The sequence below is a fragment of the Neoarius graeffei genome, chromosome 4 (genome assembly GCF_027579695.1).
Source record: "Neoarius graeffei isolate fNeoGra1 chromosome 4, fNeoGra1.pri, whole genome shotgun sequence".
In the NCBI taxonomy this organism is placed as follows: domain Eukaryota; kingdom Metazoa; phylum Chordata; class Actinopteri; order Siluriformes; family Ariidae; genus Neoarius; species Neoarius graeffei.
This window is the reverse complement of record NC_083572.1, coordinates 63,531,912-63,589,844: the sequence shown is the minus strand read 5'-3', so window position 1 is coordinate 63,589,844 and position 57,933 is coordinate 63,531,912. Positions and strand designations below refer to the sequence as shown.

At 41.2% G+C, this 57,933-nt stretch overlaps 1 protein-coding gene across 1 annotated transcript; it reads left to right on the top strand.

Annotated features, from left to right (window-relative positions):
• The first annotated feature begins 15,632 nt into the window (after positions 1 to 15,632).
• Positions 15,633 to 56,122, top strand: ngfb (nerve growth factor b (beta polypeptide)). The gene is made up of 2 exons (XM_060918274.1): positions 15,633 to 15,838; positions 55,162 to 56,122. The coding sequence occupies exon 2, from the start codon at positions 55,176 to 55,178 to the stop codon at positions 55,767 to 55,769; it is 594 nt and encodes a 197-aa protein (XP_060774257.1). The 5' UTR covers positions 15,633 to 15,838; positions 55,162 to 55,175; the 3' UTR covers positions 55,770 to 56,122.
• The last annotated feature ends 1,811 nt before the right edge of the window (positions 56,123 to 57,933 follow it).

The following is a 57,933-nucleotide window of genomic DNA, read 5'->3' as shown; positions in this document are numbered from 1 at the left end:
TGCCCGTTACCCAAGTGGAAGCCCAGATACCGTACTTCCACCTGCCCAATCGCACACTTCTTCGGGTTGGCAGTGAGCCCCGCCCACCTCAGCGACCTAAGGACGGCCCTCAGGTGTTGCAGGTGCCGCTGCCAGTCATTACTATAAATGATGATGTCGTCTAGGTAAGCGGCCGCATAGGTGGCGTGGGGCCGGAGGACCTGGTCCATCAGCCGCTGAAACGTAGCGGGCGCCCCAAACAGCCCAAACGGAAACGTGATGAACTGGTGTAAGCCGAACGGTGTGGAAAAGGCCATTTTTTCCCGGGATAATGGAGTCAAGGGGACCTGCCAATATCCCTTTGTCAAATCCAGTGTCGAGTAAAAGCGAGCCGTGCCTAGTCGATCGAGCGGCTCATCAATACGAGGCATTGGGTACGCGTCGAATTTAGACACCGCGTTGACTTTTCTATAGTCCACACAGAACCGGACTGAGCCGTCGGCCTTGGGAACCAAGACCACCGGGCTGCTCCAGTCACTGTGGGACTCCTCGACGATGCCCATTTCGAGCATGGCCTGAAGTTCTTCCCGAACCACTTTTTTTTGTGTTCGGGTAATCAATAAGGACGGCTACGCACTACCACCCCCGGGGGCGTCTCTATGTGGTGTTCTATGAGGTTAGTGCGACCGGGCAGGGGCGAGAACACATCCGAAAACTCGGCCTGCAACTGGGCGACCTCCATGAGTTGGGTCGGGGAGAGGTGGTCTCCACAGGGGACCGGAGAGGTACAAGATGCCAATGTCCCTTTTTGGACCTCCGGCCCCAGCTCCGCCTTCTCCGGAACTACCGACACCAACACCACGGGGACCTCCTCGTTCCAGAGTTTCAGCAGATTGAGGTGATAGATCTATAGTGCCCCCTCCCTGTCCGTTCGCCTAACCTCATAGTCGATGTCCCCGACTCGCCGTGTGACCTCAAAGGGTCCTTGCCACTTAGCGATTAATTTGGAGCTCGACGTGGGCAACAAGACGAGTACCTTATCTCCCGGAGTGAACTCTCTAAGGCGCGTGCCCTTGTTGTACAGGCGGGTTTGCCGTTCCTGGGCCTGCCGCAAATTCTCCTGAGTTAGGTGGGTGAGCGTGTGGAGTTTTGCGCGCAGATCCATAACGTACTGAATTTCGTTTTTGCTCTGTGAAGGTCCCTCCTCCCAATTTTCCCGCAGTACATCTAAGATGCCACGCAGCTTACGCCCATATAATAATTCAAACAGGGAGAACCCGTGGAGGCTTGGGGGACCTCTTGCACTGCAAACAACAAGGGTTCGAGCCACTTATCCCAGTTACGTGCTTCCTCACTTACGAATTTTTTGATAATATTCTTGAGGGTGCGATTGAACCGTTCAACTAAACCGTCTGTCTGTGGGTGATAAACGCTGGTGCGGATCGGCTTAATACCCAGTAGCCCATACAGTTCGCTCAGTGTTCGTGACATAAACGAGGTGCCTTGGTCAGTCAGAATCTCTTTCGGGATTCCAACCCGGAAGATGACGTGGAAGAGGGCCTCTGCAATACTGCGTGCTGAGATATTGCGAAGAGGCACCACTTCCGGGTATCGCGTTGCATAGTCCACCAGAACCAATATAAAGCGGTACCCTCGTGTTGACCGATCTAATGGCCCGACGAGATCCATCCCAATTCTTTCGAACGGGGTCTCGATTAATGGTAGGGGGCGCAAGGGCGCTTTTGGAATGGCCGCTGGATTTACTAACTGGCATTCGCGGCACGCCGCACACCACTTACGGACGTCGCCGCGAATCCCCGGCCAATAGAATCGGGCCATTATCCGGGCGAGTGTCTTATCCTGCCTGAGGTGTCCAGCCATGGGATTAAAGTGAGCCGCCTGGAATACCAATTCCCGGCGGCTCTTTGGAATTAACAACTGGGTGACTCGCTCTTTCGTCTGAGTGTCCTGCGTCACTCGGTATAACCTATCCTTCAAAATGGAAAAATAGGGGAAGGACGGGGTGGCGCTCGGCTGGAGCGTTTGACCATCGATTACTCTCACTTGGTCAAACGCGTGTCGCAGAGTCTCGTCTCACAATTGTTCCAGTGGGAAATCCGCGAGGGATTCCCCAATAGAAAGAGGAGGGGCCGGTGGCTCCTCACTCTGTCACGGAGATGACGTAGACAGCTCTGCGACCGCAGCTCCAGCCAAAGCGACACCGGGACCTTCCCCTGTCAACCGGCAGGACCCACTCTTTACTAGGCGTGCCATCAAACCCCGAAATCCCGGCCAATCAGTCCCCAAGATCAAAGAGTGGGTGAGGCGAGGATTAACCGCCGCCTTCACTATCGATTTTTCCCCTCTGAAATGTATGTGGACCGACACCAACGGGTAGCTGTGAATATCCCCGTGCACACACAACACCTTCACCCCTTGTGCTCCCCCCAATGCCTCGTCTTCCACCAGGCTTTGGTGGATCGAGGTCTGATTGCAACTTGAATCCACCAACACCTGATATGTAGCCCCTTGTACACTTACCGGTATGCGATACGCTCCGGCCCGATCGAGGGCAGCTTCTGGCACGTCGGGGATCCGCACCACCTCCCCCACCTCCATCGCTGCACACTGTTGCTGCAGGTGGCCCGGTTCCCCGCAGCGCCAGCAAACCGGCCCGGGCCTTCCCTCTGCAGCTGTGTTCTGGGGCTCACTCACCTGAGGGGGGGGAGAGACAGACACAGAAGGGAGAAACGGGAGGGCACCACGGGTGCGGCGGGCCGGCTGGGGTGGAGCCGGCCCCCGCCTCCGTGGTGGGGGAATGGGGTGAGGACTGGACACGGGAGGAGGGGGGGGAGAAAGAGAGAGAGAAGAGGAGAAAGAAGATGATGTCATCAGTTGTCCTGCCGCCGGAACAGCCGCCAGATGATCCTCCGCCAGTCCTACGGCCTGATCCAGTGACGCCGGGCGGTGGCACTGGACCCACTCCGCGGTTCCGGCTGGTAAGCGGGCGATGAACTGTTCCAGCGCCACCTGGCCGATGATTCCCTCGGCGTCGCGATCTTCGGCCCTCAGCCACCGCCAGCAGGCGTCCCGGAGCTGCTGGCCGAACGCAAACGGGCTGCCGACTTCCTCCATCCGCAGCGCGCGGAAGCGCTGGCGCTGCTGCTCCGGCGTGCGCCCCATGCGCTGGAGGACAGCCCGGCAAAGGTCGGCGTAGGCCAGCCGGCGATCGGCGGGGAGCTGTAGTGCGGCCAGCTGCGCCTCTCCCGTCAGGAGGGGGAGGAGGCGCGCCGCGCGCTGCTCCATTGGCCACCCCGAGGCTTCGGCGACCTGCTTGAACAAGGTGATGAAAGCCTCAGGGTCATCCTGCGGGCCCATCTTGGTCAAGATGAGGGGAGACGGGCCCGCGGCCGGGAGCTGGTGGACCCCACCGACGCGAGGAGACGCCGGAACGCCTCTCGATCTTCCTGCTGAGCCAGCACCAGGGCTTCGAAGCGGCGCTCCTGCTCCTTCCGGAGCGTGACGAGTGCCTGGTGCTGGCTCTGCTGAGCCGTGGCGAGGGCGTGGACCAAGTCCGCGGACCAAGTCTGCGAACGGGGAGGATTCCATGGAGCTGCAGGTCTGGTGCTCCACCTTTCCCGGGTTTCGGCACCACTGTAGTGAGAATAACGTGTGGGTGGAGCACAGAGGACGGCAGGACAGAGATCAGGGGGAACAGAAGGCTTTATTGCCGTACTTTTCAGTCGGACAATTTAAATCAAGCATCAGAGACAGACACACACACGCTGTAGTCTCCTCTGGAAAAAGCTCCCTTCCGCTCTCACTCTCCCTCCTTAAATAGGGAGCGGTTTACTGGGGAAAACACACACAAAACAGGTTAATTACCCTCAGGTGTAGCGATTCTGCCACTTACCTTCCTTGACTCCGCCCTCCTGTCACAGACCGGCGCTTGACCACGCCCCCGCTGCCACATATATATATATATATATATATATATATATATATATATATATATATATATATATATATATATGTGTGTGTGTGTGTGTGTGTGTGTGTGTGTACACACACACGTGAGCCTTTGGCAAAACACTCAAACATTGATTCACAGAACTAAACCTCTCTGATGAAATATGCATTTCCTCAAAAATATCATTATCCAAAAAAAAAATCTTCTTAAAATGTTATGAAACAAAAAACTTGCCTAAAAAAATCTAATTGGTTATGAAAAAAAAAACATGCTGGCAAATAACTTAGCAGACAATTTGACGACCATAAATATTTACAGTCTACATTATTTTATGAATGATAAACCTAAAAATGAAATAACTAGAAACAGCTTCTGAATAAAAATTCAACAGCCATTTATGACAAAACCAGAAATTAAATTTCAAACAAGGTCAGAATTTTAAATCAGTGTAAGTGCATGAAGCACACAAACTTTAAAAACATGTTTACAGTGAGGATAAATGAAGCTGAGATGTCCTTCCCTTTATGTGAATTTTGTATTCAATAGCATTAGAAAATAAAACTTACACTGAATGCACTGAACAAAGGAATTTCAGCAGACTTCCTAGATTCCATGTGGGGACAGTATGTCATTAACCCATCCATTATTCTGCAATAAATGCCGTCCAAAGGCTGAATGTATTTAAGAAACCTCTAACTATGCCTCCAATTCATGTGACATGACTGAAAAGGCTCACATTAAGAAATTTCTGTCTCATTCACTCCATAATGTAATACAAGCATTCTTTTCATACAGAATATTTGCAGAGGTAGCTATTGGCATGAAAACCGCGTCCATTATTGGATTCCTCAGTATACATATGAATCACAAGTGGCAGAAATTCCATAGTCTAGGTGTTTATAAGTAAGACTTAAGTATCTGAAGCTGTAAAATACCTAAATATTGACATAGATTATATGTCTTAAAAGAGGAAGCTGTCTGCCACCAAAAGAACATAGAACATCCGGAACGGAATTCTTTTTTTCACTATCCTTTCTAATCCAGTGTGAAAAATGGCCTTTACATTTAACACAACACAGATATTGTCTCAGGGAAGAACAAGGGTGAAAGAGTGATTCAGACTTTATAACATGGAGAAGGTCACAGAGGAAATTCACTCAGTTTTCATGACTTCTCTGAACAAATCTACACCCACTCACATGGTAATCTAAGAATTTTCTGTGTAAAACACTTGGCAACATGCTGTAGGACTAAGTGGGGTTTGTAAGCTTAGAGTTTAAACAACTTTAGTAAACCCATACACAGTGTTTAGGCAGAGTTCCAACCTAAATGAAATAGCTTTTACTATGCAGAACAATTACTTTTATCATTATTAAGAATGCCAACAATAAAAGCAATTTTTTTTAGTCACAGAAAACAGCTAAAACCATTTAAAGTGCATGGTCTGCTTGTTTATGAGGAAAGGTTACCTGGAAATGATTACATAATTATTTTCATCTGTGGCTTATAAGTACAAACAGACTGTGTTCTTTCTAGGATCTGGTTGTATTTACAGCAGTGTGTATGCAATCAGACAAGGTTTGCAGAATGTAGACCAGTTTTTTTGATCACATTAACCAAGAGCAAACACAAGAGAGCTAGGGTATATCAGGCCTGTCCTGGCTATATCACAGCTAATGCATTATTACACTAATAATGAATATAAGCTTTGTGTTAGTGTACATATTACCTTGTCACATATCTGGCCTGGAATGTGATATTTAATTATTTTTCCCATTGCAATATTAGTTTGATAGAAATAAGCATTTTACTGGACACTGAAATAAGCATTACATTAGATGAGAGCTCACAGTGGCCGCCATGGACCTCATCTGAGCCATGCCTGTCCAGTCAACCTCACTGTCTGTGATGAAAAGTGTTTTGTCTTTGCTTGAGTTATGTTCCTTCTCTAGTTACCTGTTACCCTGTAGCGTATCCATAGGTACATGCCAGTCATGATAGATGGGAGGCCATGGGGCATTGAAGCAGTTCTTCAGTCCTTGAAATGTGCTTTACAGGCAATCAGAGGGAAGGAATCTAATCCCAGAATTTGTGCTGCCATAGAGGATGTAGTCAAGGCTGTGTAACTGAGATTTTCTGATTTTCATTTATCCTCTTGATGAATAATTTTAAGGCAGACTGCTGCAACTCATTATGTATACATAAAAACCCTTTTTAAATAAATACCCTACTTGCAATGGGCTTAAAGTTAAGACAACCAGGCCTGTGTTTGAAAGTTTTGGGGTTAATAGCAGGAGAAAAGAAGGCCTGAATAAATTGAACAAAGGAGTCTTAAGTAAGATTTGGCAAACAATATATAGTTAACACAACTTTTATTCTTCTATTTATGATCCTTAAATCTAAAAAGGCAGTGGGATGTTTACATGTTTACATCATTCAAGTATTAAAACCAGAGATCAAATACTTAAAGAAGCAGTGCAGGTACACTATAGAGCCAAACAAATGTAAAACAACCTTTCACTTTTTTTAAAGGGTTTATTTAAAAAAGGGTAGTATACTATATTAACAAAGAATAACGCCTTTAGCTAATTAATTGAATCAAAATTAAAATCTTTATTTTCTTGTAATTGAACAGCAACATCCAACAACAGACAACCACATGTCAAAATCGTCAAGAAACAAAACAACAGGACTTAGAATTTGATGGTCTGCAACACTTTAATTCAATAATGCAAGACAAGGCAAAATCTCTGGTCTCTCTGAACTTTTACATAAATAACTTTGAGGAAAAATATTAGGAAATTATAAGGAAAAGGGTTAGCTAATTTATTTTAATTTCATCCAGTAACATCTTTATAAAAATGTGAAGCATTAAACTAAACAACCTAACTTCTATAGCGACTCATAGTCTTCAAATTAGCATCTGTAAGCAGAGAGGTACACAAACATCTCAATAAATACAGTTTCTGCTTGACAACACCAATGTGATAAAAGATCTATTGAGACCCTTAGCATGAGAGAACATGTAAGACAGACGCAGAGAAAACTTTGAAAATGGACTCAGGGAAGTAATGATAACACCCCTGGGAAGGTAAGAGGTTATTTGAAATGCATCTCAGCGGCAAGAGCTGCTGTTGTTGATGTTCTTTTTGTTCATAATTCATTCATACATTCATCTTCAGTAATCACTTTATCCTGGTCAAGGTTTTGGAGTCTATCTCAGGAATACAGAGTGAGAGGTGGAAATATACTCTGGATGGGATGCCAGATCATCACACACACACACACACACACACACACACACACACACACACACACACACACACACACAGCTAGGGGCAATTTATCTTAGCCAATCCACCTACCTAGCATGCTTTGGGAGCTGAGAAGAAACTGGAGAACCTGGAGGAATGGGACACAGAAAGGAACATATGCAAGAATTGCACATAGACAATGAAGCCATACTCACTATTGAACCGGGCCCCTGGAGCTGTAAGGTGGCAACACTACCTTCTAGGTGACCATGCTGCCGTATTTATGTTCTAGTTACCTGGAAACAGATTCTTCATTTTATTGTAAGTTGATATCAATACTTAAGTCTTTAAACATAATTTCAATTACTTCTTTATCTCTAAGCTTTTATGGTATGCACTCTCTGAGAAGCAAGCTCATGACTTTTAGTTTTATTTCAACACATAATATAAACAGTCGTATTTGCTGCTGTCTAATGCAGTCCAATCTGTATATTCTCCACAAGTGGATATTGGCATAAACAGCAGAACACATTCAGTTTGAAATGTGCACTAGTGAACTGGTGTTTATCATCTACAGTGGTGACATGCCATGTTTCATCACAATAAGGTCTGTTATTTGAGATAAAGAAAAAATGTATCTTGGCACATTGATATTTACCACTGCCAAGTGCTTCTTTTAAATTATGTTTCAGTTCAGGAAATATCTTTTGGTTACAGCCCAGTGTAAATATGTTTTCATACCTCAGGAATGCAAATTGGCCAATGTTAATTATCTGTCATGAGTGAGAAAGTTCAGAACAGAATTTTATATTAAGTGAGACCACTACTTTTTACACTGCTGCTGTTCTACACCAGCATGCGTTGCAGGACTACCAGACTCAGCAACAGCTTTTTCCCACAGGCCATCAGACTGCTCAACTCACTCATGAAAACTCCAAGAACATAACCCCCCCCCCCCCCCCCCCCCCCCACACACACACACACACAAAAGACCAGCAAACTGTCAAAACAGTAAACTCAATGTCTATACAATGCTCTTTATATGCACATATGCCAATATTCTTTTTTGCACAAGAACATACAAATTTACAATACTTATTTATCTCCATGCTGCTATTCTGCACTTTGCACTTTACCATACTGCGCCTTGTATTATTGTACCCTTGTACTATTGCACCCCAGTAACATACCTCAAACTTGACTACATTTCTGGACTACATTACCTCAAACTTGACTACATTTCTGGATCTCATCTCATCTCTCATTATCTGTAGCCGCTTTATCCTGTTCTACAGGGTCGCAGGCAAGCTGGAGCCTATTCCAGCTGACTACGGGCGAAAGGCGGGGTACACCCTGGACAAGTTGCCAGGTCATCACAGGGCTGACACATAGACACAGACAACCATTCACACTCACATTCACACCTACGGTCAATTTAGAGTCACCAGTTAACCTAACCTGCATGTCTTTGGACTGTGGGGGAAACCAGAGCATCCGGAAGAAACCCACGCGGACATGAGGAGAACATGCAAACTCCACACAGAAAGGCCCTCGCTGGCCACGGGGCTCGAACCCGGACCTTCTTGCTGTAAGGCGACAGCGCTAACCACCACACCACCGTGCCGCCCCCATTTCTGGATCACTGTGAATATTTTGGGAACTGTATGCCCACTGTCTGTCTATATGTTGTGTTAATTTGCTTATCTGTTGATGTCTGTGTGCACTTTTATGTTTAGTTGTGTGTCAAATTTTTTTTATTTTTTTATTTTTTTAATTTTTAATTTTTTTATTTTTTTAATACTGCACATTTGGAGTTTGGGGAAACGCAATTTCAATCCTCTGTGTAATTCTGTTACATGGTCTGATTGACAATAAAGCTCATTTTGACTTTGACAAATTGGCCAGTGTTAATTATCTGTCATGAGTGAGAAAGTTCAGAACAGAATTTTATATAAAGTGAGACCACTACTTTTTTAAGGCATAATACAGTATAGCTCTTTTGATTATCAGACATGGTACAATATCAAATTAGATCAAGAAAACAATTGTATTTATTGCATGTTAAATAGAACACAAGAACGAGAAACCTAACTACTAGACTGACTCTATGTAACATTCTATGTTCAGATCAGTACTTTATTTCAACCAAAGTGGTGCCCTGATATTATATTCCCATTGGACACCTGCCATGTATAATCTATGAAAGCTCTGAAACAACTCACATCTCCGAACCAGAGTTCACCTCTGCAGTGTAATAGCAACATATTAGAAGAATCAAATTTATACAGTCTCTATACAGATCCTGTCTCAGTTTCTCTTCAAAATTTCACATTCTTTGGTAATCTGTGTGGTAATGGCACATGTGCTTTCAATAGTGCATGGCTTCAGAGGCATTTGGCACTGAGTTCACATACTACCTGTACTCATGGGATCTTTGTGAGAGATTTGGAACATAGAATGAATGACAAAATGGTAAACAAGTGCTCATTAATGTATATGTCAACATGTCCTTCTACACCAGCAGTAATTCAACTATATTTATCTTATTCTTTCATTTAATTAAATTAAATTTTCTATACCGCTTATCCATTGCGGGTCACAGGGAAGCTGGAGTCAATCCCAGATGACATCGGGCGAGAGGTGGGGTTGCCAATCCATCGGAGGGCCAACACAGAGAGATAGACAGCCATTCACACTCACATCTATGGGCAATTTAGAGTAGCTAATTGAACTAATCTGCATGGCTTTGGACTGTGGGAGGAAACCGGAGCACCCACATAGGCACAAGGAGAACATGCAAATTCCACACAGAAAGGCCCCTGTCAGCCATGAGGTGACAGTGCTAACCACTGTACCAGAGTGTGGCCTCTAAACTCATTCCAAAAATATTAAATAGATTGCTGACTCTTACTGCTTCTTCTTCTTCTTCTTCTTTTGGCTGCTCCCGATTAGGGGTCGCCACAGTGGATCTTTCGTCTCCATTGCTCCCTGTCCTCCGCATCCTTCTCTACCACACCTACCACTTTCATGTCCTCTCTCACCACATCCATGTATCTCCTCTTTGGCCTTCCTCGTTTTCGTGTGCCTGGCAGCTCCATCCTCAACATTCTCCTTCCAACATGCTCTGCATCTCTTCTCAGGATGTGCCCATACCATACCGTTTCATTTCTCTTAGCTTACAACCCCGATTCCAAAAAAGTTGGGACAAAGTACAAATTGTCAATAAAAACGGAATGCAATGATGTGGAAGTTTCAAAATTCCATATTTTATTCAGAATAGAACATAGATGACATATCAAATGTTTAAACTGAGAAAATGTATCATTTAAAGAGAAAAAATAGGTGATTTTAAATTTCATGACAACAACACATCTCAAAAAAGTTGGGACAAGGCCATGTTTACCACTGTGAGACATCCCCTTTTCTCTTTACAACAGTCTGTAAACGTCTGGGGACTGAGGAGACAAGTTGCTCAAGTTTAGGGATAGGAATGTTAACCTATTCTTGTCTAATGTAGGATTCTAGTTGCTCAACTGCCTTAGGTCTTTTTTGTCGTATCTTCCGTTTTATGATGCGCCAAATGTTTTCTATGGGTGAAAGATCTGGACTGCAGGCTGGCCAGTTCAGTACCCGGACCCTTCTTCTACGCAGCCATGATGCTGTAATTGATGCAGTATGTGGTTTGGTATTGTCATGTTGGAAAATGCAAGGTCTTCCCTGAAAGAGACGTTGTCTGGATGGGAGCATATGTTGCTCTAGAACCTGGATATACCTTTCAGCATTGATGGTGTCTTTCCAGATGTGTAAGCTGCCCGTGCCACATGCACTAATGCAACCCCATACCATCAGAGATGTAGGCTTCTGAACTGAGCGCTGATAACAACTTGGGTCGTCCTTCTCCTCTTTAGTCCGAATGACACGGCGTCCCTGATTTCCATAAAGAACTTCAAATTTTGATTCATCTGACCACAGAACAGTTTTCCACTTTGCCACAGTCCATTTTAAATGAGCCTTGGCCCAGAGAAGACGTCTGCGCTTCTGGATCATGTTTAGATACGGCTTCTTCTTTGAACTATAGAGTTTTAGCTGGCAATGGCGGATGGCACGGTGAATTGTGTTCACAGATAATGTTCTCTGGAAATATTCCTGAGCCCATTTTGTGATTTCCAATACAGAAGCATGCCTGTATGTGATGCAGTGCTGTCTAAGGGCCCGAAGATCACGGGCACCCAGTATGGTTTTCCAGCCTTGACCCTTACGCACAGAGATTCTTCCAGATTCTCTGAATCTTTTGATGATATTATGCACTGTAGATGACGATATGTTCAAACTCTTTGCAATTTTACACTGTCAAACTCCTTTCTGATATTGCTCCACTATTTGTCGGCGCAGAATTAGGGGGATTGGTGATCCTCTTCCCATCTTTACTTCTGAGAGCCGCTGCCACTCCAAGATGCTCTTTTTATACCCAGTCATGTTAATGAGCCAATATTTGGCATGAAATTTCAAAATGTCTTACTTTCGACATTTGATATGTTGTCTATGTTCTATTGTGAATACAATATCAGTTTTTGAGATTTGTAAATTATTGCATTCCGTTTTTATTTACAATTTGAACTTTGTCCCAACTTTTTTGGAATCGGGGTTGTAATTCCCAAGCTCTCCACATGTGCTGTCCCTCTCATGTGCCCGTTCCTTATCCTGTCCAACCTTGTCACTCCCATCGCAAACCTTAACATCCTCAACTCCGCCACCTCCAACTTTGCCTCCTGTCTCTTCGTTAAGGATACGGTCTCCAATCCATACATCACAGCTGGTCTCACTACTGTCTTATACATATTACCTTTCACTTCTGCTGGGACTTTCCTATCATAAATGACTCCCGAAATCCTTCTCCAACTGCTCCGCCCTGCCTGCACTCTCTTTCTCACCTCATTATCGCAGCCCCCATTTTCCTGCACAGTTGACCCCAGGTACTTGAATTCACCAACTTTCTTTACGTCTACTTGCATCTTCACTACACTCTCATCCCCATTCTCATTGATGCACATGTATTCTGTTTTGCTACAGCTCACCTTCATTCCTCTTCGTTCCAATGCATACCTCCATCTCTCCAAACCCAACTCAACCTCATTTCTACTTTCACCACATATCACAATATCATCCGCAAACATCATGTTCCATGGTGACTCTTGCCTCACTTCGTCCTTCAAGCTATCCATCACTGTGGCAAACAAGAAAGGACTCAAAGCAGATCCTTGATGAAGTCCCACCTTCACCTTGAACCATTCAGTCGTTCCAACCGCACACCTCACTGCTGTTTCACTGTTCTCATACATGTCTTGCACCACTCTAAATATACTTCTCATTCACTCTACACTTTCCTCTGTAATTACTGCAGCTCTGTACATCTCCCTTATTCTTGTATATTGGGACGAGCATACTCTTTCTCCATTCATTTGGCATTTTCTCATTCTCTATGATCTTATTAAACAATCTTGTCAGGAACTCCACAGCTGTCTCACCCAAACATCTCCAAGCCTCAATCAGGATACCATCTGGTCTGACTGCTTTCCCAGTCTTCATTCTTTTCATGGCTGCCCTCACCTCATCCTTACTAACCAACTCTACTTCCTGATTTGCTGTCTCCCACGAATCTGACCTTTTCTCTCTTGGATTCTCCTCATTTAATAAATCCTCAAAGTAATCTTTCCACCTTCTTAATACACTCTCTTTGTTTGTCAGCACATTTACATTTACATCTTTCATCACTCTTACCTGCTGTACATCCCTCACTTCCCTGTTTCTCTGCCTCACTCATCTGTACAGGTCTTTCTCTCCTTCTTTGGTCTCCAATCTTTCATACAGCTCCTGGTATGCATCTGCTTTCGCTACCGCTCTTTTTGCCTTCTGTCTCATCTCTCTGTATAACCGCTTGCTTTCCTCATCTCTCTGATCGTCCCAATTCTTCTTTGCTAGCCTCTTCTCTTTTATAATTTTCTACACTTCTTTGTTCCACCACCATGTCTCCTTGTCTTCCTTCTTCCTTCCTGATGACCACCCTAGCACCTTCCTTGCTGCTTCTCTTACTAGTACAGCAGTAGTATTCCAATCTTCTGGCAGACTTCCATTATCACTCAATGCTCGTCTTATTTCTTCCATAGACTCCTTCTGATGTTCAACCTCTTTTAGTTTCCACCACTTAATCTTTGGCTCCACTATTTCACACTTCCTCTTTTTCACTTTCAAGCTCATCCTGCACACAACCACTTGATGTTGTCTAGCTACACTCTCCCCTGCCATCACTTCACAGTCTCCAATCTCCTTCAGGTTACCCCTTCTGCAGAGTATGTAGTCCACCTGTGTAGATCTTCCTCCACTCTTAAACGTCACCCTGTACTGCTCTTTCTTCTTGAAGTATGTATTGACTATTGCCAAATACATCATCTTTGAAAATTCAACCATCATTTGCCCTTCCACGTTTCTCTCTCTTACACCATATCTGCCCATCATGTCCTCATCTCCTCTGTTTCCCTCGCCAACATGTCCATTGAAATCCGCTTCTATCAGCACACGCTCCTCTCTCGGTATACTTTCTACCACTTCATCCATCTTTTCCCAGAAAAACTCTTTCTCTTCATTCTCACATCCAACCTGTGGGGCGTATGCACACACAACATTGATTACCACTCCTTGAATCTCCAATTTCATGCCTATCACTCTAGCTGACACCCTCTTCACATCAATCACACTGCTGACCAACTCACCCCTCAAAACAATACCAACACCACTTCTGTTTCCATCGACTCCATAATAAAACAACTTGCATCCATCTCCAATGTTCTTGGCCTTGCTTCCTTTCCACCTCATCTCCTGCACACACAAAATGTCCAACTTCCTTCTTTCCATCATACCTGCTAACTCTTTCGCTCTGCCAGTCAGTGTTCCCACATTCAGTGTTCCTACCCTCAATTCTAAGCTCCTTCCCTTCCATCTTTCACGCTCTCTCCTAACACGCTTCCCCCTTCTCTTTCTCCTTCTCCTTTTGGCGCAACAGTAGCATACTTTCCACCAGCACCCTGTTGACCAACAGTACCGGAGGCAGATGGTGTTAACCTGGGCCCTGACCGATCCGGTATGGTATTTCTCTTTTCAATCCGCATGCTAGATTTGGCACAGTTTTACGCCGGATGCCCTTCCTGACGCAACCCTCTCCATTTATCTGGGCTTGGGACCGGCACCAAGAGTACGCTTATGCACCCCCAGTGGCTGGATTGACTCTTAGTCTTGCTAATAACCATAAAGACAGAATATTTGACACTAATAATCTACAATAATTTATTATAATTAATTATAACTTACACTAATCAAAGTTCAATAATCTATCTATGAATATTGAAATAAAGAAATCACATCTCTTCCAGGATGACAATGTCTCCATCTGTAGGGCATGAGGACTGAATGGTTTGATGAGTATGAAAATGATATGCTGTAGCATTGAAATTGCCATCTCTTAGCCAAATTATTTTAGGCACTTCACATTCAGCGCTGGAGCCAGCAGAAACGGGTGACGTGTTGCACCATATGCATTGTGTGCAGTGAGCGCACAGCAGACAAGAATTTGTTAGGGTTAACCTCCAAAACTAAGTTGCTCATAAAACTATAACCTTTTCTGGTTCTAACAGTACCAATTAGGACCATGTAGACCCTTTCTATTTTGTGCTACAATGCTAGGTCGAGGTGAGGGGTCAGCGCGCTATTGGTTTTTACTAAAATCACTGTATCTCTGCAACTGTAATTTTTTTTTTCAAAATTCTAAAACCTATGTTCTTCTTAGGGTGCCCTTTAACAGAGAGCAGATTTTAAGGTGAATTGAACCTGTTTGAAATTTTAAGGTAAAGTGAATACCTAAGGGAAATGTGTTAGAGAAATCGTTAACTGATGGAATGTCTTTTGGAAGAATTGTGTATAGTTCCAGAGACATGTAGAAATGATGCCAAGATGCACTGACACTGTTTTGCAGGCTTGTGATGGTCCAACACCTTACTATACACTTCATATTGGATTTTCCTTGAATTTGTCACCTGTCTGGGTTTCTAAAGTGACTGGCAACTTCTATGAAGGCCTGCATCACAGCAACATAATTTGTGAGGACTGGAGTCATGAATGGAATGCAAGTAAACGCTATTATCCATTTGTCTATGTAATTTAGGTCTTGGGCTCATTATTTCAACAAGCTAACATTTGCACTGTTTATGATTTCCATCAACTGATGAAAGGTTATAGGCTCGCTAGAATTCCTATGAATTCTGCCTGAGACAGAGTTGAATAATGAGAACCGTCACAGTTTGTCAGGCACTAGGACCAGGGGCATGCCCCTCCCAGAGGAGGTACTCAGTCTCCTTCCTTTAATTTTCACAGCAATGTGTTTCTCAGCCACTTCAGAACTGTGTGGCACTGGATGACAGAAGGATTTGGTTTTCCTGATCTGGAATTTGGGATTAAGTGGCAGAATAAAGGTTGGAATTTGAGAACTTCAGAACACTGGAATGTCAACAGTTTACATACAATACTTTGGAAAGTATCAGAAGGGGACTGACAAGAACTGCTGAATCCTGGAAGAAAGAAATTTGAGGTTTGAATCACTGTTTTTCCACTAACTTTACACTTTGTAAAGATTACAGGTTATCCATGTTATATTGTCATAACTTAAATCAAACATACCTTCTTATGAATTTGTAAGTGTTCATTTGTTGTGATATGTTTCTTTTAATTATATTTGCCTTTTGACTCTTATAATTCTCTAATAATTATTCACATTTCTTGCATTGTATCATTAAATACAATGGGGGGTCTTTGACATTACCTGCAGTTGTATTCAACATACATCCACCCTCTCAGCTGGTCATTTGAATGATTTTGGGGAGTATTTTTCCTTGCCTTCAAACTTTTGGGTAAAACACACACACACACACACACACACACACACACACACACACACACACAATGCACATGACTCATATTACCTCCAGTCATATAGTAGAAAGGATGAGATTGGCAGTAGGAGAAATCTGCTGCTTTTATTTTCCATACTCCAAGCAGACTTTCGGCATCACTAGTCATCACCATCATCCTTTATAACATGAGCTTCGTCTCAGTTATGCATCAGTTACTCCTCAATTACTCATTATCCATTTATGAATACGTGTTATTACATCTCATTACATTCCTGGTCCACACATGCTAGCAATAGAGTGGAACTTTGGTATGCAGACGTAGTTGTTGGCATGTTAACCAAGATCATTTGTACAGTTTTTGGATGTCCAGGTTTCCGAATTCTTTTGCGGAATACGAAACAAAAATTTACAGCTGTGTTATCAAATGATTATTTGCTATTAGTAAAATTAACTTAGGTTTTGTGAGACACAATAGCAGGTTCTTTTGCTAATGCAAACATATCTTAAGGTTTGACCTGGTGTTTAGTTAAGGTGATGTCTCTGCTTATCTCACTGGCACACAGGTCAAACACTGATATTTTCCAGACTTTTAGTAAATTCCCATTGACTCGTGTATACACAGCAGGGCATTGAATAGACTTTTACACTCAATTAAAAAGGTCATTAAACTGACCTATGTAGACTTGTTCATGTCTAACTTAAACATTAAAGAAAATTTAAAGGGTGCATTTCTAGAAACGGCTACCCTTGAGCTGCTAATTTTACACCAGTTAAGGTTCCAAAGCTCCCCCCACACCATAATACACGTAAAACATCATTCAGTGACTCATGAACAGGAATCTTTTAGTCTCACTAATCCGTCTCAACCATTTTGCAGACTTATGACAACAGCCTTGAGACAGTTTGCTGTGCTGACCCCAGAGTTTCCCCCTACAGAGGTGGGGATTACTCAAAGGATAACAAGAGAAACTGGAGAAAAGAAATGTGTGGCCCAGGAGTCATGCTAAGAAAATAAACGCTCTGCCCAAGGACTGAGAGTCAATTACCAAGGTTCAGACTAAATGGAAAGTAACAACTGAATTGGCAATGTATTAATGGTTTCCAAGAGCACTTGAAATACAGCTGTTATCACAAAAATGAAGAGGGGGGAAAAAACACCCCTTGTTTATATGATGCCAAATTGGATACACATGCACCAATGCCAAGCTATTGATGCACTGATGGATTACACAGTAGAGCAAATTCTGTCTCATGTTCTGTTTGAAGATACCAGCCGTGGAGCAGAATAATGTGCCAACACGTGGCTTCAATTCCAAAGCTATCCGATAAATACGGCCCTGAATGTATGCACCCTGTCTGTGCGCAGCTGTAAATCAGAATTTTGATATAAACTGTCTGGAATATTTACCATTTTCCATGTGAAATAAGTTCAAGAGATGCAGGTGTTTCCCCATGAGAACCTCTCTCACACATCCTTTTTCCGCTGTTCTGTAAACTGTTAGAATATGTTCGAGGCCTTTATCTAAAACTTGGGTTATAGCCAAAAGTCTCCTTTTTCTGTTTTCTGCAGTATTGGGACATTTTCCCTCATTTCAGTACCTAATAAGAAGGATCTCTTAACATTATTGTCAAAGAGCTTGGTATCACTTTCTGTCTGAGCAGTTATCTGATGCTCCCTCTCATATGAATGATATTTTTCCACATATCATATCAAACATGTATTGTAGTTTGTGTATTTAATTAGTATTCTGTATTGTCACTTATAGAACAGTTTATTAGTGTATATGAGGATATAAAATATGAAAGCATTAGTAGTAGGCGATATTAACAAAAGCCAGATTTGTATTTCCTTATATTTACCTCGCCCGGGACGGAGTCCACCAGGGGACGAGGTATTGTTTTCGGTCAGGTTTCTTTGTTTGTTTCTTTGTTTTTTTTTTTGTGAACGATATTCCGGGAAAACAGCTGGATCAATCTTCATGAAACTTTCAGGATAGATGGGTATTGGTCTCGAATAGAACATCCAACATTTTGAGGGTCATTCGGTCAAGGTCACAGTGACCAAAAAGGTTATTAAAAAAAAAAAAAAGCTCTGAGCTCAGACTGCAAGAGTGCTGCCTCGGAAAGACTCCCCTCACAAACACGATGATTGGCTCACTACCTGCCTTATTTGCATACACTGTGCTGTCATTGGATGGTTTCTTGGTTCGTTTACATACGCAAAGGAAGGGGTTTTGGTCACGCCCACTTTTAAACCCCATTGATTAAAAACTTCCCCGCTCTGTTGATTTATTATTATAAATCATAAATAAATGGACTAGACTAAAGAAATCGATTTAAGACATGTTTATGCTTATTACAGAGGGAAAGTGCGTTCCACTGAGCTCTAGCGCCGGGCCTTTTCCAGGAAATAAGAGTTTGGGTCATGGCAACAGTGTGTGTATGTCAGCCTCGGTTTGGAGGTTTCAGTTTCGAAAACTGTAAGAGGTTAGAGTAGAATAAAGTACAGACACTTGATATATTTTACTTCTGTGATTTTTAAATTGTTCTTTTTTGGATTACGCTTCATTTTTGTGGCTACTGCCTCATAGAGTAAATATATATGCTATATTTACTGTATGGACATGGTATCAGAAAACAATTTTATTTTAAGCCGTAGCCACATGTACCCATAGGGTGCCTGTTTTTTTGCGATATCTTCCTTCATATTCATCATAAGTGCTACCGGGCGAGGTTTGTTTTGCCTGGCAACACTTGTTCCTTCTGTTTTGGTTACACCCCTATTCAAAACTGTTTTTACCTGTGGATATAAAACAATGCACACCAGGGAAATGTATATAACTTGTTTCAAGTTGTGTGCATTTTAGTTGTGGCTAAACCATCTTCTCTGTTGTGTGTAGGAATAAATTATGCATATGATTTAAACTTTACAACTAATGTAACTATTTTGGGACACCAAAGACAATTGTATACAGCTGATATGAAGTATAATGTAAATCTGAACATCTGGGACAAAGTAGTATGGGGAAAAAAACAACAGGAGTAAGGACATCTAACCACAGTGCCTGAGGACAAGTGTTTGCTAATGGTGTAGGATGATGACTTGAGTGTAGGTAGCTAAGCCTTAAAATATGCTACCTCTTTTGGTACCCCATCTGGAAGCTTAGGCTGAAATTGAGCAAAGCTGAGGATAAATTCCAGCACTGTAGAGCAAAATATTTTATAACATGCTCATGATTATATCTGCCATAGTGGGTCAAGTAAAATGAAAGTGCCTTAGTCTTTTCATAATTGCTGCTGCTAAACAGATTAGCCATTCAAACCCAGAAAAATTACTAACTTTGAAAAACTGTGGTGGTTCTCTCACTGTGTCCTGACTTGAAGCAATTTCACTCTTAAATCAGACTTTGGCGTTCAGGGGTTCGAGCCCCAGCACCACCAAGCTGCCACTGTTGGGCCTTTAACCCTATCCGCTCAACCTATCCACATCAGCTCCACATGGAAGTAGGAAAAAGACAGAAGAAGAAAAAGTTTTGTTTCATCTAGATCTTCACAGTAGATCACAATAATTTGGCTAAATTATTCAGGATATCTATTTCAATTCAAAGTATACCAAATCAAGTGTATGTTCTTGTCGTGACATCTAAATCATGCAACGGACCCTGAACACATACTGAAACAATAGTACTGTGCTGATGCTGAATGCAGCTGGCATAATTTCTTATCTTTGTCTGATGGAGCATCAAGTTCCTCTGAATGTTCCTCAGCTTGGAGAATGTTTTCAGGTCTCGGAAAATGAGAATTTTGGGATGGATATTCATAAGGGAATTTGTACTCACCTCTACCTGAAATCAGATTGTTCTTTAAATGACATCCACAACCTTTCTATTTAAGCTATCTTGTAATCTCATCTCATTATCTTTAGCCACTTTATCCTGTTCTACAGGGTCGCAGGCAAGCTGGAGCCTATCCCAGCTGACTATGGGCGAAAGGCAGGGTACACCCTGGACAAGTCGCCAGGTCATCACAGGGCTGACACATAGACACAGACAGCCATTCACACTCACACCTACGGTCAATTTAGAGTCACCAGTTAACCTAACCTGCATGTCTTTGGACTGCGGGGGAAACTGGAGCACCCGGAGGAAACCCACGCGGACACGGGGAGAACATGGAAACTCCACACAGAAAGGCCCTCGCCGGCCATGGGGCTCAAACCCGGACCTTCTTGCTGTGAGGCGACAGCGCTAACCACTACACCACCGTGCCGCCCCTATCTTGTAATGACACAGTAATTTTGAAATAGCATAAATATCTTTTATTTTGCCAGAGGGTTTTGTATAACTTCTAGAGAAGGATTCTTAAAAATGAAACTAAATGATGCCGCGGCCTCATGCCTGGATTTCACAATGGATGGATTTTCCAAGCTGTACTGCCTAAAGTAATCTTTCTCCCAATTTGTGATGATGTGATGTGACTCTTTTTTTCTGTCTTTCAAACACACATATGCTATTTTAATACAAATACAGTTTAATTCAAATGTTTTGGCCCAAGTGTGATTATTATAAATCTGAAGGGTTAAGAGACATTGACACAGCCTTTGAACATTGCCAAGAATACATTTTTCTTAGTTGGCAGAAAACATTTGGAAGCTCTGATTTCTTGGCCCATCACTAGGACTAAAATTTAAATCTTGATGATGTCTTGGACATTCATGGCCAAAGGTACAAGGCATTACTTTCTGGGTGGGAATAATGGTTTAGTTACCATCTCATCTCTATTAATCTACAGTGGTACTGGTTGTGCTAGATCTGCTAGCTCATGCACACAGAAGTGTTCTGTCAGGCTTCTTTTCAAGTGTGCTTATCTGCCTTAGGATATGTTAACAAAGTTGAAAACCTATGGTGTTTGGCATTTTGTGAAGAGCATTCTTCCTTGGAGACACTTCACTCTCCCAGATTGCTTGGTGGCGTGTGAGAGGAGGGAGATACAGACTGTGGTTGGGAATTGGGGATCATGACATTCACTGGGTAAATAACTGGGCAGAGAAAAAAAGTGCTATTTTGCAGTGTAAATAAATGTGTATATAATTACTAATCTTATTTTAAATGGTTCAGAAAATGATTTAAACCCATACTGTAGTTTGACCACCTACAGCCTGAGTTGCATGCTGTGTGTATATACAATATAAGAAAGGGCATTAAACCCCAAAACAAGAATAGCTGTAGGTAGGCATGGCTGTATTTGACACTTAAAATATGAAGCAACTAACTGGGACTTATGCATATTATTTACAGCACTGTTATTGACACCTGTACCAACCTGCAATGCAGCAGAAAGTGTCTGTCTTTTGATAATGCGGCTCTTTTGTTCACATTAAATAATATGACACTTTGACAATTTCTTGCACTACTGCTAACATTCCAGGGTTCTGTTAGAGTGAGAAAGCTCTCCTACGACAAAAAGGACATGACCTAAAAAACTAATACAGAGAGAATTTTTGACCACTAAAGATTTGGATGAAGGGTCCTGCAATTCTTTAATTTGATTGTTAATTCTACCTGGACTTTTTATTCTGGTGAACAGGTCCAACACATCTGGGTTGAATCTTCACATCCTGACAGATAGGCAGCCTGTTTTTAAGAGTTTTCGTGTCTATCTATAGCTACTATTTCCGAATAGAGTCTCTATTGTAATTGAGCTTTTAATCATATTAAATATTTAAGTATTACAAACAGAAACGCTGTCATGGAAATAGAAAAGTTGACAGTTGGTTTCAGTTGCATGTGATTATTCTCTGTAGACTGCTAACACAAAACAATGGCCAAAGGGCAAAATGGTTGTCTTAGTTCCCGGATTCCTAGCAAGCTGTAGCTAGCTGGCAGACGAAGCAAAGTTTCCTTTAAAGCACATGGCCTGAAGCACCAATCTGTTTGGAATGCTTTTTTGTCTTGAAATGCTTCTTTATGAATTTAGACATAATTATTACAGGCTTACCTGTCTGCAAACAAGTATTCATTTCCCAGAATTCTCTTGCACTCAAACAAATATTCCTTTAATATATTGTTATAATCAGGCTTTATGCCAGGAATACTATTCTGTTCTACCTTTTGTAAGAAATAGATCTAAGTGGCATAATGCATAAAATTCATGAATTACTCACTCATTTCTTCCCAATGTCATGTACAGTACTGTTCAAAAGTCTTTGGCACCTTATTTTTTTAAAATACAATCTTTGTTATAGATTTCTATTTTATGACTTCTACATTATCGAGTCAGTACAAAAACATTTTAGACTTCCAAACGTTCATTGTCCAGTACAAAATTAAACGTTACAGGAAAAGAAAAATTGAACAGCATATTACATAAGAGCCCACTTTTCAGATTAAAAAAAAAGAAAACATAATGAAGGCTACTGGGTTTTGCTGCAAAATTAAGAAGCAAGTGTGACAGTTAAAGTGTCCAGAAGAACTGTGGCTGGTTCTGCAAGATGCTCAGTAAAACCTACAGCTCATATCCTTATCAAACTGCACTCATTGTACCTGAGACTACCATTTCTTTTTTAAGCAAAGGGTCATCTCACACCAGATATTGACCTTTGTTTCATTTATTATGGCTTACTGCTGTTTATAGGTATTTTTTAAATGTTGAAACATTACATTTCATTATTTTTAAGCCATTTTTGGTCTGGGCAGCATGGTGGTGTAGTGGTTAGTGCTGTCGCCTCACAGCAAGAAGGTCCTGGGTTCGAGCCCCGGGGCCGGTGAGGGCCTTTCTGTGTGGAGTGTGCATGTTGTCCGCGTGGGTTTCCTTCGGGTGCTCCGGTTTCCCCCAAAGACATGCAGGTTAGGTTAACTGGTGACTCTAAATTGACCGTGAGTGTGAATGGTTGTCTATGTGTCAGCCCTGTGATGACCTGGCGACTTGTCCAGGGTGTACCCCGCCTTTCGCCCGTAGTCAGCTGGGATAGGCTCCAGCTTGCCTGCGACCCTGTAGAAGGATAAAGCGGCTAGAGATGATGAGATTTTTGGTCTCCAGCATTTCTTTACATGTGCCGAAGACTTTTTACTGTATGTAGTGTCATATATACAACCCCGATTCCAAAAAAGTTGGGACAAAGTACAAATTGTAAATAAAAACGGAATGCAATAATGTGGAAGTTTCAAAATTCCATATTTTATTCAGAATAGAACATAGATGACATATCAAATGTTTAAACTGAGAAAATGTATCACTTAAAGAGAAAAATTAGGTGATTTTAAATTTCATGACAACAACATAGCTCAAAAAAGTTGGGTCAAGGCCATGTTTACCACTGTGAGAGATCCCCTTTTCTCTTTACAACAGTCTGTAAACGTCTGGGGACTGAGGAGACAAGTTGCTCAAGTTTAGGGATAGGAATGTTAACCCATTCTTGTCTAATGTAGGATTCTAGTTGCTCAACTGTCTTAGGTCTTTTCTGTCGTATCTTCCGTTTTATGATGCGCCAAATGTTTTCTATGGGTGAAAGATCTGGACTGCAGGCTGGCCAGTTCAGTACCCGGACCCTTCTTCTACGCAGCCATGATGCTGTAATTGATGCAGTATGTGGTTTGGCATTGTCATGTTGGAAAATGCAAGGTCTTCCCTGAAAGAGACGTTGTCTGAATGGGAGCATATGTTGCTCTAGAACCTGGATATACCTTTCAGCATTGATGGTGTCTTTCCAGATGTGTAAGCTGCCCATGCCACACGCACTAATGCAACCCCATACCATCAGAGATGCAGGCTTCTGAACTGAGCGCTGATAACAACTTGGGTCGTCCTTCTCCTCTTTAGTCCGAATGACACGGCGTCCGTATTTCCATAAAGAACTTCAAATTTTGATTCGTCTGACCACAGAACAGTTTTCCACTTTGCCACAGTCCATTTTAAATGAGCTTTGGCCCAGAGAAGACGTCTGCGCTTCTGGATCATGTTTAGATACGGCTTCTTCTTTGAGCTATAGAGTTTTAGCTGGCAACGGCGGATGGCATGGTGAATTGTGTTCACAGATAATGTTCTCTGGAAATATTCCTGAGCCCATTTTGTGATTTCCAATACAGAAGCATGCCTGTATGTGATGCAGTGCCGTCTAAGGGCCCGAAGATCAGGGGCACCCAGTATGGTTTTCCGGCCTTGACCCTTACGCACAGAGATTCTTCCAGATTCTCTGAATCTTTTGATGATATTATGCACTGTAGATGATGATATGTTCAAAGTCTTTGCAATTTTACACTGTCGAACTCCTTTCTGATATTGCTCCACTATTTGTCGGCGCAGAATTAGGGGGATTGGTGATCCTCTTCCCATCTTTACTTCTGAGAGCTGCTGCCACTCCAAGATGCTCTTTTTATACCCAGTCATGTTAATGACCTATTGCCAATTGACCTAATGAGTTGCAATTTGGTCCTCCAGCTGTTCCTTTTTTGTACCTTTAACTTTTCCAGCCTCTTATTGCCCCTGTCCCAACTTTTTTGAGATGTGTTGCTGTCATGAAATTTCAAATGAGCCAATATTTGGCATGAAATTTCAAAATGTCTCACTTTCGACATTTGATATGTTGTCTATGTTCTATTGTGAATACAATATCTGTTTTTGAGATTTGTAAATTATTGCATTCCGTTTTTATTTACAATTTGTACTTTGTCCCAACTTTTTTGGAATCGGGGTGTATATATACAGGGCTTGAAATTCATATATTTTTTCATCAGCCAGTCAGACTAGTTACCTTCCAAAGTAACTAGCCAAACAGAAAATCAACTAGCCAAAATTTGTTCATTTATGAATTTTACTTCTGTCAAAAATAACACAAAAGAGAGTAGTTACCATTGTTCATGATTAATGTGCATTTATTTCAAGACCCGAGTATTTTGATACTGTTGTTAAATATATAAATGAGAACAACACAGAGCACCATAATATAATCCAAAAAAATCCAGAAAAATGTCAGATGACTGATCCCTTACTAGTTCTTTTAGGAACCAATTCGTCCGCTTCCATTTTTAATTTGTCGCTGAAATTGACAGAGCTTACACGGTAGCCTATGCAACACCAGCGATTGCACGAACTGAGTCAGCGCTGTAAACTGAAACTAGAAAATCTTCCCGCAAGTTCCTTTCAGCACCTAGATGTCACCTAGGATTGGTTGGCGAGTGCATGACGTTATTGTTTTTTTTTCCCTTCGGCAGCCTCTCAAGTTACTGCCTGAGGGACAGGGAGAAAACCACTGGAAAAGGTTTTAAACAAACGCAACAAACACGAAACAAACGCAAGTCGGCAGATGACCATAAAATACTCGATAGTTACAATATAATAATTTTATGTATCTCACACAGAATTTTCGGAGGTATATCGAGTATATTCGATATATCGCACAGCCCTAGTTTGAATCTTTGCTTCATATATATTTTTTATTTTCAACTAGCCAGCCGGGCTGGCTAGTGACAGGAATTACCCGCCAAATGACAAATTAAGTCGCCTTGGGCGACTGGACCACGAATTGATATATAATATATAGTTGAGGTCAAAAGTTAACATTCATAATGGACATGACCGTTACGGCAAAATTAGGCTTTCAGTTATTCCTTTGAATTGTTGCTTTTCTGGTGAAAAACTGGTGCACAGTTGGTTTATTTATTTATTTATTTATTTATTTATTTATAATCTTGGGTTTTCTGAAATCAACACAGGGTCAAAATTATACATCCAGAGTTAAAAATATACATATACACGCACTTGAGACATCCACTTATTTCTTAAAATTATTAATTCAGTGGTACTGAAAGTTCCAAAATGTCTTTTAACTTGCCAAAGCCTCTTAAAATCCTGTTAGTGATCACAATTGACTACAGCTGGCAGCTTTTCTGTGCCAAGAAAACAAGGGTTTGTTTGACCACACTTATGCAGCTAGACCAACACACAGTACAATGGGAATGTCCAAGGAGCTCAGTGCAGATCTGAGAAATAGGATCATAGATTTGCACAAAGCAATTTCAAAACAACCGCAGATTCAAAGATCATCAACTGGACACAAGTACTAGTTGTTTGGAGGTGTAGCAAATTTGCCAAGGTCTATAAGAAGAAGACCCAAACTGTCACCCTCAGTTGAGAGAAAATTGGTTGGATGGGTGGATTGTCATCGGCAATCCAGGAACCACCAAGGCATAGGCCTTCCATGAACTGGAAGCTGATGGAACACCACTGTCACTGTCTATAGTTAAGCCAGTTTTACAACCCTGACTCCAAAAACAGTTGGGACACTATGCAAAATGTAAATAAAAACAGAATGCAATGATTTACAAACTCTTTTCAACCTATATTCAATAGGTTGAATATAATACAAAACAAGCTATTTAATGTTCAAACTGATAAGATTTTTTTTCCAAAAATCATTTTGAATTTGATGCCTGCAACATGTTCCAAAAAGTTAGGACAGGGACAACAAAAGACTGGGAACATTGTGGAATTCTGAAAACACAAACTGGTGATTGGGTTGCGCATGCGCATTCTGTGCTATGCACTTCCTGGTTCCAGAGTTGTTTGCGACGAGTCTTTTTTCCGTGAGTATTGGTGTTAATTACTAATCTTTTTAAAAAATTTTCTACAAATAATTTTCCAGTATCCTCTTCATTTTTTATTGTACTTTCGCTTTCCTTTTTCCGGTTTTTTTTCTCTCTCTCTTTTTTTGGAAGAACGCAGAGACTGGAAGCTTTCTTTTTTCTCCTCCTGCATAAAGACCATAAGCAGAGGCCATCCACATCGGATCTGCTTTAATATCAACAGATCTTCAATTAAGGTACGTGAATCGTTTCATCATGGCACACCTTCAGCCTGTTCAGTGTGCTGAGTGCAGGATGTTTAGTCATTCTTCCTCCATCGCTAGCGATAGCTTTATTTGTGATAAGTGCAGATTAGTTAGCTCTCTGACGGAAAAGATTATAGTGTTAGAAGCACGTGTCCAGGCTTTAGAGAAGGTCAGTGAGAATGAGAACAGTGTAGTTTCTGTAGGGGAAAGTCTGGATGCCCTAGGTGGAGTTAGTAATCCCCCAACTCCAGCATTAGAGCCCTTACAGTGGGGCGAATGGGTGACGACTCGGCGGCATAAGTGTAGAGCCAAAGCTACCGCTGAGGCTCGCCCACGGGAGCACCACTCCTCTCCGCGTCACGTGTCGAACAGGTTTGCTCTCCTTGGTGATGCACCCACTGAGAAACCTGAAAGAGCTCTGGTTATAGGGGACTCTATCATATGGCATGCGAAATTAGCTCAGCCTTTAGGGGCACCAGCAGCTTTAGTCAGGTGTATACTGGGAGCCAGGGTGCCGGACATAGCAGGTAATCTTAGGGTCCTAGGCAAGCACAGGTTCTCAAAGATAGTTATCCATGCAGGAGCTAATGATATACAGTGGTGCTTGAAAGTTTGTGAACCCTTTAGAATTTTCTATATTTCTGCATAAATATGACCTAAAACATCATCAGATTTTCACACAAGTCCTACAAGTAGATAAACAGAACCCAGTTAAACAAATGAGACAAGAATATTATACTTGGTCATTTATTTATTGAGGAAAATGATCCAATATTACATATCTGTGAGTGGCAAAAGTATGTGAACCTCTAGGATTAGCAGTTAATTTGAAGGTGAAATTAGAGTCAGGTGTTTTCAATCAGTGGGGTGACAATCAGGTGTGAGTGGGCACCCTGTTTTATTTAAAGAACAGGGATCTATCAAAGTCTGATCTTCACAACACATGTTTGTGGAAGTGTGTCATGGCATGAACAAAGGAGATTTCTGAGGACCTCAGAAAAAGCGTTGTTGATGCTCATCAGGCTGGAAAAGGTTACAAAACCATCTCTAAAGAGTTTGGACTCCACCAATCCACAGTCAGACAGACTGGGTACGAATGGAGGAAATTCAAGACCATTGTTACCCTCCCCAGGAGTGGTCGACCAACAAAGATCACCCCAAGAGCAAGGCGTATAATAGTCAGTGAAGTCACAAAGGACCCCAGGGTAACTTCTAAGCAACTGAAGGCTTCTCTCACATTGGCTAATGTTAATGTTCATGAGTCCACCATCAGGAGAACACTGAACAACAATGGTGTGCATGGCAGGGTTGCAAGAAGAAAACCACTGCTCCAAAAAGAACATTGCTGCTTGTCTGCAGTTTACTAAAGATCATGTGGACAAGCCAGAAGGCTATTGGAAAAATGTTTTGTGGACAGATGAGACCAAAATAGAACTTTTTGGTTTAAATGAGAAGCATTATGTTTGGAGAAAAGAAAACACTGCATTCCAGCATAAGAACCTTATCCCATCTGTGAAACATGGTGGTGGTAGTATCATGGTTTGGGCCTGTTTTGCTGCATCTGGGCCAGGACGGCTTGCTGTCATTGATGGAACAATGAATTCTGAATTATACCAGCGAATTCTAAAGGAAAATGTCAGGACATCTGTCCATGAACTGAATCTCAAGAGAAGGTGGGTCATGCAGCAAGACAACGGCCCTAAGCACACAAGTTGTTCTACCAAAGAATGGTTAAAGAAGAATAAAGTTAATGTTTTGGAATGGCCAAGTCAACATCCTGACCTTAATCCAATCGAAATGTTGTGGAAGGACCTGAAGCAAGCAGTTCATGTGAGAAAACCCACCAACATCCCAGAGTTGAAGCTGTTTTGTATGGAGGAATGGGCTAAAATTCCTCCAAGCCGGTGTGCAGGACTGATCAACAGTTACCGCAAATGTTTAGTTGCAGTTATTGCTGCACAAGGGGGTCACACCAGATACTGAAAGCAAAGGTTCACATAGTTTTGCCACTCACAGATATGTAATACTGGATCATTTTCCTCAAGAAATAAATGACCAAGTAAACTGTGGGTGGTAGAAAAAGGGCAACTGGACTTGCTTGAAGATTCTTGAAAACGTTTCGCCTCTCGTCCAAAAGGCTCACCACACACACAGACCAGTACCTACTTTTCGACTCTCACCACCCACTGGAACATAAATTGGGGGTCATTAGGACCTTGCAACACAGGGCTCAGAACATTCCTACAACATTAGAGGGAAAAGAGAAGGAGCAGAACCATATCAAGAAAGCACTTCAGAATTGCGGTTATCCCAACTGGGCTTTCCTAAAGAGCATAAAAAGGAACATAACTGACAAGGATGATAACAGGAACAAACGCAAGAACATTGTCATTCCCTACATTTCTGGTCTATCTGAGAAACTCAGGAGGATCTTCTACAAACACAACATTCCAGTACATTTCAGACCCAATAACACCCTGAAGCAGAAACTGGTCCACCCTAAGGACAGAATACCCAGACACAAACAGGACAACGTAGTGTATGCAATTCAGTGCAGTGAGAATTGCACAAATTCGTATATTGGGGAGACGAAGCAACCGCTATACAGGCGCTTGGCCCAACACAGGAGAGCCAGCTCCTCAGGCCAGGACTCGGCTGTCTACATTCATCTTAACAATGAAGGACACTCATTTCGGGATTGTGACGTACGCATTTTAGCCAGAGAGGATCGTTGGTATGAGCGAGGAGTCAAAGAAGCCATTTTTGTAAACCTGGAACGGCCATCACTGAACAGAGGTGGGGGTCTAAGACATCATTTGTCAACCATCTACAAGGTGGTCTTGGACACTCTTCCCAGACGGCTGGGTGTACGCCAGGACCCAGCTGTTTTCGGGGACTCACAGGAGGACAGAGAGAGTCAGATTGCCATTGATCACCCTAACGGGCAATCCTTTGATCACCCTAATGACTCGCCATTCACACCCAGCCTCCAGCGACCCACACCAACATGATGCCTCAGTGACACCTTAGATGAGCTGGTCATCAGAATTCTGATTCTGATTCTGAGCCAGGAGAGGATAAATATCTGATACTCCCTATTAGTCAGACAGAACTGAGGAAGCCTTTTGGACGAGAGGCGAAACGTTTTCAAGAATCTTCAAGCAAGTCCAGTTGCCCTTTTTCTACCACCCACAGTTTACTATGACCTGGATGATTGAGAATCTTCACAGACAAATGACCAAGTATAATATTTTTTGTCTCATTTGTTTAACTGGGTTCTGTTTATCTACTTTTAGGACTTGTGTGAAAATCTGATTATGTTTTAGGTCCTATTTATGCAGAAATATAGAAAATTCTAAAAGGTTCACAAACTTTCAAGCACCACTGTACACCTTTGTCAGTCTGAGGTTACTAAGAGTAACTTTGTAGAGGTGTTTAAATTAGCGAAGGCGATGTCCGATGCTGTAGTATGCTCTGGCCCCATCCCAATGTGGCGTGGTGATGTAGCTTACAGCAGGATATGGTCGCTGAACTGCTGGTTGTCCAGATGGTGCTCTGAAAACAGTGTGGGCTTTATAGATAATTGGGCTAACTTTGAGGGCACTGCTGGCCTGTTAGGGCGGGACTCAGGAAGGTGCTGCTCTCATTTCCTGCAGCATAGGTCATAGTCTCAGAACAGGCCTAGTTAATTTCTGACAATCCAGAGCCAAGGCCAGGGAGCAGACGAACAGGCTAAACCGACTGTCTGCTAGCTGCACAGAGTCGTCACTCAGGGTTCACTACATCGAGACTGTGTCTGTTCCCCGAGCTCAACAAAAAAGTAGAAATATTCAGAGTGTTTGTTCCAGTAACCTAATCAATATAAAATGAGATCATACTGACTGTACAGCGGCTGCCAGCACCTTTGATCTAAAGGTGGGGCTATTAAATGTTAGATCTCTTACATCTAAAGCGCTAATGGTTAATGAACTCATTACTGATCAGGAGTTTAATGTACTTTGTTTAACTGAAACATGGATTAAGCCAAATGAATATATAGCATTAAATGAAGCTAGTCCTCCTGGATACAGTTATATACACCAGCCTCGTCTACCTGGTAGAGGAGGAGGTGTTGCGGTTATTTATAATGATTATCTAGGTGTAACACAAAAACCTGGTTATAAATTTAATACATTTGAAGTTCTTCATACTAATATAATGTATATAGCCTTGAAAAATAGGTCTACCGAGTTAATTCCGTTACTTATTATTTACAGGTCCCTGGGGCCATATTCTGAGTTTTTTTTTCTGAATTTGCAGATTTTATCTCAGATCTGATTATTTCCTTAGACAAAGCTTTAGTTATTGGAGATTTTAATATTCACTTCGATAACCCAGAAGACCCTTTGAAAACAGCGTTTGTGTCCATTTTAGAGCCAGTAAGGATTAATCAGAATGTCATAGGACCGACCCATAATGGTGGTCACACCCTCGATCTAATACTAACATTCAGGTTAAACATAGAAAATATAGTCATACTTCCACAGTCTGAAGTTATCTCAGATCATTATCTCATCTCATTCAAACTATGTCTGAGTAATAATATATGCACCTCACCACGCTACTGTATTAAACGTACATTCATGTCAACTACTGCACAGGGCTTTATAAATCATCTCCCAGAGTTATCAACTTTGACTGGGTCACTGTCAGCCCCTGCAGAACTTGATCAGGCAACTGAATGCTTAGAGTCAACGTTCCGCCATACTTTAGATAATGTAGCTCCTCTTCAATGGAAAATGGCCAGAGACAAAAAATTAGCACCCTGGTATAATGATGACACTCGCACTTTAAAACAGACCACTCGAAAATTGGAACGTAAATGGTGTCAAACAAAATTGGTAGTGTTCAAATTAGCGTGGAAGAAGAGCTTCCTGAAGTATAGAAAAGCTTTAAGTGCTGCTAGATCAACATATCTCTCCTCCCTAATAGAAGATAACAAAAATAATCCTAGATTCCTATTTAATACTGTAGCAAAATTAACCAGGAATAAGTCCACTATAGACACATGCATACGGTACCTGTAGTATGTAGTAGCAATGATTTCATGAATTTCTTTAATGACAAAATTGAGAATATCCGACAAAAAATTCAAACTACTAATTTAAGGTCAGACAATGTAAGTGACCCTGTAGTTAACAATATAACTGTATCAGATCAGCAATTAGAATGTTTTACTCCCCTTAGAGAAACTGAATTACTTTCATTAATCTCGGCATCAAAAGCTTCAACTTGTGTACTTGATCCCTTACTTACACGTCTATTCAAACAGATCATACCTGAAGTAATTGAACCGCTTCTAAAAATAATAAATTCTTCTCTTACGATTGGCTATGTACCCAAATCCTTTAAACTAGCAGTTATCAAACCCCTGATTAAAAAAACTGACCTTGATCCCTGTCAGCTGTCCAATTATCGGCCAATATCAAACCTCCCCTTTATCTCCAAGATCCTTGAAAAAGCTGTGGCACAGCAGTTATGCTTATATTTACATACACTGTAAAAAATGATTTGTTGTTTTAACTTAAAGTTAGTGCAAGGGCTGCTTTAAAATTTTGAGTTAATTGAAAATTGTTGTGAACTTACGATATCAGTTTCAGTGAACTCAAAATTTTAAGGCAGCCCTTGCACTAGCTTTTTTAAGTTAAAACAACAAATCATTTTTTTACAGTGTAGGAATAACATCCATGAAATGTATCAGTCAGGATTTAGACCTCATCATAGCACAGAGACGGCTCTGGTTAAAGTAGTAAACGACCTACTGTTGGCATCTGACCAGGGCTGTGTCTCGCTGCTTGTGTTGCTTGACCTTAGTGCAGCATTTGATACCATTGATCATTCCATCCTTCTGAATAGACTAGAAAATGTTGTGGGAGTTAAGGGAACAGCCCTCTCCTGGCTCAGGTCTTATTTAACTGATCACTATCAGTATGTTGATGTAAATGGTGATTTTTCTAGACATACTGAGGTAAAGTTTGGTGTTCCACAAGGTTCTGGCTTGGGTCCACTGCTTTTTTCTTTATATATGTTACCTCTGGGTGATATTATTCGTAAACATTGTACAACCCTGATTCCAAAAAAGTTGGGACAAAGTAGAAATTGTAAATAAAAACGGAATGCAATGATGTGGAAGTTTCAAAATTCCATATTTTATTCAGAATAGAACATAGATGACATATCAAATGTTTAAACTGAGAAAATGTATCATTTAAAGAGAAAAAATAGGTGATTTTAAATTTCATGACAACAACACATCTCAAAAAAGTTGGGACAAGGCCATGTTTACCACTGTGAGACATCCCCTTTTCTCTTTACAACAGTCTGTAAATGTCTGGGGACTGAGGAGACAAGTTGCTCAAGTTTAGGGATAGGAATGTTAACCCATTCTTGTCTAATGTAGGATTCTAGTTGCTCAACTGTCTTAGGTCTTTTTTGTCGTATCTTCCATTTTATGATGCGCCAAATGTTTTCTATGGGTGAAAGATCTGGACTGCAGGCTGGCCAGTTCAGTACCCGGACCCTTCTTCTACACAGCCATGATGCTGTAATTGGTGCAGTATGTGGTTTGGCATTGTCATGTTGGAAAATGCAAGGTCTTCCTTGAAAGAGACGTCGTCTGGATGGGAGCATATGTTGCTCTAGAACCTGGATATACCTTTCAGCATTGATGGTGTCTTTCCAGATGTGTAAGCTGCCCATGCCACACGCACTAATGCAACCCCATACCATCAGAGATGCAGGCTTCTGAACTGAGCGCTGATAACAACTTGGGTCGTCCTTCTCCTCTTTAGTCCAAATGACATGGCGTCCCTGATTTCCATAAAGAACTTCAAATTTTGATTCGTCTGACCACAGAACAGTTTTCCACTTTGCCACAGTCCATTTTAAATGAGCCTTGGCCCAGAGAAGATGTCTGCATTTCTGGATCATGTTTAGATACGGCTTCTTCTTTGAACTATAGAGTTTTAGCTGGCAACGGCGGATGGCATGGTGAATTGTGTTCACAGATAATGTTCTCTGGAAATATTCCTGAGCCCATTTTGTGATTTCCAATACAGAAGCATGCCTGTATGTGATGCAGTGCCGTCTAAGCGCCCGAAGATCACAGGTCCCCAGTATGGTTTTCCGGCCTTGACCCTTACGCACAGAGGTTCTTCCAGATTCTCTGAATCTTTTGATGATATTATGCACTGTAGATGATGATATGTTCAAACCCTTTGCAATTTTACACTGTCGAACTCCTTTCTGATATTGCTCCACTATTTGTCGGCACAGAATTAGGGGGATTGGTGATCCTCTTCCCATCTTTACTTCTGAGAGCCGCTGCCACTCCAAGATGCTCTTTTTATACCCAGTTATGTTAATGACCTATTGCCAATTGACCTAATGAGTTGCAATTTGGTTCTTCAGCTGTTCCTATTTTGTACCTTTAACTTTTCCAGCCTCTTATTGCCCCTGTCCCAACTTTTTTGAGATGTGTTGCTGTCATGAAATTTCAAATGAGCCAATATTTGGCATGAAATTTCAAAATGTCTCACTTTCGACATTTGATATGTTGTCTATGTTCTATTGTGAATACAATATCAGTTTTTGAGATTTGTAAATTATTGCATTCCGTTTTTATTTACAATTTGTACTTTGTCCCAACTTTTTTGGAATCGGGGTTGTATTAGTTTCCACTATTATGCTGATGACACACAGTTGTATGTTTCTGCAAAATCTGATGAGAGACACCAGCTTAATATAATTGAGGAATGTGTGAAGGACATAGACACTGGATGCTTATTAACTTCCTTCTGCTTAACTCTGACAAGACTGAAGTACTTGTACTAGGATCACATGCAACTAGAAGTAAGTTTTCTGATTACATAGTAACTCTGGATGGCCTTTCTGTTTCTTCACGTGCAGCAGTAAAAGACCTCGGGGTGATTATTGACCCCAGTCTTTCATTCGAAACTCACATTGATAACATCATCCGGATAGCTTTCTTTCATCTCAGAAATATTGCTAAGATAAGAAATTTAATATCACTACATGACACGGAAAAACTAGTTCATGCTTTCGTTACCTCCAGGTTGGATTATTGTAATGCCTTACTGTCTGGATGTTCCAATAAGTGCATAAACAAGCTCCAGTTAGTTCAAAATGCAACAGCAAGAGTCCTTACTAGAACTAGAAAATATGACCACATCACCCCTGTCTTATCCACACTGCATTGGCTCCCAATCAAATTTCGTATTGATTGTAAAATACTACTATTGACCTTTAAAGCACTGAATGGTCTCGCATCACAGTACCTGAGTGAACTTCTGGTCCTTTATGACCCGCCACGCCTACTTGGATCAAAAGGTGCAGGCTATCTGCTGGTACCTCATATAGTGAAGGCTACATCAGGGGGCAGAGCCTTTTCTTACAAAGCCCCACAGTTATGGAACAGCCTTCCAAGTAATGTTCGGGAATCAGACACAGTCTCAGTGTTTAAGTCTAGGCTGAAAACATATCTGTTTAGTCAAGTCTTGTGTTAATGGTGTTTATGAGGTAGAGGTGTAGATCTGGAGGGTCCTGAGACATAGAGTGTTTTGGTAAACTGGGATGTATGGATGCTGTCAGTCCCTCGCACTCGCTTGCTCACTCGAGTTTGTTGACGGTGTAGTGGCTGGCTGCTTTATGTCCCGGGGCTCCCTCATGCCTGTGTTACCTTCTGGCTCTCCCCTTTTAGTTATGCTGTCATAGTTAGTTGCCAGAGTCCTTGCTTGTACTCAGTGCAATATGTATACTGCTCCTACTTATTCAGGTGACATTGGGCATACCTAACAACCTGTGTTCTCTCTCTCTCTCTCTCTCTCTCTCTCTCTCTCTCTCTCTCTCTCTCTCTCCCCCCCCCCCCAAATCTGTCCCTCTGAGTTACATGTCGGTCTTGGGATCTAGATGCTGACCTCTTGTGCTCTTCGGACCTGCCTGATCCATCCTGGCGCCCTGTGTCTGGTTGGAGTCTCATTGCATCGCTCCTGTGGAGGATGGCCCCATGTGGACAGTTGAAAGTCACACCTGGAGGACGCTCTGGACACTTACAGTAATGCTTTTATGGCTGAGGACTACAGTTGACTTGCTAACTTTAGGACTGCAGTTGTCATTAACAGTTTTGCACTCAAGTTTCCATCAATGAAAAGTTTATAACATCAACGAAACTGTCTTCATGTTAAAACTGTTAATGTTATAGTCATGTTGTCTGTTGTTGCCCAAATGTGGATGGGTTCCCTTTTGAGTCTGATTCCTCTCGAGGTTTCTTCCTCATGTCGTCTGAGGGAGTTTTTCCTTGCCATCGTCACCACAGGCTTGCTCACTGGGGATAGATTAGGGATAAAATTAGCTCATGTTTTGAGTCGTTCAAATTCTGTAAAGCTGCTTTGCGACAATGTTTATTGTTAAAAGCGCTATACAAATAAACTTGACTTGACAAACTCCACACACCTGTTTGGAACATTCTACAGGTAAACAGGTTAATTGGTAACAGGTAAAAGGGGTGTTGTCGAAAGGCAAAGTCTTTTGCAAGTAAGGATAGGGTGAGGTTCACAACTTTGTGAAATGCTGTGTGGGCAAATAGTCCAACAGTTTAAGAACAATGTTTCTGAAAGTACAATGAGGGACGGATCCAGGAACATGGGAGGGGGGTGTCAACCCAGTAAAGCTGGGGGTCTGGGGGCCGGCAGAGACCCCCAGAAGCTCTGCAGTTTTTAAATGCCCAGAAATGCATTTTGAGCTGTCAGAGACATGTTGTAAATTAACTCTCTTAAAGAAAATTACTATATCAAAAATATGTTTTAAAAATAGGAATATTCAAAACCATTTTATTAGTCACTGAAAATGATATTGTCAGAGTTGCAGGTATATGCGTAGAACATAATTACAACTAATCTATGGTAATATTTATGAAAGTTGCATTGCCATATAATGCATTCCCACATGACACACTACAGTGTAGTACACTGACCACAATACACCTTATATCAATAAATTATTACTATTTTAGCAACAATCTGAGCTCCTGCTCAGGACATTCGGTGTACATATAAGACAGTGAATATACCCAGGTAAACTGAGGTAATGTAAGTGGTCACTTAAGCAGGGCCGTCGACAGGGGGGGACAACCGGGTATTTTGTCCCGGGCCCAGGCATGAGGGGGGGCCCAGAACTGGTCCCTCATGAAGATGCCATTAATCATTCTGTTTCATTTCAAAATGTGATGATTTGGGGGAGAAAAATGTGCTATATTTGCATTCAATGAATGATTTCTGGTTCTTTTGCCTTTATTGTCTTCGAAAATAGATTCAAGAACCCACCTACCACCCCTAATGCAGAAATGGTTTGGTCTTTGATTAAGGCGCCAAATAACACGGCACTATTCCATCATAACGCTTCGACAATAAGCGTGCGAGCCCGTTTGCCAACATGCACAAGTCAGGAGCAAAGAAAAGAAAAGAGAAAAAGAGATGAAGAAGCCAAGAGCCTCAGGGGCTCACTGCATAGATATTTTAGAAAAGATTCAGATGATGCAGCTGAGCCAGGTAAGACACAGATAACTTTTTTCCAGCCCCGTAATGTAACCCCAGCACGCGCGACGCGCCATTCATAATTATAAAGTAGGGGATAGCAGGGTACACTGAGTGAACACTGAAATGCACAGGGCATTGAATTATTTCATAAACATATCGGTTTAATAACACTGTGTTGCATATATCTCAATGAAGCAAAGAATAGCACATTGGCCCGCAATCATATCCAAATGTTTTAGGCACGCTTGCTGAGCTGCGCTGAGCTGGACTCCGGTTAGCTGAAAGCCCGTGGAACGCTGCCTCTTGTTAATTAAACCTTATTTTGTTGGAAATCATCCCGTGTAGATACGACGGCATGTGAAATTGCCAGCTAGATAGAGTTTAATGTAACGAATGGGCTATAAATGGGGTGTTTTGAGGTTAGTCTGTTGCAAAACATTAAACTTTCGCTTAGACTGGATACTCTTCAAACAATTCCCTTGCTCAAGTGAAAAATGATAGGCCTGTATGAAAAGTGCAATTAATGAAAGTAGCCTAATAAGCCCTAAATGAATAAAACAACCTCTGTTTTATTGTTGTTGCTTACACGTTAAGATTTTGAAATCTTCTCGGTCCAGTTCTATATCCAGGGAACGTTGTAATCCTTTTGGTTTATCTGTAATAAACGTGTCAGCCCCCAGGTCAGATAGGCTAATGTTACGTGGTTGGGAGGGTGTCAATTTTTTTTGTAACATTCTAAATCGAGTACAGAAAGGACGTTTATGAAAAACAAGACAAAAAAATACACTGAAAAACTCACTGTACACATCACTAGTGGTGATGCTTCTATGTTCAGATTTTGGGAAAGCCATAACTCCGTTCTCATTGAGGCCCAGTTCCATCCCATAAACAATCATTTTGGTTTATCAACTACCTGCGCTCAAACATGTCACAGGAGAGGCTCAATGGGCTGGCTATGCTCTCTATAGAGCGCGAACTTGCAAAGAAGCTGGACTTCAATGACCTTATTGACGACTTTGCCACAGCAAAAGTCCGGCGCATTGCATTTCGCACCTGAATAGTTGCAGACTAAGGAAATGTTCAAACTGTAAATATGTTGAAATGTTGAAATAAAATGGTTGACTGTTATAATGGGCTTGGAATACCTGTTATTTAAGGGTTGGAGTGAATGGAGACTGTGAAAAGAGGGGTTGGGTGTGGGTGGTTGCTGTGTGGCGATGTGCGTGCACGCGTATGTGTGTGTGTGTGTGGGGGGGCACTCAGATTATTTTGTCCCGGGCCCAGCCAAAGCTGTCAACGGCCCTGACTTAAGACAGAGCTTAATACCGAGATAACTATAAACAAAGACTGCAAGAGTTGCATGTCGAAAATACAAAGTCAGTAACTGCAATCTGAGCTCCTGAGTCTAATAGAATGAGATAACTATACAATGATTGTGTGAGTTGCATGTGAACAAGTCCTATAATAAGCCTTAGTTCCCAAGACTCAGGGGATTTCAAGCAGATTTTACAGACCTATCCAGCCAATGTCGTAAAAATCAAAGTGAGGCTCACCCCCAAAACGGCATGTGTACCATGTACATACACAGAGTATAGTAAGTACAGGGATGCCCTATTAATGAATACGAGCAGTAGGCGGACAGCCAACCTGTGTGTGTACGCAGTAAGCCTGCTGCAGCATCTTATAATTTTGGCTTGTGAACATGCATGTTAACGATACCATAAACATAAAAGGATGGCGCACACCCTTTTCATGTAGTCTGCAGTGCAGTCTGGGAGTACAGTATGTTATTATGTCGGTGCACGAAGTTCCTGCACCCTGTTAAAATACAACAGGACTCGCGCAGCTTGCTGACCACTGCATTCATGTGATGAGCAAAAAAAAAAACTAAACTAGGACCTACTAGTAAATATAAATTTATACCATAAACTCTTCAGCTCAATCCCACATAATGATTTCATTTTTTTTGGTAAATCTTATTAATTAAAAAACGGTGGGCATATCTCAGTATCTGCAATACAGTCAAGTCACAATTCCAAGTAGCCATGCACTAAAACTATTTTTTTATCCACCCACCACTCAAATCTGTGCCAGACAAATGCAATGAATTTTGAGATTTCACCTTTAACAATCCATAATATCATCAAAATATTCAGAGAATCCACAAAAGCTTTGCATATCAGGGACAAGACTGAACCAACATTGAATGCCTGTGACCTCCAATGCTTCAGGCGGCACTGCATTCAAAACCGATATAATTGTATAAACGCTTTGGAAAACCGTTGTTGGTAAATATAGTTGGTGGCTGCATCTGCTATGCAAAGCATAAGCCATGTATCAACAACATCCAGAAACGTCGCTGAATTCTCTGGGCACTGAGCTCATCTGAGATGGACTGACGCAAAGCAAAAAAGTGTGCTGTGGTCTGACAAGTCCATGATTGGAAATCATGGATGTTGTGTCCTCTGGGCTCAAGAGAAAAAAGGCAATTCAGATTGTTGTTAGCACGAAGTTCAAAAGCCAGCATCTCTGATGGTATGAGGGGTGTTGGTGTCCATGCTATGGGAAACATGCATGTCTGTGAAGGCATCATGTGTGTCTGTGAGTGGCTTGCCTGCCTGTCACTGAAAATGTGTAGTGCGTTATGAAGCGCAAAATGTGACAGTAGAGACTCCGGACTGTTGAGCAACTGAATTTGTATATCAAGAATGGGAAACAATTTCACTTTCAAAACTTTAGTGTCCTCAGTTCCCAAATGCTTACTCATTATTGTTAAAAGAAAAGGTGATGTAACACAGTGATAAACATGCCCCTGTCCCAACTTTTTTGGAATGTGTTGTAGTCATCAAGTTCAGTATGAGTGTATCTTTACAAAAACAATTCATTTTATCAGATTAAACATTAAATATTTAGTCTTTGTATCATATTAAATTGAATACAGGTCTAAAAGGATTTGCAGATCATTGCATTCTGTTTTTATTTACATTTTACACAGTGTTCCAAGTTTTTTTTGGAATCGGGGTTGTACATCTCCATGGGCTGAGAGGCTGTCATCTGCTCCAAAAGAAAGAAGCCACTGCTCCAAAATCGACAACTTCAAGCTTGATTAAAGTTGCAGCTGACCACATGGACAAAGAAAAATCCTTCTGGAGGAACATTTGGCCAAAATGACCAGACGCTGAACTTTGCTTTTTTTTTTTCCGCACATAGCACTGGTACTACAGAGGTTGTTTTGTAGCACAGGCCACAAAGTTGTAGCATGAGTATCAAACATCTGCTATAATCTTTATAAACAGCCACATGTTGCTCATCACTTAAACAGGGACAGTATGTGACTGGCAAAGGACATGAATGTTGCATACAGGGCACATAAAATCCGAAGCTTAATAAGAAATATTTTCAGACATATCTCTAATTTTTCCCTTTTTGTTTCACCCTTAATTTCTTTGGCAGTAGTTCTTCTTGAGTTTCTTCCTTGCAGGCTTGTTTGTGGTGTTGGTTTAGCACATGAAAATACCGCCGCCTCATTTTCTCATGATCGAGCTAGCTAGCAATGTTGGGCAAGCTGCTTGGAAAGATTGGTGAGCTAAGCTACCAGTTACTCTACATTAAATGAAGCTTCACTAAGAAATGTAGCAAGCTAAGCTACACCAACATGGCAAAAGTAGTTTACTAGATCAGATGCTAGTTTTTAATTTTTTTTAATTGAACCAACTTCATGCTAAGCCAATGCTATCTCAGTGACCAATGTAACTGTCAGTCAAAGAGATATGCAGGTTAAAAAAATGATCAGTTCAATTGTTTAATAACAGTCCCGTGATTGTTACTCTTTTCACTACTCCAAAAGCAATTTGACAACAAAAATGAACAAAGAAATTGTCTGCTACACAAAATAACAATAACATGAATGCTCATCTATGTTTGCGGTGTGTGTGCGTGTGCGCATGGAGTTGTGTTTGCATAGTCATTGCATGGTTTGCTGTGTTTACGTCGCACCATGTGATGTCACCTTCATATGGAAGTGCTTCTGTGGATATGCATCATCTTGGCCTTCAACACGCATAGTCAATGCGCATAAGTCTGTGTGGATACAAAATGAAATTAAAAATGCTTCAGCTTTTACTTTTATTTAGACTACAGTAGAAAGAGCTGCTGTGCTTGATCTTCAGAAGTGCTTGGGAAAATGTAACTTACGCTACTGTGCTGCTTGATCAATAAATCAAAAGCTATTTGATTCAGAAAAAAACAACATTACCACCACACTACTGAAAAATTTAAACTAGTAATGCCATTACTTGTAGCAGAGATATTGCCCAGCACTGCTAGCTAGCTCGACTCGCTGAGGAAACCGGGATTGTTCGCTAGAAATTGTGGGATTTGGTGTTGAATGTATGGGCTCTATGCAGATGGGGACACAATTTTAATCACACAATAGACTACAACTACCAAGTAGAATAGCGATGCACCACCAGCTCACCTCACACACTACTGTGTTTAATTCATTCATCGCACAGAGTTTTTTCATAGAGGTATTTTTGGAGGACTAAAGGTGATTCATTCAACCCCAAGAACACTGTACTCTTAAACATGGTGGTGGGAGCATCATGCTCTGGGCCTGTTTCTGGGCCTGCCAAGAAGAGTGGTCAAATATCCAACCAGAGTTCTGCCAGAAGCTTGTTGATGGCTACCAAAAGTTTCTGTTCGAGGTGGAACTTGTTAAGGGACATTTAACCAAATATTAGGTGTGCTGGATGTATATTTTTGACCTTATATGTATAATTTTGACCCTGTGGTGATTTTAGAAAACCCCAAATAAATTAAAACTTCTGCAACAAATTACTGTTTTTTTTTAAATTAAAGATGCATGTTGTACAATCATTCTACCTCAGAAAAATAACTGTTCAAATATTATTGTTCGGTGTAAAATGACTTGAAAATTTCTTATCATTTATTTGTATGTAGATGGCTGTGTAGTGTAGTGGGTAGTGTCACTGCATTAGAGCTTGAAGATCACTCTGTTAACTTCTCTGGGCTTGGAGGTATTTGGGATGAATCATCACACAGGTGAAATGTGTTGTGGTCAGACGAATCAGTATTCCAGGTCTTTTTTGGAAGAAATGGACACTGTGTGCTTCAGACCAAAGCCGAAAAGGACCATCCAGTCTGTTACCAGCAACAAGTGCAAAAGCCAGGGGCTGTCGTGGTATGGGGTTGTGTCAGTGTTCTTGGCAAAGGTAACTTACACTTCTGTGATGGCAGCATTAATGCAGAAAAGTAAATTCAGATTTTGGAGCAACATATACTGCAACCAAGACATCTTTCCCAGGGATATTTCAGCAAGACAATGTAATTGTCTTAATTTCCCTGAGGGAACCCTCCCAAAGGGATCAATAAAGTTTTATCTAATCTAATCTAATCTAATCTAAAATCACATTCTGCACAAATTACAAAGGAATGGCTGTGGAAGAAGAGGGTGCCTGTCCCCTCTGTCCCCAAAAGATAATGTGTGGCAAATTTTGAAACAAAAAATATGACCATGACGACGATCCTATGCTGTTGCACAACTTAAGACCTGTTTGCAGGAAGAATGGGACGAAATAACATCAGAAATGCTTCATCACTTAGTGTCTTCAGTCCCTAAACATCTATTAAGTGTTGTGAGAAGGAATGGAAACATTACAAAATGGTAAATGCTTTATCATCCCAACTTTTTTTTAATGTGTTGCAAGAAGCAAAATTGTACCAAGTGTTTATTTTGAAAAAATTATCAAATTCACAAGATCAAACATCAAATAAGATGCTGTTGTATTGTTTTGAGTGGAATACAGGTCAGAGATTATTTACAAATCATTGTTTTCAGTTTTGATTTCAGTTTCAACATACTGTTCATACTTTTTCTGATTTGGAGTTATAGATTCTTCAAAGTAGCCACATTTACTTTGATGACAGCTATGCACACTCTTGGCATTCTCTCAACCAGTTTCATGAGGTAGTCAAGTCAGTTTATTTTTTTGTATTGTTCTTTTAAAAACAGACATTGTTGCAAAGGGCAGCACGGTGGTGTAGTGGTTAGCACTGTCTCCTCACAGCAAGAAGGTCCTGGGTTCGAGCCCAGCGGCTGATGGGGACCTTTCTGTGTGGAGTTTGCATGTTCTCCCTGTGTCTGCGTGGGTTTCCTCCGGGTGCTCCGGTTTCCCCCACAGTCCAAAGACATACAGGTTAGGTTAATTGGTGGCTCTAAATTGACCGTAAGGTGAATGTGAGTGCAAATGGTTGTTTCTCTCTATGTGTGTTAGCCCCTGTGATGACCTGACGACTTGTCCAGGGTGTACCCTGCCTCTCGCCCATAGTCAGCTGGTATAGGCTCCAGCTTGCCTGCGAACCTGTACAGGATAAGCAGTTACAGATAATGGATGGATGGTATTGTTGCAAAGCAGCTTTACAGAAAAACAGACTTATGAACTAATTTTATCCCTGATAAATTTAGTTATCTCTAATTAGCAAGCCTGAGGTGATGGTGGTAAGGGAAAAATTCCTTCGGATGAAATGAGGAAGAAACCTTGAAAGGAACCAGACTCAAAAGGGAACCCATCCTCATTTGGGTGATAACAGATGGTGTGATTATATAGGACACAGTTATAGAACCGAGTTATTTATAGTCACAAAGTATAATTGTGTAACCAAGAAATTCATTATAGTTTTAACATGAAGTCTATTTTGTTGAATTTATCAGCTGTTCTTTAATGGAGACTTGAGTGTAAAATTGTTCATGACAATTGTAGTCCTAAAGTTATCATGACAGTTGTAGTCCAAAACATCATGGCAAATCTAAGTGTCCAGAGCCATCTTCCAAGTGTATCTTAAGACTATCCATATGGGGCCATCCTCCACAGGAACGATGTAATGAGAACTCCAGCCAGAAGTAGGGCATCAGGATGGATCAGGCAGGTCCGAAGAGCAGGAGAGGCCAACACCACTGGTATCTCAAGATTGATGTGTAACGAGAGAGAGAGAGACAGGTTGTTTGGTATGCCCGCTGTCACCTAATGGTGAAGAACAGTATACATTGTGCGCTGAGTGCAAGCAGGGACTCTGGCAAGACTAACTATGACAGCATAACTAGAAGGGAGAGAAGGTAACACAGATATGAGGGAGCTCTGGGACATAAAGCAGCCAGCCAATACACTGTCTACTAACCTTAGTGAACCTGAGTAGTCACCTGGACATACTTTTGCCACTCACAGATATGTAATATTGGATCATTTTCCTCAATAAATAAATGACCAAGTATAATATTTTGTCTCATTTGTTTAACTGGGTTCTCTTTATCTACTTTTAGGACTTGTGTGAAAATCTGATGATGTTTTAGGTCATATTTACGCAGAAATATAGAAAATTCTAAAGGGTTCACAAACTTTCAAGCACCACTGTATGAATCAGTAGGAGTGTCCAAAATTTTGACTGGTACTGTGTGTGTGTGTGTCTGTGTGTGTTATTTAAGTACACCGCAATTACTTCGTTTTGCATTTTTCTTCAGATATACATTATTCTTCAGATATTTCTTCAAATAACTTCAGATATTACTTCAGATATGTCATATAATAGACACATGACTGAACTTTAACAGAATCCCACATATGACATCCAGTAGGTTTATTATTATTTTAATTGAAAGGTACATGTATGCTGAAGAATCTGTCTAAATGAAGTTACACATAGACCTCTGTCTGGCTATTATGGCTGGTTCCAAGTGAACAACACAATCTATGGCCTCAGTGGAAACTCAGTGTTGATCTAAAGCAGCTGGTTGTTTAGTGGTTTGGGGCTACACTTAACGGTTGTGAGGCATGAAATAATTGTTGAATTTGTACATTTTTCCCTGAGGTAAAGTCTCTGAGGTGTGTCTTAATCATCAAGTCAAAAATTACAGGGCTTCACTTTTATTATTTCTGGAAATGCTACTAATGGTTTGAAAATGCACGTTTCCTGTTCCCCATGTTGGAAATTATTTTCAGTATGCATTTCATTACAGGTTACTGGTCTTATTAATTGAAATGTGCAACATACAAATAGAAATTTCTTTTCAGTTATCATTTATTCTTTCTAGCCCTGTGATGACCTGGCGACTTGTCCAGGGTGTACCCCGCCTTTCGCCCGTAGTCAGCTGGGATAGGCTCCAGCTTGCCTGCGACCCTGTAGAACAGGATAAAGCGGCTAGAGATAATGAGATGAGATGTTGAGAAAAGAAAATGTTTCTTGCCAACAAGTAGAATTTTATGTCTGAAAATGTGTTCGAAGCTATGCATTTTTTTAATTCAATTGTACTGTATTAGCAATATATTAATACACTAATTACAACTTCTGACATCTTACTACCACAAAAAATTCTAACTGACATAAACTGAGTGCTTTTCTACGCAAGTTTGAACATTTTGGATATTCAGCGTTTCCTCCCTATCACATTGAATCAACGTCAAACCAGATTTGACTGTTACTGGACCTGTAGCAATGCAGACCACACACAGACATCCAGACAGATGCACAAAGCCTCTGACCTATCTGTCTGATAGGGGAAGTTGTCTTGCACATTCCAGAATGACGAGCTTTCTCATGGCAGAGGTGATGGTAGTTTACCGCTTATTCACTTTCTGAGATGCTGCACAGGTGTGTGTGTGTGGGGGGGACTGCTGACCTGGTAGCATACTTGCCACTTATTGTAGTCTCATTTCCATTTTGTCATTGGGTTAATGTGACTCAAACATGCTCCATATATCATACAGAAATAAAGTACACCATTTAAGAGAACTATGCCTTTAGATTTCATGAGTATAGAACAGAAATAATGTATTTATCAGTCTTTTAGTGGATACTGCACCCCAAACTGCTCTGTGTTTTATAAGATTATTCTTATCTCTCCCTAAGAATTTGAATAGATAATAATGTTAGGAAAGGGCAGATTGAAGTTCAACTCCATGCCACCATGTTTTATTGAATGCTTTCCACATGAATAAATGTGTGTGCAGGTCATATATGTGTGTGTGTGTGTGTGTGTGTGTGTGTAAACCTGCTTTGTTATTTTTTACACTAAAAATAATTAATATATGCAATAAGGAAGGGAGCTCAAGCTTCAACTTCAGTTTCACTTTGAAAGTCATGGGGTGCCAAGTGATTTATGCAAAGCTAGAGAAGACACATAATTATTTGTGATGTACAGTACTTGCTGTAGCAGAATCAGGTTAGGATATTTCAAAACTGATTCATGTCAGAAATTTGAACTAGCAGTTTGTAGTGATATTTACAATCCAGTCTTTATCAGTGCTGCAAAATGCACCATTATTTTGGCTTCATGAGACAAAAAAAAAAGTATATTGTATGCTTTCTTTCAGCTCCACTTTTCACCATACAATGGTAAACGTTTTTCATTTTGCCACCCTTATGGAAAGGAGCCTAGCATCTTGCAGGACTATGAATAAAAGATGACGTGTGAGATTTTGATTAACTGTTGTAGTTAATGATACTGATTAGATTAGATAAAACTTTATTGATCCCTTTGGGCGGGTTCCCTCAGGGAAATTAAGATTCCAGCAGCATCATTACAGATAAACAGAGAAAAGAAATAGAGAAAAACTTCTAGATAAATTAAAATAAATTAAGTATTTACATACACAAATATAAAAGAATAAGATATGGGGAAGAGAGGAAGGGGGGGAGGGGGGAATGTATTTTGTGAAGGCTTTTCCTGGGTGTTGTAGGCTGCCGGATCAGAGCCAGCACAAAGCCACGATTTATCCATGTGTTTTTCATCCAAGAATGCTCGTGGAGGGTTTTCCTTCAGGCGGTGGCTTTCGCAGACCTATGATTGCAGATAAGAATGTGTGTGTGTGTGTGTGTGGCTGCCACTGAAGGGGTTCACATTTCCCTTTTGAAAGGTGCAGCAGTGGGAAACTGTGGAACTGTTACCATATGAAAATGGGCTGTGGTTTTTTCGGGTGATTATTGAGTCCTCTAGGTTCTACGGTATGTGTCACCAGGACCATTGGTGGCCCTGCTAGACAGAATGCTTTCACTAGATTTAATTAGACTCCATTTTGGCTAATGAGTGCTAGGTCAGCAACTAAGGTTTCCCTAGACCAACTCAGCAAAGCCACAAATGCAGACACACACAAATAAACTACCTTACCAAAGAAAGGAATGAAAAACCACTGTTCATACTCTGCATACGTGGCATTAGACTGATAAAACTGCATGTGCTGATGGAGGGTATTTGTATTAGTTTAAGTTTGCTCATGCCTCACTACAGTGTTTCATGAGTCTGAGTAGAATGATGTATGTTTCAAATGACTTCTGTGTTATTTGGGTCATGATTCTTTTAGAGCAGTAAGAAGCTGACTTAAATTTTTATCCCCAGTTAGATAATGTTTCACTAAAGGCAGCAGGTTGGTGCGATGGTTAGCACTGTCGCTTCAAAGCAACAGGTTTTGGGTTCACACCTCTCTGCCGACTCGGGCCTTTCTGTGTGGAGTTTGCATATTCTTCCCGTGCCTTTGTGGGTTTCCTTTGGGTGGTCCTGTTTCCTCCCACAGCCTAAAGACATTTGAATTAGGTTGACTGGCTATTATAAATTGCCCATAGATGGGAGTGTGAATGGTATTTCGTGTCTGTGGAGCCCTATGATAGATTGGCAACCTGCCCAGGGTTTCCCCTGTCTCTTGCAAAACTGCTTGACTGTTGAAGTGTGAATTTCTTGAGTAACATGCTTTTATTTTTGGATTGTGCTTCTCTTTGATTCATAGATGCAAAGAAGAATAAGGACTATTCTGTGAATTGTAATTTTTTTTCCTCCCACAAATCCTAGAAGGACATATGGGTTAGGACAGTAACCACCAAACATAATATCAATGTTTTCTGTATATCACACAGTTAAAAGGGAAATGTTATTAAAACTGTATTTTTAGGGGATTGCTCTGAGCCTTTTTTAATAATGTAAAATGAAGTTAAAAATACAGTGAGTAGACAGGCCTATTTTAGAAATTCGTAGGCTGTGTCACACCTGGTTATAACCTTTTATGACATTTTCTTTAACAGCAGGATAGACTGGCTACAGTGTGTTCTGTAAATAGAAACCATCTGAATTTCTATATATTGTTTCTTTTATCTGTCCACTAACAAAATCAAAACCATGCATAGACAAAATCATTCATATTTTCCACCATATGTGTATAAAGACAAGGTGAACCTACCACTGATAAGGTTGTAAATGAACCTACAGTATAAATGAAATCTACAACCCCAAATTAGAAAAAGTTGGGACAGTATGTTAAAATTGAAATTAAAACTGGAAACAATCTTTGACCTGTATTGCACTCAAAACAATACAAGAAGAAACCTTTATTTGTGGCGGCACGGTGGTGTAGTGGTTAGTGCTGTCGCCTCACAGCAAGAAGGTCCTGGGTTCGAGCCCCGGGGCCGGCGAGGGCCTTTCTGTGTGGAGTTTGCATGTTCTCCCCGTGTCCGCGTGGGTTTCCTCCGGGTGCTCCGGTTTCCCCCACAGTCCAAAGACATGCAGGTTAGGTTAACTGGTGACTCAAAATTGACCGTGAGTGTGAATTAGGGTTGGGCGGTATTACGGTAAGAAGGTATCCCGAGGTATCCAAAAGTACCAACGGTATCGGTCTCATTACCGTCATTTAAAAAAAATATATAATATCTAAATAAATATGGAGTACATGAGGTCATAATATAAAATAATAAATTGAAGATCGTCCCGAATAACTGTGTGATCGTATTTTCACTAATTCTATCAATTTCCTAAAGAAGTTCTCATCGCGTGCAGGGTTGTTTATGTCGTTACCATGGCAACCCTGCGTGACATTTTGGAGTCTGACAGATGAAGGAAGAGTTGCGTGATGCTTTGAAATATCTCTTAATGCTAGTGTTGCCACACGTCCAGGTTTTTCCGGGATTGCCCCGGTTTTTTGTGGAAAATGGAAAATGTCCAGGAAAATGGAATAACCTTCCCGGGACACGTTTTGTCCCGGTTTTTTACTTCCTCACATTATCCCCATTGAAATAAACACAAATCATTAATGTTTCTCGCAGCCACTTAACATATTAATAGTTTTCACGTAAGCGGGCATATTGTAGGCAGCTACTTGTGCGGCCTCACCGAATGTTTGCGCACGCAGCCAGTCGCCGTTGCTAGGTGATCGTGGTCAATACAACGGCGGCCGCGCGAAATCAAAGATACTGGAATACCGTAATACCAAACAATAGGTGAGAGTTCCCTTGGTCGGTGCGCGAGTAGGCTGGCTGTCTACTTCCTATGTTCTGATTCTGATAAAGGCTGGTTCTAAAGCCTGGGCCAATTTCATCAATAAATGAATCATTAAATAAATCATTAAATATATCAAAAAAGAATGCCTGAACACTGGCGTGAGAAATGAATAAATCAGTTGTCCCAATAACATAGCATCTCTCTCTTGTGATTAAAACAAAGGATTAGGGCTATTTGGTATGATACGGTAGTCTAACTTTTAAAGTTCAGTTCTCCAGAGAAAAGGCTAAAACAACAACGAAGCAGACTGAGAGAAATTATATTGATTATATTTGTATTATTTTGATTTGGAAACGGAATGGGAGGAGAGACTCTTCAGGGGGCTGTTAGCCTACTATTAAATATTTGTTTAAAAAAAAATGGCGTCCAAATAAGATCATTCCTATATGAACTTATTTTTTGTAATAATATTTGTGGTAGTGCCCATTTAAGGGTTAAGACGACAAAATGAATTTTAACTAAACGCCTAACTGCACCAGTTGAACTGTTTTATTTTTAAACGTGAACATTCACATAAGGCATAAGGCATCGTAGATGTGCGTGTCCGCAGCCCTCAACCCCCGCGCTCGTACGTGCGCGCAGGCGCGGCCGCCGACCGATGTGTCCCGGTTTTTTACAACTCAGATGTGGCAACCCTACTTAATGCACAAAATTCGCTTTGCTGCTTAATCCATACCACAGTGCACACAATTCGCTATGCTGCTTTTAAATAGTACATTTGAGGCATAGGCGCACGTTACACAGTAGGCCGAAACAAAATATTATTTTTTTCTCGGTAATACCGTATACCCCGGGAAAACACAGAGACGGTTTAAAGGTATCAAAATTTGGATACCGCCCAACCCTAGTGTGAATGGTTGTCTGTGTCTATGTGTCAGCCCTGTGATGACCTGGCGACTTGTCCAGGGTGTACCCCGCCTTTCGCCCGTAGTCAGCTGGGATAGGCTCCAGCTTGCCTGCGACCCTGTAGAAGGATAAAGCGGCTAGAGATGATGAGATGAGACCTTTGTTTGTCACATGCACACTTCAAGCACAGTGATTCATCCTCTGCATTTAACCCATCTGAAGCAGTGAACGCACATGCACATACACCCAGAGCAGTGAGCAGCGATACTACAGCGCCCAGGGAACAGTCAGGGGTTAGGTACCTTGCTCAAGGGCACTTCAGCCCAAGGCCGTCCCATGTTAACCCAACTGCATGTCTTTTGGACTGTGGGGGAAGCCCACGCAGACATGGGGAGAACATGCAAACTCTACACAGAAAGGCCCCCACTAGCTGTTGGACTCAAACCCAGAACTTTCTTGCTGTGAGGCGACAATGCTAACCACTACACCACCATGCCTACAACACTACGTTGTTTGATGTTTTACTTCATGAATTTTATAGTTTTTGCAAAATAAACAGATACTGCAATTTTAATTCTTGCAGCACATTAAAAAAATAAGTTGGGACAGGTAAAGCATTAAAATGTTGCCATTCCTTCTCACAATATTTTCGTTGTCATGTTTTTCATTTCAGAGTTCATCACACATTCTCTACTGGGGACAGAGGGGACAGGCATCCTCTTCTTCCACAGCCATGCCTTTGTAAAGTGTGCAGAATGTAGTTGTGCGTAGTCTTCTTGAAATATCCCTGGAAAAGATGTTGTCTTGATCAGTGTTGGGAGTAACGCGTTACAAAAGTAACGAATTACTGTAATGCATTGCTTTTTGCAGTAACGCGGTAATGTAAGGCATTACAGAAAAAAATATGGTAATAATTTTACTCAGTACAAATGTCAGTAACGCGCGTTACAATGTATTTTTAACCTGGAATGAAGTGGTGGGCTTTTTTTTCATACAAATTCATCAAAATCACGCGAGATCAGCAGAGGTGAAACGTCCATGCAAAATGTTTCACTTCCTTTTCCTTTAGGCTAGTCAGACAGAAGAGAGAGATGAGTGAACCTGCAGCTGATCTAACATTGGATAGCACATTCTCCAGATGGGCATACGCCCGTTACTTTAAGTTTGTGAAAAATAAGGATGTGAAGAACATCGTAGTCAAATGCACTTTGTGTGCTAAACCTGAAGAACGTCCACTTCCCGAAATAGCACTAGTAATTTAACTAAACATTTACAGAGGTGCCACAGTAACATGAAGTTAGCAAGGAAGCAAGCGGAGGATGAGAGTGGCGATAAAATCACAAAGCAGCCAAAATTAACGTTCTGCCGCTCTGAGATGCTACTTCAGCCTCAAGAGGTTAGGAGACTTGTGGCGGAGTATGTTGTTGAAGATATGCTGACAGTTTGTTTACATTTTTGTCCTGTATAACTGAGTTTTTTTTCTGGTCGGAAGTCAGACTAAAGTGATTGAGCTGCCTTTCCTTCGAGGGCTAATATGCCTAAGCACTTCAATTTCATTAAAAGCACTCTGATTTTATTTCTAATTCCGTTTTTCGAAATGTGACTGGGTAGCCTCATATAGCTAATAGTCATTGTCTAGCTGTGATTTAAAAGGCTTGTGGGTTTTTTCAGGCCAGTTTTATCGTAGGCTACGATTTGCCATAATATGTTCATTTTTGTTAAATTTCTGAAATGGAGTCATATCCCTTACGGCTAATCTTTTTTTTTAATGAAGCATAAACTATGCTTAATGCTGTAAACTTGAAAACAATAAAGGCATAGAGCGCTTGACCGCTAAGCGAACGGTCCCTGGTTCGAGCCTCGGCTCGACGGGTATCTGGGGCTCGCTCCCTGTCCACCCAGCAGTGAATGGGGACCTGGTGGAAACACTGGGGAAGTTAAAGGCGGCGAGGAAAGGAACTGGCCACCCTACCTCACTATGCCGATGGCCCAGGACAAGTGCGCTCTCTAACAGGCACTCCCCCAATGTACGAATCGTATATGGGACCCCCCTTTGCTTTGCCCTGAGCCATCACTGTGGCTATTATATTCTACTGTTTTTAACCATAAGCCTAGCTCAGTCAGATACCACATCACCTTCCACTGGATGTGTGATGAGCTAATTGAGCGTCTTGAGCTACATTTAGATTGCCAAATCCATACTTCCAGTTATTTTGGTGAGAGTAACTTAAAAGTAATGCAATAGTAGTGTAATGCCTTACATTTTAAATACAGTAATATTGTAATGTAACTAATTACTTTAAAATGACAATAACAAGTAATAAATAATGCAAAACAGTTTTGAAGTAACTTGCCCAACACTGGTCTTGATGGCAGCATATGTTGCTCCAAAATCTCAATGTACTTTTCTGCATTAATGATGCCATCACAGAAGTGTAAGTTGCCTTTGCCAAGGGCACTGGCACAACCCCATACCATGACAGACCCTGGCTTTTGGACTTGTTGCTGGTAATAGACTGGATGGTCCTTTTTGTCTTTAGTCCAGAGCACACAGCATCCGTTTCTTACAAAAAAGACCTGGAATACTGATTCATCTGACCACAATATATGTTTCAACTGTGCGATAGGCCATCCCAGATGTTTCTGAGCCCAGTGAAGTCAACCGTGCTTCTGGACACAGTTAACATAAAGCTTCCTTTTTGCACTGTCCAGTTTAAACTGGCATTTGTTGTGGAAGTAACTCTATATTGTAGTGCTTGACAAAGGTTTGCCAAAATAATCCCAACACCATGTGGTTATATCAGCTATAGATGAATGACGGTTCTTCATGCAGTGCTGTCTGACTGATTGGTGATCATAGGTGTTCAGCTTAGGCTTGCGCCCTTGCCCTTTACGCACTGAAATTCCTCCAGATTCCTTGAATCATTTAATGATAGTATGCACCCTAGAGGGTGAATTATCCAAATCCCTTCATATCTTTCTTTGAGGAACGTTGTTTTTAGACATTTCAATAATTTTCTCATGCATTTGTTGACAAACTGGAGATCCTCAGCCCATCTTTGTTTCTCAAAGTTGTGCCTTGTGCCTTTCCTGGATACTGATTTTGTACCAAATCATGATTCCAGTCATCTGTTGACATCACCTGTTTCAAATCACATCCTTATTTAATTGATTTATCTCTTTATGAGCCCTAAATGGCCCCGTGCCAACTTTTGTTTGAATGTGTCGCAGGGCTAAAACACAGGAATGGATGTATATTAATAAATGAAATGAAGTTGACCGAACAAAACATGAAATATCTTGGGTTCATACTGTCTGCAATGAAATACAAGTCAAAGTAATTTTAGGAATCACTGCTTTCTTTTTTTTAATTAGAATTTTACAGACCATTCCAACTTTTCCTCATTTGGGGTTGTATAGGTGAAAAATCTGTGATTATTTATATTCCTTTTATATTTACCTGCACTACTATTTTTGAAACCAGTCACTACTGAGAGTGTTTCATAACAATCAAAGAAAAATAAAATGTGTTATTTTTGTGATTTGTGCAATACAATTTTGGTAGGTGATGAATAATTTAATTCATAGTTTTTATTTGTAGAGAAATTTAAATAATGTTTTACTGTATTACATCTGGGGCAGCACGGTGGTGTAGTGATTAGCATTGTCGCCTCACAGCAAGAAGGTTCTGGGTTCGAGCCCAGCAGCCAGCGGGGGCCTTTCTGTGTGGAGTTTGCATGTTCTCCCCGTGTCCGTGTGGGTTTCCTCTGGGTGCTCCGGTTTCCCCCACAGTCCAAAGACATGCAGGTTAGGCTAATTGGTGGCTCTAAATTGACCGTAGGTGTGAATGTGAGTGTGTATGGTTGATTGTCTCTATGTGTCAGCCCTGTGATGACCTGGCAACTTGTCCAGGGTGTACCCCGCCTTTCGCCCGTAGTCAGCTGGGATAGGCTCCAGCTTGCCTGCGACCCTGTACAGGATAAGCGGCTAGAGATAATGGATGGATAGATTAATACATCTGCTTACTTGAAAAAATTGTTAAATGTCATCCTATTTGATAAAGTCTGTTTATATTAAATATGTGTTAACTAAATTGAAGATCATCTGACATCAACATTTATCATACAGGTGCAACACTGCTGATCACTGTGCACATTTGTCTGTTATATATCATCCTGGTATATAATAAAGAATGTAAATAATAGACATATCAATGATCACAGCAATACATGCTTAACAGCAAGTTTAAGAAAGTACAAGAAGCTATTCTCTGGATTAACTACTATATGACTACTTCACATTGCCTTATCTTGGTAAACAGTTATACCAATATACAGTAACACATGTAATAATTAGTGCTTCTAACACACCTTTTATTTTAAGTGTGGTCATATTCCCTTCCAGGTCCTGGTGTGCCCATGCGGTGGTCCATGTTAGCTCTGCTGCTCCTGTTCTGCAGCCACAATTTGGCACTGCGAGCAGCTGATATTTGCCCGCAGGACAGCAACTATGAGCACACAGCTGATCCCATGCCCACAGTGGACCCCAAACTCTTCAACAAGAGGCGCTACCGGTCACCTCGCGTGCTTTTCAGTGAACAGCCCCCTGATTCAGAGCCTGCAGAACACCAGGGATCAAAGGACAGGACAAAGAGGCGGGCAGGACAGCCACAAAATCGTGGCGTGTACTCAGTGTGTGAGAGCGTCAGCTTCTGGGTGGGTAATAAGACAAAAGCAACAGACATATCAGACAACGAGGTAACTGTGCTGCCTGATGTCAGCATCAATAATGTCAAGAAAAAGCAGTATTTCTTTGAAACAGTGTGCAGTGAGGCCAGAACCGGGGGCTCTGGGTGTCTGGGGATTGATGTACGCCACTGGAACTCATACTGCACCAACTCCCACACATTTGTGAGAGCACTGACTTCTTTTAAGAACCTGGTGGCTTGGAGACTTATTAGAATTAACGTAGCCTGTGTGTGCGTGCTCAGCCGCAAGTCGTGGAGACAATGACAGTCTGTCATATAAAAGTTGACTTGTATGTTGATGCCATTGTATGTCTGATATTCCAAACCCAATAACAGTTAAATAAAAAAACCCATCAAATAAATCAATAAAAAGTTTATGAACAAGGCATTTATTTGATATGCCTTATTACTATTGATCATTTTATGGCCTTGTGAGAGTCAGTATCAAGCCATATGGTGAAATCTTTAACAGAACTTTAGTATCCTATTATTTTTCAAGATGGACATACTTCATATACTTTGCTGACAACAGAGATTACACAGAATGGAAATGCTTGTTTATGATTTGCATGTGTTATGCATATTTTGTTATTGTTATTATTACTATTGTTATTTATTAAACCTGGAGCATTATTATTTTTCAGTGTATTGTGGAATTAGTAATGAGATTTATTGAATGTGAGACTGAGTTACTGTTCTATGCTTATTAGATGACAAATAGTATGATGTACTGTATAATACTACAGCGATTAAGGATTATTGTCAAATTTTCCTGATTTATTGGTTGAGTTTTTAAAAAAAAAAAGGGCCCTTGACTTGTGGACATATCCATGGCACCATATGTGGGGCATATTTCAAAAAATGTCTAGTGTGTGCTTTATGCTGCCTCAGAATATGATCAACACATGTTAAGCAACACTGCAGGAGAAACAAAAATTAAACTTTGTTTGAGGGACTCAGTATGGTCAGATCTGCCTTACAACCCGCTCCATATGGTATATTTCTTTCAAGCACATGGGATGAAAACATGGAGATTTATTGAAAATTTAAAATGTTCCATTGCTCAGTAGAGATAACAAAGAGACTTGGGAATGAGCTGACCTGCCAAATTAAGCTGTCGAGGATATTATTATTATTTTTTTAATCTAAAGATATTCCAGACCTCACAAACAGTATCATTCCAGTCAGCCATTTTGGTTTATTTTGGCAGTTTTTTGTTTTTTTTTTATCTTTGTGCCGTATTGAATTGCTCAAAAAGACACGATGTCAAAAGTCAGGACCATGGTCTAATGATGAGGTTACGCTTGAGGACCTGGAATCCTATGACTAAGATATCTAATGTCAAAGATCATGGTCATTTTTACTCAGAGGCACAATTGTTAAGTTTACAGCTTATTAATGACTTACTTTGTCAACTCTTGTTTGTGTTGTGTGATTGAAAGGGTCATGCCACAGGTCAGGGTTACCATGATATTTTAAACAAAGTCTTGAAGAGATTGGCAGGCATGCAGTTTTGATCCTGATAGGTTTTGATTTGTCTGTACTGAAGAAAGTTGAATTGATAAAGTATGAGTGATCTTGAAATTTATTCCTCTGCCATCTAGCAAATTCTGCCTGCCAGATCAGGGAGCGACAGTCACTGACTCAGACACAGCTATTCCGAGATGTTTCTCAGTTTATTGAAAGACAAACATGAGTATATATCTACATTCAAGAGCGTGGTTTAGCTAAATGATTGGAAGATGGGATTTCAGGAAGCTGAGTTGTCTGAGTGTGTTAGGGTAGCTTCAATGGGTGATGGAAAATTACTGATCAGGATAGCCTTATCATAGACTAATAGCACATTTGCAAGTGAAGACTAGTTTCAAGTATTTAACTGAAACTAGCCAAAACAAGTAGCAACCAAACTAGCCAAAACAAGGTGCAAGCATGGCAAGCAATGTTTCTATCAGACCCCGTATCTCATTCTCTTTGTTGGCAGCATGAATAGTACGAGTGCATATCAAAAAATTTGAATATTGTGAAAAAAATTTTTGTTTTTTTTTGTAATTTAATTAAAGAAGGTGAACTTTCATATATTCTATATTCATTACACATAAAGTGAAATATTTCAAGCCTTCTTTTGTTGTGATGTTGATGATTATGGCTTATAGCTCATGAAAATCAGAAATCCATCCATCCATCATCTGCAGCCACTTATCCTGTTCTACAGGGTCACAGGCAAGCTGGAGCCTATCCCAGCTGACTATGGGTGAGAGGCGGGGTACACCCTGGACAAGTCGCCAGGTTATCGCAGGGCTGACACAGAGACAAACAACCATTCACACTCACACCTATGGTCAATTTAGAGCCACCAATTAGCCTCACCTGCATGTTTTTGGACTGTGGGGGAAACCAGACCACCCAGAGGAAACCCATGCAGACATGGG

Bases quoted from the DNA above. Each gene is read 5' to 3' on its own strand.
- ngfb (XM_060918274.1), top strand. From the start codon at position 55,176: ATGCGGTGGTCCATGTTAGCTCTGCTGCTCCTGTTCTGCAGCCACAAT.